At 33.8% G+C, this 72,089-nt stretch overlaps 3 protein-coding genes across 3 annotated transcripts in view; 2 read left to right on the forward strand and 1 right to left on the reverse strand.

Annotated features, from left to right (window-relative positions):
* The window catches only part of LOC110815541 (PHD finger family protein), a 19,682-nt gene extending 10,809 nt beyond the window's left edge, over positions 1-8,873 (forward strand). The window contains exons 3-10 of the mRNA XM_088213338.1: positions 1-510; positions 1,703-2,924; positions 3,874-4,153; positions 4,315-4,439; positions 4,545-5,011; positions 5,097-5,125; positions 6,772-7,254; positions 7,342-8,873. The exon at positions 1-510 is cut by the window's left edge and continues 192 nt beyond it. Of these exons, the coding sequence (XP_088069464.1) occupies positions 1-510; positions 1,703-2,924; positions 3,874-4,153; positions 4,315-4,439; positions 4,545-5,011; positions 5,097-5,125; positions 6,772-7,254; positions 7,342-8,291 (4,066 nt within the window). The 3' untranslated portion in view covers positions 8,292-8,873. The remainder of the gene's footprint in view (positions 511-1,702; positions 2,925-3,873; positions 4,154-4,314; positions 4,440-4,544; positions 5,012-5,096; positions 5,126-6,771; positions 7,255-7,341) is intronic.
* Positions 8,874-14,503: 5,630 nt separating this feature from the next.
* ALPHA-ADR (alpha-adaptin) lies at positions 14,504-39,006 on the reverse strand. The gene is made up of 27 exons (XM_088213339.1): positions 38,553-39,006; positions 34,072-34,203; positions 28,375-28,500; positions 28,043-28,105; positions 27,857-27,954; positions 27,562-27,769; positions 27,107-27,178; positions 26,935-27,027; positions 23,735-23,836; positions 23,460-23,557; positions 23,019-23,100; positions 22,805-22,893; positions 22,107-22,212; positions 21,956-22,021; positions 20,994-21,100; positions 20,807-20,911; positions 20,571-20,691; positions 20,255-20,437; positions 19,890-20,123; positions 19,066-19,146; positions 18,782-18,946; positions 18,568-18,654; positions 18,353-18,478; positions 15,707-15,787; positions 15,531-15,602; positions 15,201-15,280; positions 14,504-15,116 (listed from the first exon to the last, which is right to left on the reverse strand). Exons 1-27 carry the CDS (start codon positions 38,682-38,684, stop codon positions 14,969-14,971), a joined length of 3,057 nt encoding a protein of 1,018 aa, XP_088069465.1. The 5' UTR covers positions 38,685-39,006; the 3' UTR covers positions 14,504-14,968.
* A 2,156-nt stretch (positions 39,007-41,162) lies between these two features.
* LOC110815564 (histone deacetylase HDT1-like) lies at positions 41,163-45,264 on the forward strand. The gene is made up of 10 exons (XM_088213341.1): positions 41,163-41,302; positions 42,501-42,571; positions 42,708-42,919; positions 43,049-43,068; positions 43,157-43,213; positions 43,293-43,459; positions 43,983-44,048; positions 44,145-44,235; positions 44,801-44,909; positions 45,017-45,264. Exons 1-10 carry the CDS (start codon positions 41,290-41,292, stop codon positions 45,075-45,077), a joined length of 867 nt encoding a protein of 288 aa, XP_088069467.1. The 5' UTR covers positions 41,163-41,289; the 3' UTR covers positions 45,078-45,264.
* The last annotated feature ends 26,825 nt before the right edge of the window (positions 45,265-72,089 follow it).

Consider the following 72,089-nt stretch of genomic DNA (forward strand, 5'->3'; position numbering starts at 1 on the left):
CTGTGTGGAGGTAAGAACTGAAATTGATGTTCGTGAAGAATCAGAGGTCGGAATAGATCCTGATGCAGTTACTATCAATCCTTCTGAAAATGGACCTAGAAGGGTCCATCCCAGATTTTCCAAAACCTCAGCCTGCAAGGATAGAGAGGCTATGGAGATTGTTGCAGAAGGCCATGAGATGAAGTCTTACCACAAGTTAAAAATTTTGGGTCCCAGAGGTACTGAAGGTGATGCAGATGCAGTTGATCTAGATGCAAATAGTGATGAATGTCGGCTTTGTGGCATGGATGGGACGTTGCTCTGTTGTGATGGTTGCCCTTTAGCATACCATTCAAGATGCATAGGTGTGGTCAAAATGTACATACCAGAAGGGCCATGGTACTGTCCAGAATGCACTATTAATAAAATGGGACCAACTATCACGGTGGGAACATCACTTAAAGGAGCAGAAGTGTTTGGCATTGATTTGTATGAACAAATCTTCTTGGGTACTTGCAATCACTTGCTGGTGTATGTTTTCAATGCCTCTGTCTTTAAGTTCAGCTTTTTTTACATTATTTAAATATTTGTTGAATCCTATTTGTAAATTGTGGTTATTCTTCTTGCATTGCTTTATTTGTGAAGCCTTAGTCCTGCAACTTCCCAAGTTTAGATATAGTTTTTAAGAGGCAAATTATAAATTTAGTCCCAAACTACGAGCTATATTACAATTTGGCCCTATTTGTTTTCATTATAGTTCTGTCTTTGAACTTAAAAAGTTGTTTCAGAATATGTTCTTCTACTTCAACTTTTTTAAATATAATTTTTTTTAAATAAACCTTTTTTTTAATAGAAATTGCTCAAGTTTTTCCTGTCTTATTTAAGTGACACAAAAAAGATATAATGCTTCTATTTAAAGTGAACATAGAAAAATTCTAGAAAGTAAATATACTTAGATGCCTTATTTTTCCTAATTTCTATTATTATTGTTTGTATAACTTTGATAAAACAAATCAGTTAGTTTTACTTAGTTTATTAAGCTTAGTACTCAGTTATAATTTTCGAACTTTCTACAAAATAAAAAATGAGCAAAGAAACAAGCTTCATAATTTTCAATCAAGATTTTATGGTTGTATAAAGATATCTTGAATTTAATAATGTTATAAGTTTAAGGACATGAACAATAAGAAAAGAGCTTTTGTAACCTAATTATAAAATGGCCTAGTTTAAGTACTGAAATAGTAATTTCTTATTTATTTTTTTCAAATGTCTTTGCACATGATTATGACTGCTTATACTTGTACTTACTCCTTGGTCATGATTTTCTCTCCTTAGACATTAAGACTCCATTTGGTATATGAAAACATTTTCTAATTTTTATTTTCGAAGTTCGAATGTGTTTATGCGTGTTTTATAGATTATGTAAAGTTGTATATATGTGGAATTATCAAACTACAAACAAATTATTTCTAGAAAACACTAAAAGTGACATTTTTAAAAAATTTAACTTCATAATCATTTTCACCATGATTTCTTTGTTGTAATGAACTTTCGTGGTTAGTGAATGAAAATATATAAATTTAGAAAGTGTTTTCATATATCAAATAGAGCCTAAATTTTTCTCAATTCTATTTTGTGTGTTAGCGTGGTCTTGTTTGTTGTCTTTGATATGGACCTAGACTTATATAATTGCCAGTTCACGTTCTGAATTTGACAATTGCAGGCTCAAGGCTTCTCCCAGTGCGGAAAGACATGGTAGATTTTACAATCTGAACGACATTCCAAACGTCATGCATGTGCTCTTATCATCTCCAGAACATACTGCTATATATTCCAGGATATGCAACGCAATTTTATTGTATTGGGATATCCCAGAAATTATTGCATTTATCCATAAAACAACTGAAATTGTTGCCAACATGGCAGACATGCAGACAAATGAGATTACTTCTTTATTGCCTCTGTTCTCCAAGGAAAGCCTCGAAGCATCGGGCACAGTTGAGGCGGAGAATGCAATTAGTTTCACTGAATGTCACTCAGATAATGTTGCAAAGTCATGTCCTGGTACCTCCATCAACACCATGACTCAAGCCAATTATGCTAGTAATACAGCTAGATCACAGGATTACCCTCCAACAAATTCAGTGTTACCTGTCCAGAATAAAATGGAATGCACCATGACTTCTGGTTCAGTTGGACTGCAGGCTGATCCATCTGACCTCAGCTGCCAAAGTTTGGTCAACAGGCCAATTACTGATTGTACTAAAAATGCTTCAGGTGACAGCAATAACAGCTGTGGAGAAGAAAACAGTATGCTTTTCCCAGTGAGTATATCCTCTGAAATCAAGGCGGACGATTGTGCAGGTCTTGGAAGCAGTAGCAGGAAGTTAGCCAATGATTGTGCATACATGGGATTCAGCTTTAAGCCTAAGGCATACGTGAATCACTATGCAAATGGGGACTTTGCTACATCTGCCATTGTTAATCTCACTTCTCTTTTATCAGAAGAAAGTCATGTTTCTGAGTCTCAAAAGTCTGGCAATGCCAGAAAATTTGCCGCTAGTAATATTGCACTGCAGACAAAAGCATTTTCCTCGGCAGCCTCACGCTTTTTTTGGCCAGGTTTTGAAAAGAAGGACATTGTGAGGGAGAGGTGTGGTTGGTGTCATTCTTGCAAGCTTCAAGCATCGAGTAGGAGGGGATGCATGTTAAATGCAGCTGTCACAAATGCCACCAAAAGTGCTACAAAGATCTTCAATAGCCTTCTTTCTTTAAGTAATGGAGACAGCTATCTTGCTAGCATTGGTGTATATCTTTTATACTTGGAGGAAAGTTTACGTGGTCTTGTAGCCGGTCCCTTTTTGAATGGAAGTCATAGAAAGCAGTGGCGTAAACAAGTAGAGGAGGCTACAACATGCAGGGCAGTGAAAGTTCTCTTGCTTGAAGTGAGTTTACTTTTTTGGTGATTACTTGTCTAGTTCTCTCCTCCCTTTTTCTTCTCAAAACTTTACAATGTTTTGCTTATTAATTATGTTCCATTTTCCTTTTTTTAAGTACCATAAAATACATTATTTAAGTGAATGTCCTTACTTCGACTATTTAGGAAGTGTTGTTTGTATGAAGAGGATGATAGTTTTTTAAAATTGAGTGATCTAATAGTGTTTTTAATAGTCCACCTTTTTAATAAAAAAAAAATTATTATTTGGCTTATTCATGATATTGTTTGTTCCATTTCTCATGATGCATATCGCTAAAGTTTTTTTCGTTTGACTTTATTGATTAGTTCTCTGGGCCCCACCCCTTTGTTTTCTTTCTCAAAATAATTTTTAATGTTTTTGCTTATCGATTATGTTCTACTTTTCCTTTTTCCACCATAAAATACAGAATTTAAGTGAATATCCTTACTGTGAGTATTTAAGAACTTTGTTTGTTATGAAGAGGATAACATTTCTTAGTTAACTGAATGATTTGATATCTTTTCTAATTTTTCATGGAAGATATTGAGAATCTTGTTAATTTCTAAATTTGATGTCTATGGCTACAGTTTTACCCACTTGATTTTGGTTTTAATGTGGAAGTTATGGCTTTTGTTCTGAATTGAAGTGTCCTTAATTTTTCATAATTTTTAGTCTGTAGAACTTGTCTTACAAGCATAGATTTGGAATCTGTAAATCACCTATATGAACTCTTAATGTCTTTAACTGTTAGCATATACCTCGTAGATTATTGGATTGCATTTTACTCTTTGTTTGGAACAAATGAACTATGGAAAAGCTCGGCATACATGACCTTAGGGCTACTGCCCTTTCTTTTAGTTTGTATTTTGTTACCATACATATCTTTCATATGTTCACTGCATTTTATTTGACACAATCTCATTCTCTTTGTTTGCAGCTTGGTGAAAACATCTGCAGCATTGCTCTTTCTGGGGATTGGTTTAAGCAAGTGGATGATTGGCTTGTTGAATCTTCCATCATTCAAAGTGTATCATGCACTGCAGGAACAACGCAGAAACGTGGACCAGGTGGGAAACGACAAAAGAAACAATCTGAAGTAATAGTTGATGGTTGCAATCATGATAGCTTTAGCTGGTGGAGAGGAGGCAAGTTATCAAAGCATATACACCAGAAAGCAATTTTGCCACGCTCAATGGTTAGGAAAGCAGCTCACCAGGGTAACCACTAAGCCCCCAAGTCTTGTAACAATTAGTCAGCAGTGTCTCTTAGTTGTTCTTGGTGGTGGTGTTATTTCGGTTAAAGATGATGTTTGTAGAGTGCATGTTTTCATTTTATTTGATGCTTATAGGAATAAACTAATTATGTTGTGTGTCACTAGGTGGCGTTCGAAAGATATCTAGCTTTACTTATTCTGATGGTTCTGAGATTCCTAAAAGAAGCAGACAGTTAATCTGGAAAACAGCAGTTGAGAGGAGTAAGAATGTATCACAGCTTGCAATGCAGGTTTGTTCTCATATGTTATGTGTTGTCTCAACGATCTTTATTCAGTGGTTTTTTTCTTCTGTCAAAAAGACATGAAAAATTGAAGGTCATTGAAATTTGGATCAGGTTAGGTATCTAGATAATCATGTGAGATGGGGTGATCTTGTCCGTCCAGAGCAGAACCTCCAGGATGGAAAAGGTCCAGAGACGGAAGCCTCTGCTTTCAGGAATGCTAATATTTGCGGCAAGAAGATTGTTGATAGCAAGATTATATATGGAGTCTCTTTTGGGAACCAAAAGCATGTCCCAGCAAGAGTTATGAAAAATATCATTGATGTTGAGCAAAGTCAGGATGGAAAGAACACATATTGGTTTAATGAAATGCGTATTCCTTTATATCTGATCAAGGAGTACGAAGAACGGTTCCATGAAGTGCTTTTGCCATCAATTAAGAAGTTCTCAGATGGACTATCTAAGCTACAAAAAAGGCAGTTGAAGGCTTCCCGACGGAATATATTTTCCTATCTTACATGCAAGAGAGATAAGTTAGAGCAGTGTTCTTGTGCTTCATGTCAACTTGATGTCTTACTTAGGTAATGTTTAGTTTAGTCTTTCTCTCTGCAGGGATGGATATATTTTCGTACTTGTTATTAATTATGTTTATTGTGTGATCTTCAGGAATGCGGTCACGTGCAATGTATGCCGAGGTACATTACTTTAAATTGCTATTTTTAATCTTCTGAACATGTTTATCCTCTATGTGGTCTAATTAAACTTGAAAAATCTTTATTTTACTTGATATTTTAGCTATATTGAAAGAAAAAACAAACAGTATTTTAGCCAGTGTAAATCTTTACTTTATGCGCATCAATGTTTAGTTCTTGAAATGTTGTACCATGCTAATATGCATGAGAAGTCTACTATGAATAATTCATATACAGCTCATTGCCATACCAAGTGAGTGAGGAGGGATTTTCTCTTGAACTCGTTCCTTAGAGTATGTAGTAGTTGCAACCTTACTTTTGTAAGCGTTTACAAAAAGAAAGTTACTTCCTGTCCTCAATCTCATTTATGTGCTGAACTTTCAATTTGTGGATGTCCATTTTTATTTGAGCTTGATAATACATTCATACCAGGCATGAAAGGTGTGCCAACCCTTTTTACAAAATAAGATCTAAAGACAAAATATCTACCAATCCACTTAGCTGTGAAGAAGAAGAATGTCGCGAACCGGGAGGCTGCGCATGAAGGACAGCATAAACAACCGCACGTGAGCGGAGTAGGCAGTCGGGTATGGTGGAGAAAGTCACCGGAATAGGGCAGCCGGCCACCAGTGAGATCAATACTCCGTTTGGGTGGGTGTTGTGAAGATTCTAGGATTTTGGAATAAACTCTGAAATTAAAACCCTAAAATACCTTTATTTTGCTCTGATACCATATAGAAATTTGAGAAAAATATTTGCATTTTATTTTTCTCTACTTTAGGTGTTACAATTGATTCGTATATATACAAGATTTTCTAATTACAAAGAGGCAAATTTCTCTTATAATAAAGATTTTAAATAATTACATCCTTATGGAGGAAATAAATGGTAGAACTAAATAGAAAAAAATATCACCGTCATTTAGGCAACAAAATATTCATATTAACAGTATACTTGGACATGGTTTATCCCTCAGCCCATCTTTTGCGCTCAAGGACAAGGTCATTTTTGAGGGGGAGAGTGATCTTATGGGCTATAATATATTAAAATATATTTTTAGAAAAAATAGCGTCTGCAGATCAGCAGACCTGTGAGATGGAAGATTCAGTTAGGATAGAGTCTAGCAGGCATGGAGGAGTTGTTCAGATATGAGAAGTTACCTACCATAGAGGAGTTTAGCTGTCTCTCTCGTTCCTCAGATGTGGAAGTTGTTCAGTTATGAGAACTGACCTACTTGGGGGTAGTGTTTTATCTTTCTATCTTGTGGTAAAAATGTATATTCCGTTCTAGCAATAATAGATTGTGCTGAGTCCAGGATGTTTGGTCACAGACCCTTGATTTTTTTTGTTTTTAAGGGCTATCCACTCAACACGGTGGAGGATCTACATCATTGACATCTTGCCTAACTTGTAAATTCTATCTCTTCGTAAAGGGTTCTATAAATTCACCAGTTAGGCTTTTTCATGATACTTCTGAAGAGTTGATTGCTGAAATCATCAATTTTATTATGATAGGTTGCAAATTGATAAGTATATCATCATAATGTGCTCTTATGTGTCACTTGCAATACCATCTTGCATCATTTCTGTGGCAGTTTGAGATTATTCTGAATATTCTTTAATCATCTTTTCTTGTTTGTTTTTCATCAGGTTATTGTCACAAGGACTGTACTTCAAGTTCAATATGCACAAATGGCAAAGTGGAGCTCTTCATCACCTGCAAGCGTTGTTACCTTGTCAAAGCTAATTCACAAAGGGAAATAAGGAATAAGTATCCAAACACTCCGTTGCCGCTGAGCAGACAAGAGCATAGCAGTATTATTACAGGCAGCAAAGGCACACAGCTTAAAGGTTTTAATCAGCCATTAGCATCTGTAGGAGCTAAAGTGAATCATTCTGAAATTAAACAATCGACCTCTGACCCTAGCCTGGGGACAAAAAGTCGACGTAAGCTTTGTTCTTGGGGTGTCATATGGAGGAAAAAGAACAATGAAGACTCAGGCATTGCTTTCAGGCAGGCAAACATTCTTCTAAAGGGTAGTTCAGACAAGCATCTTTTGGAGCCTGTTTGTGATCTGTGCCTACAGCCATATAATTCTACCTTGACATACATTCATTGTGAAATGTGCAATAGTAAGTGTGCTCTCAACTATCTATTTTTTCTTCCTTAAAAAATTCTAAATAACTAAAATGCACTCTTGTATTTCTGGTTGTTTCTAGAGTGGTACCATGCTGAAGCAGTTGAACTTGAGGACTCCAGAATTTTGGATGTGATAGGTTTCAAGTGCTGCAAGTGTCGTAGAATAGGCCCACCAGAGTGTCCTTACATGGATGCTGAACTCAGGGAGCAAAAGCGAAGAAAGCGGTGCATGAGGGCTCAAAAACAAGGGCAAGGAAACATTAGAGTGATTTTCGATAGTAGAAACATGTCTGAACCTAAAGAGTCAAAACCCGTATCTCCAGTCTGTCCATCAGAGGATGTATTTGTTCCAGATGATGATCCACTCCTTTTCTCTCTCTCAAAAGCTGAGCAAGTTACAGAGAACAATTTGGATTCTGAGTGGAATGCTGATTCGGGTCCAGGGCTGAAGAAACTGCCAGTTAGAAGGCATGTGAAACGTGAAGGCAATGTGGATAGCCTTTCCGGGAGTAATCTTTTGCATTTTGAACGATCTAATTGTAATGAAACAGACGATCTTGTGCAATCTAAAGCGCAACCATTTTCCATTGCCGAATGGGATGTTTCTAGTACTGGCCTTGAAAGTGATATGATGTTTGACTATGAAAGTCTTAACTACGAGGACATGGAGTTTGAACCTCAGACTTACTTCTCTTTCACAGAGTTGTTGGCTCCTGATGATGGTGACCAGTGTGGTGGAGTTGATGTGTCTGGGGATGCATTGGGAAATATTGAACATCAATCTTGTTCAATTTCCCATGGGGTCATGGAACAATCTGGAACTGGTAATTGTAATCAGCAAGAGTCAACAGTGTCTGAGAAGTCCAATGCAAATCTTGTTCAGTGTCAGATATGCTTACACATGGAACCAGCTTCTGATCTCTCTTGCCAGATTTGTGGGTTTGTGATGCACAGTCACTGTTCTCCATGGGAGGAGTCAGTATCTTCCCAAGGAAGCTGGAGCTGTGGTCGTTGCCGGGAGTGGCGCTAGCCAACTTGTCATTTGTAGTATGCAATTTTTGTATGTTTTCCTGAGAGGCAGTTTCTATTGGACGAGGGTTATTCACTTAGGTAAATGTGACAAGGTTCTGACAGTATAGAAGGGATGTATGTCCATTGTTAGAACAGAGGCTAGAATTAGAAATTAGTTCTACCCTGGTTGAAGTTGGAGAACTTCGTTGAATACCCTGGCAAAGCTTCTGGAAGCAAAGCATTTTCTGCAATTTTGAGGTAATTTGCTCTTAATATTGCCTATGCGAAATGATTGCTTCCTTCAGCTACATTTTGTCCTATAATCTGCTAATGGTAGGTTTGCAAGAGCTGTCGCTTGAATGTCTGATGGTATTGTAAGTGGTTTTCCGAGTGTTGAGCAATAGCCAAAATAGATGAAGATGGTTCCCTAAAAAGAAATATTTCAGAAGCTTAAGATATCTTGGAAGGTAAGCAAGTTTTTGTTATGCTTATCCGACTGCAATTATTTGTACAGATTAGACTTGGTCATGATTCACATGACATGACCTTAACAAAGTGTTTAAGATCATCGTCAATTAATGGGAACCCATAATTCATTTCATCTTTTTGTTCTTTTGGGTGTGTTCTTTCTAAGCCTGGACTGGGTTAAAGATAGACTCCGAAGTGCCCATTTGCGCCAATCATATGTTGAAAAAGCTTAATTGTAATGCCTTAGACTTAAGCTGAGCCAGATTAAAATACCACGCATTTATGAAAACAAAAATCATAAATATTCAAGGTTTAGAACAAACCTCAAACGGATTTTGACATGTGAAATTTTCTAATTGATCATTAACCTATATTAAATACAATAATGCGGTAGAAAAAAAGATTATATGTTTGTCTGATACATATTTAGAAAAAGAAAAAAAAGCCGTAGTCCTAACATTTCTTCTGTCAATCTCCCAACACTTTTAAGAGTTGAGCAGATATCTGTATGTTTCAAAAGGATGTAACAAGAGATTGCAGAGCCATCTTATTGCAAGAACTAAATTTGTCGAGCACACAATGTTATTACGTAGCTGACTAGGAGCAGTGCCAAAAGCATGATATGCAGAGCTTTCTCAAACACATGGAATGCACTTTCATTTCTTGTGGAAGATGAAAGACAACCAATGGTTGAAGAAACAGAGTTCGAGGAAGCCTTATCAAAGCAAGTCAACTGAATACTCCCGTTTGACGAAGCGGATGCAGTAACAGTTTGAGTGATTTTGGTTCCATCGTTGGAAACAAGAGATCAAATGCTCAGTCTCATAGTTGATCAGCGACGTTGACGCAAATAGAGAGAAAAATAGCAGAGCTCATTCTTCGCAACATTTTCTTTAACTCCTCGAGTTTGCATTCCAGCCTACATCAGCTCTCTTGTACAGCAGCTTCATGCTGTAATTGAAACTCAATCATTTTGGGAGTTCGATTTTGTGGTCTTGACGACACTTTTTTGTGTTTTTCTTTCTAAAAAAGAACCAGTAGAGCAGGAAAAAAATGGAGGAAGGAGAAAGCAGTAGAAAAATGTTTAATATGAGAAATTATGTTTACGTTTATTAATATAAATTTCAGAATAAAGTTTGGACTTTTTTTTTTCTATATCAGTATAAATTTGAGTTACGTTTTTGTGATTTACTTATTGTGAATTAAACACCAAGGATTGCGACGCACCATTTACAACTATCAACTACATCACTGTAAAATTATAGGTTTGTTTTTTTTTATTTCTATTTTTATAAATTAATAATTTTCAACATTAACTACAAAGGACAATTAACATAAAAAAAAAACATATATTTAACAATTTATATTAATGTTAACTTGGTATATTTTGAGATATTGGTACCCACTAGATATGACTATATATCATTACCATTTCGCAACATGTAACTATATTTTGTTACAATCTTTAGCTATCACTTCATTTTATCCTCTTTTACTAACAATTTTTTACTGTTCATGACTGTTGATCATCATTGCCAAACCTCAATTGTCGTTTGAGAATGTTGATAAATAATAGCTTAAAAAATGACAATTGATAAGCAAAAATGGTAAGAAATAAAAAATTGGACTTACCCTAAAAGAACAAAGAAAGCTTTACATTTATATTAGTGTATTAAATATTACAAATTAAGGTTATATAAATATATGATAATTGGGTAGGATGCAATAAATTTTTTTTAAAAATAAAAAATATATATATAATTAATTATTACGAAGAGTGTCAACTCGTATACATCATATTTAAATACCTACAAAATTAATAATAAGATCTTTTAAAACCTTTGTTGAATCAATAGATTGACCCAAAAATAAAAAAGTCAGTGTCTAGAGCCATTTACTCCTCATTGTTAGTGGCATAAGGTTTGCTCGTTTCCTACTCATGCTGATACCTCTCCAAACTCACAACTCGTCTTTAACCAAAGCCGCCATAATCCAGTTAATACCTAGAAATCTATACGGTATACTCCAAAGCTTATACACCATCGAGCACAAAAGAAACATATGATCACAAGACTCATCGGTTCTTTTACACAAATAACAAGCATTCAATATAACCTGGCTCCGTCTCATTAATTTATCCATAGTTAAGATATACTCTTTATTAGCATCCCATGCAAAAAAAGATATATGAGGCAAGACCTTGACCTTTCAAATATGTCTATATGGGAATTTGGTGTCTGTATCTTCTATCTTGACAAATGTTTGAAAGTAAAATTTGACTTAAAAATACCTCTAGAATTGAAACACCACTCAGATTTGTCATTGCTACCATCCATTGTCACAAGATATAATATAACATCGCAAGTACCTAATGGTAGGAGGGAGTCGAATAGTAGAAATGTATAAGAGTGCTAATGACTAAAATTAACATTGAAGCGGAAGAATAGAAATCCCTTACACAAAATCATTGTTCACATTACACCTGAGGCCAATGGTTGGCTATCAAAATGTGAATATACAAAACAAAGTCATTAAAATATTTACAAAAGAGTCATCAGAGCATAAGTTTTACAAAATACTCATATCTATCCTAAGGTTCCGAGAAGGGATTCAAACAAGCTTCTAGGGGCAACACATCAAGCACGTTATCGCTTTCATCATCTGGGGGCCAACGAATTGGGGGTGAGTTGCATGTAAACTAAGTAAGAAAAACAATATTGAAACTATCTTACTAAGATTTGAAAAGTGATTATGATTTTGTAAAAAATCATGAGCTTCACAATAACGTTAGACTTACCTTACAAGCTTTCCTGGATGATCATAATTTAGGTACTTAAAGAAAATTGTCTTTTTAACTTGAAAGAAACAGGTGACCAAAACATCATTGCAAAGACAACAAAAACATAGAACATATTATCAGCAGAGAAATTACATCATCTACATAATTCAAGACTAACGTAAAAATATCCTCATTACTTAACATTAATTATATCTGTCTATTCATTAAGTCTTTTACTGACTTTCGCGTGTAACCGTTGCGACACATAACTACTGAGGGAAAAAAGATTTCCAACTACCGTTATGAATGATCAGCACATTTTATTACTCCCCATTGGGGTCAGTTTATTTCCCCATTTAGGGACAATTCCATAACTTTCTGAGGTATAAATTGTGACCACAGCTTTACTTCCCCAATGTAGTCTTACATGTCATTTCGCGAGTCCACTCTCATCAAAGAAAAACTTTGATCATTCACAGAGGACGATTCATCAAAATTTATTCAGATGAGGAAGAAACATAAACCTCTCAGAGATAACGGCTTAACAGATTTTCATTCATTCTCTTTTACAAGTTCACTTTTATGACTGTCACATTTCAAATCCATCACACATTCATAGTTATTTCACATTCTGAGTCTAATGTGACTCGTCAACATTTTCGACCAAAGACCCATTATTTCCGAATTTGACCATCAGGGTGTCCTTAAAAATCAGAGTTTCTTATAACAACCTTCTTTGTCATTACCAGAGGTAGGACAAATGGTCAATCCCAGAGTTCATCATTATTTTATCATAAAGATAAATCAAGTATTTCACTAAATTACCAAGTAAGTACATATCGAAATAAATCACAAAACAAGCAGGAAGTCCTTTCTAACGATTTTAATTTACTAGAAATGTACTAAGAAATGTAAATAAAAATATTAAGAATTTCTTATTGAAATCAAGGTGATTTAGCCTTTCGGAAGAGCAGAAAAACTTCTAGAAATTCCTAAAACAAGCTTGTAAGGCTCCTACTTTTCTATTCCTTTCTCTCTTTAAAATCCCTTCACTTTCTCTCTCTAGTTTTAGTGAAGTTGGAAGAGAATGAAAATGGTGAAGAGTGGGAGAGGGAGGGGCCCTTTTAAAGAAAATTCGAGGGTTGGATTTGCGCCAGTGACAGCAATCCAAGCAGCCAAGAGATGGTCATCTAATGTAACGGACAGTCATGTTGGCTAGTAGCAAATTTGTTGCCAGCTGTCGAATAGTACACGCCTCATCGCATGCACAGTGTACAACATGGCCGTACATGGCTTGCGTGCAGGCACCCTACCACGTGCAGGTGCCTAAGCTGTGCACTTTATGCGTGGACTGCAGTTTCGCGAGTGCGGGCTACGGGAATTTTTTTCGCCTCTCGTTTCACTATCTTCAGTTTCTTTTTGAATTTCGTATTTCAAATTAAATTCTCGAAAAAATATAAAGAGAAACAAAATCATTAACAAATCTTGACATATCGAAAATTTTAAATACTAATGTGACTCAAATCACAAAACATTTATTATTTCATTTATCTCAAAAGTTTGGAGTGTTACAGATAAAGTAGTAAACAATTTTTCATATTCAAGAATCTCTCAGTCGTTAAGGTGTCTTTATATTATAACTTGCCAAACATTTTTCTCTCTCCTAACTTTTCTAAATGAATCGCTAGTTAGAATATCTTATTATTAAGTAGTGACAAAAATTTAAGGATATTGATCTCTAAGTTGTCCATCAACCAACCACGAATCCAACCATAATTTGACTTTATCACCTTTGGCAACATTCCACTTAATGTAAGCTTAGAATTTAGCTCGGTCTGTGCCAATTTTCTTCCATAAACCTTTCCTATGTGTTCTTGACATAGCTCTTCTAAACCATCTTCTCTCATCAAGACCAAATTTCGCGATAATTACCCTTCTCCATAATATGTCTTCGTTTCTCGTAAATCTCTACAACCATTTACAATGTAAAATTACATTCATCTCCTCCAAAGATTGTAACCCCAATCCATCAAGGGTATCCTCATATGCTACTAAATGGTATTTTCTCATAGTAGCCAATAAAAATACACATTAAATACCTTCTAATTTCTTGATCACACTCGCCGGAATAGTAACATATAGTAAATGTTACTCATTGTGTTTCTTATAAGTGTAAATCTCTCTCTTTTAAAAAGTAGTGCTCACTTTCATAACCATTAGGTCTTATATCCTTATATCTTTGAAGTTAGCCCCCAAAAGAACTCCCAAATACTTCATTGGCATATTAACAACCTTACCACCCATGATCCTCAACAAACTATTTGAGTCACTATCATCACCTAATCTAACCAGTTCAAATTTAGTAAGATTAATATTAGGTCCCAAAACCGTATGGAAGACCTATAATACACACTTTACTTGAGCATAACTAACTTATCCGGGTTCGCAAAAAATAAATGAACTACCTCCTTAGTGTTATCTCCTGCACTGACTTTGATGCCTCTAAATAATTCTAATTCTTTATCTCCTATCAATATGTGATTCAAAACTTCCTTTACCATATTAAAAGATAGGAGAAAGGGTCACTCCATCTAAACTCTCTGGATGCTAGTAGGAAAGATGAATCCCATTAACCATAACTGCAAAAGACATTGAGGTGATATAAAACATTATCCAAGAATAAATTACTTATAGGTATGACTTTTATCAAAGCATGTATTAAGCATTAAGTAAAGAGATGAGTATGATATTATAAAAAAAAAAATCATTTTATTATTTTTAAATTTATAGTAACCGAGGGGTACTATACTGAGGATGGTAATAATATTGATGGCAAGTATAATACCATAAAAAAATCATTATGCTTCTGTCAAGGGTCTTTTCGGGATATGTATTTGCTCCGAAGACAATACCACGATCTCTTGTTGATTACAGTAACAGGAAGGCAGAATTATATCTGACAATAAAACAAGAACAGAATCAAATAACATAAGTGTTCTATCTCTCCTATAATTGATGTTTACTAAAGGGGACTGGCCAATCAAATACACGCTGTTACAAACTGATTCTAACTTCATGCAATATCATAATACAAATCCAGTGAAATGGGGAACATATTTATGGGTAAAAGAAAAAGGAAAAAATATATGGAGAAAACCTGTAACCCCAAGAATGGATAAAAGAGTAAACACGAAAGGGAAAGAAAAAAAAAAAAAAAAAAAACCCTCACCAAAGCACAATACAATTGTGCAGAAAGAATCTCAAAATTCCGACCAACCCTGGAAACCCACTCAGATACTGCTGATCATAATTTTCTTCTCTATTGCTCCCGCCAGCCCTTGCATCTTTAATTCCTATACCTCTTAGCCTGACGTACTAATGGGTGGGCCGGCTGTAAAAATCAGGTCTACAAGTGTACAATGAACCTTCACATCTCTCACTTCCATTTGTCATAGCAAACCTGCCAGCATTGCCCCAGGATCATTCGCTGCTGCTGGGCTAGGCGGTTGGACTACTGGAGGTCCTGCTGGTGCAGGTGCTGGGACACGGGTAGCCATTGGGATTGTAATCAATTGCTCCTTAATGAAGTCCTTCAACCTGTGGAGTAAATGTCAGAAATATGCGCTAAATTTTGAAACTGAAAGCTACTTGAATGACAAATCTGTTAATTGAGGTACATACTCAAATGTCAGTGTAGGATCCCCTGAGGCAATAGTCATTCGCAGCTGGGTTCTGTCTGCAGGATCAGTCTCAATTCTAATCTGAATGTCACAGAAAAAAGTGTCAAAGTTGTAATTTCCCTCATCTTTAATTGCAATACTACATCTTAGACAACTTCAAATATTCGCACGATCAGTATATCGGCCTACCTATTTTAATGAATAAGATAGGGATAAGACTTGAGTCATGCGTTGTATATTCTAACATAATCAAACATCAAAATGATGTACGATGGGAATTAAATCGATTGCAATAACTCAATAAATGAGTTTAAACAGATTTACTTCTTACCAAACACAGCATGGCCCGTGTGCTCTCAGAATAAAAGGTTGTGCTTGCAACTAGATTATTAGGGTTTGGGTCCTAAATAGAAAAGAAGAAATAAGTACATTGATAAGCAGCATGAATTTACTAAATTAATTATAAAAAAAAAAAACAGAAAGGTGCAAGGAATAAAAATCACTTACAAGCCCGGGACAAACCATCACGCGAAGACTGTTAAACAGATTTGCCATTTCTTGAAGAGGAAGTGGTCTTACACCTCTAACCTGCATGAATCAGCAAAAAATACTATGTTAATCAGATCCAAGTCGCCCTCACATAGAGAAGAAGCAAGAAATCCTATTCACGAAAAGAAAACAACTGTTAACTTGTTAAAGATTTTTCTGTTCATTGGCTATGTGCTTGGAAATTTTTTTCTGTTCAATCCAGCACAAGGGTATGCTTGGAACTTAAAGTGGATGAGAAAAATAACTAAATGAGAAGGAGAAAAACTGATGAGAAAGGATACAATTTCCCTTTTTTCTTTTTTCTTTTTCTTTTGTTTCAATGCTAAAAAAAAAGAAAAGAAATAGGACGAAAATTATTTACCGATGTTTGTTATTCAATGAAAAATGACGGAGAATACCTAATTTTATCATTTTTTTATCTTTTTTTTGCTTTTATAGATACTGAATATTGCCAAGAAAAACCGTCTTAGTACCTCAGAATCCAGATATGTACTTGAATATTCAAAATTCCCAAAACCACACCAGAACATCCTAAAATGGTCAGCAACATACTTAGATACCAGGGATGCCCAGAACTGTGCTTGTTACATAGAACATCCAGAAAATGTGCCTAAGTTCCTGGAATTCCTAGACACAACCTGTGGTCACCAAGAATATCCCTAGAGATGCACCCAGGTGGGTGGAATGGCTAGAAAAGCATCTGGATTCTCAAAAAGCCCTAGAACCCCCTGGATACTTGAAATGGTGAGAAGCATCCCCACATACCAGAAAGCCTACCTCAACTATTCAGAATGAAGATGCTATAACCATTTTTTTTTTTTTGCGAGAATCCAGCTTAAAACTAGTTCTGAGTAAAGGCTGGATTTTGGGTAACCACTGAATAACTTAAATCACTTAAACCATACAGCCCCAAGTTAAGAAAGCTTGTAAGACCAGCTTTATTTGGCTTTTGGCGTGCTTTGAGTTGTGTTGGTCATTTCTTCAACAAGAACATCCTAACATGTTTCAAACAGTTTCTTTTTAACTTGAATTTTATTTTTGTTATTTTACTAACTTTTCAGATTTGACCACTACTTTTACCTAACCTTTTAACAACTTTGAAAATTGAAGTAATTAAAATGTTAAATTTACCAAGCACTAACTGAGCTTAAAACTGCATGATATTAAAGCTCTTAAAACTCCTTAACCTTAAAATTCGTTTGGAAAAAAGAAAAAGCAATCCAAACAGGCCCTACATCAAGGACATATAAGCAAAAGATCTAACCAATCCCATTGAACTTGGATAAGTAACACAACCCAAGTCTATAGAAAGAAACATTGATTCTCGTTTTTCTTTTTCCTTTTTTTTTCTTTCTACTGAAAATACTTCTGGAATACAATCTATGTTGCTTGGACTAAGGTAGAAGTTGCAAATATGGGTATAGATCTAACTGTCTTACTCAATAACATTTTAGACAAAGATACCAGACCTTGATTAATAGGAGTCCACATATTGGAGATAGGTACTTGGATTAGCTTGATATGAAATCAAATAAAACTAACATACAACTTTAGGAAACTATGATGGTTTTATGTACATAACAAAACACATTCTTCAACACAAAAAGATAGCACTCACATTTGTAGTAAATGAAAAAAAAATAATGATAATAATTAGTAATACATAACTAATTAATTATTCATTATACAAAAATTTATAAGTCAGACATTCAAGAATATGTATTCTCTTTCAAACTTCAACCATAAGAGCTTTCATCATCAACTTCATACTATCATATATAATAACTTCTAGTTCAAATCTTCAAGTGTTTGACGTGCACATTGTTGGACAAAATCCCATGCCCCACCAATATTGTTTCATGTCGAAGACAGGCATGGTACTAAAATTAAAGAGTCCAAGCAACATGGAATACGAGCAACTCAGATAACGTATTCTCTCAGTTGAACAGTGATTGCCTCAATGAAATTTAAACTAGAAACTGATGACAAAGCCATATTACAATGACAAGAGATGAGTATGCAAAAGATAACCAATTTCTCTTTTCACGATAAATTTGGTATTCCTGCTGAAAAAATTTAAACTAGAAGTTATTGATGATGATGAAGCCACATCAAAAGGAAAAGTCACTAGAAGGGAAAGAAAGTGATTTGCCCTAGTCAGAATACAATGCTATAATTGGGTAATCTCCAATCAACTAAGTTTTGATATAATTAGTCACTCAATCAAAATCAATCATCTATCAAAGAATCCAAATAGAGAAACTTTAACCCCTCGTTATTTAGCCATTTCCATTTGGCTTGTCCTTATATGCCAAGCTTGTTAGACCCCTCATGTGTGACAGGGCATATTAGCACATAAACGATAAAATTAATCTATCTTAACAGTTTAAACTTTTAAAATAATTTCTCACTCAACTAATTATTAACTCCACCTTCATTCCTTTTGTTCTTTCAGTGTGTGCATAAGTTCATAAAATAAGTTGTCACTCAACTAATTATTTGACTCTTGCCTTCATTTTTTTGGTTCTTTCACGGTGTGCATGTTTGCAGACGCACTGGGCAAAACAACTGATTTTTATGCAAACAGAGGCAAAAGAAACATACCACTTCTTGAAGCTTCAAAGGCGGTCCTGAAAGTGATCTCCACTGAGGAAAAAACTCCTCAGCAGAAACTGATATTGGCTGAAGAAACTTATTCAAAACAGCTGGAAGGCGAAGCTTAACATTAACCTAGCAAAAAATAATGATTACAGCAGTTAGAAATACTAGACCCTCATAGATTGCTAGTGGATAAAAAATCGGATTTTAACTATAAGTACCATATTGGTACCAAACTTGTAGGAGAAGTCTAGAACCGCTACATCCCTGCTAGGGCGGAGATTCACAACTTCAAGCGGGCATTGCACCTACAAAAGCATGGATATTAATAAAAGGAACCAATAAACAATGTGCATGTAAGTGTGTGCATGCATCGATGGATGGGTGGGTGCCTGGGTGGATAAGGAACAGGGAGTCCTAAAAGAATGTTCTAACCTGTGCCCGAGGGGGAATTGTTTCAGGTACCAAAGAGAGCTCCATCTTTAAATGGGCAGGAGGCAATATTAGAGCCTGTACTGACACTAGAGGAGAGGTATTCTTGTTTCCCAAGAAAAGAACAAGCCGACCATGGTGGCCTCGCCATTCCGCTTTTATGCCAACCTGAGATACAATGAACAAGGTAATCACAAAAGGGACTCATATGGAAGCTTCCTTCAAAAGCTGCAATTCTAACTAGAGAAGGCAAAGACGGGGTAAATAATGAGAGAAGAAGAGATTACCTGAATGTATGGATCTTCATACATAACACCGCTATCCTTCAAGCATAAAGCATGAAACCTCTCAGCAATATTTCCTATTGGCTGTACATGTAAATAGTGAAAGCCATGTTAAAGGTGAGTCAATAATACATTCCACAATCAGTAACAAGTGATGACTTTAGATGTTTGATGAAGGGGATAAGCCATCTTTTACATTACACTTTCAGTGCATACTAATGTGAGGAAGAAATTGATAAATTTTATGAAAGAATCATAAACCACAGAAACTCATTTTTCTGAACCCCCCACATAGATGTGATGTGAAATTGAGTGGAAAAGACCATGTCTAAAACAATAAAAATAACAAAATCATAGAAAAGACAACAAGAATTCCTTTATTTTATTCACAAGCCCGCCCCCCCACAACCCCCCACCCCCAAAAAAAAAAACACAGTGAACGTACATTTCAATATTTCGTAGAAAATAATTATTTTGAACTTTGGAAACATAAGCAAACTTACAAGAAACCTCTTTGTGAAAATAAGACGACAGAGAAAAGGATAGAAAAGGCCCCATCTTAAATAATAACCAATAACCCTATGTCTAATACAAAAGCCCTCACTGCTACCCAGCTGCACTTCGCAGTGAAAAATAGTCAAGAGCTACGCAATCATGGGCAGCCTCCATCTAACAAGGTAGGTTCGGTTTGTCTCATTATCTTTTCCACGATGATAACGGCCAAAAGCATGCACAAGTTTAGATAAAGTTGAAGGAAAACCGTCTCGAGACCTACTGACAACTTCAAAAGATGACATGCAGTAGAGAGAGATATCAGAAAATAATACCTGTACACTGCTAGTTTGCTCTCCAACAGGTACAATGGCTGTCCCATCCACAACAACGGGAGAACCTTCCAAGCCAGATATCACATTTTGCTCGGATTTGGGGGCAGCTTCAGGGGGGCCTTCAATAGCCAAGGGGCCCAACAGATCACCAAGGAGATCTGCTGGTGGTTGAGGATCTACTTTGGTCAAGGTTCCATTGGGCTGTAAATGAGCTTGGTCAGCAGAACTATTATCCTGTCAAGAATGCAAAATTGCACATGATTTTCCAATTATAAATAAAAATGCAGAACATTTATACCAAAAGGGAAACACAGGAGGAAAATTGGAGAACCACAAATTCTAGGTTCCACAGAATAAGAACTTACCGTGCCACTGTTCATGCTGGGCACTTTTACGATACTAAGCTGGTTAACTGGTAGCGCTCCATTTGCAGGGCGTTGGTCAGTTACAACCAAAGCATTTGAACTTTGCTGTTGGGCCCTCAACCTGATAGCACTCTGGTCTGCAGTATCAACTTCAGTATCTTCTGCCTTTTTAATCAATGCAGACTGTAAATTAAGAAAGATGTATATTATTACTTCCAACATACTTTTAAGCAAGCCATCAAAATCATAGTTGATGAACAGATTGGTGCCACTATATGGCTGCTCTTAAAAAAAGTTGTGAAACAGATAGACATGCCTGACGCTCAGGGAATTTGGGCATTTCAGCCAATATATCCATTAGAGCAGCACCTTTTCTACTCAATGCAAAATATTCAACAGCTCTTTGCTGAATCTCTGCATCAATGCAACTCTCATATCTGAAAGAAAGAATAACAAGCACTTAACAAAATCAGATGATTCAGCAGTAAATGAATCTATAAAGACCACGATGATGTAAACAATGGATAGGTTTTAAATTAGGGGGGATCTCACTTGTTAAATATTGCCCAGATCAGATTCTGTAGTTCTGGATCTGGGGGTTGAGAGTGCATTAAGATCTTAGCATAAGTTGAAAGAAGAATAGGAATGGTTGATGTCCTGCAAATGAATTCTGGATAAGATACACCAAAATCAATGCTGGGAATATTTTAAGAACGGGCGCAATGGTAAGTTATCTTACGATACAGTAGGAAGTTTTTCATGTATGATGTTAAAGATTTCCTTAGGACTACAGCCAGGCCGTCTTGCTAGAAGGTGGCTATACTCTCCAAGGATGTAAGCACTGACCTGTTACCATATATCATAACTATATTAGAGTTATAATTCTTATGCAAATACTATATTAAGTAACAAATTATTATGAATTAAGTAAATAATTAGACATCATCAACACAATTGGCACAAGAAAAACAGATAAAAAGGCATTTGATAACATCTTTGGTACTTTCTTATCACAAAGCAGAGTCAATAATATGCCAAATCTCCACTAATATGAGAAATGCAAGTGTTTTATTTCAAAAAAAAAGAGAGAAATGCAAGTGTACAATGTCCCTAATATAAAACCATAAAGTTCATGTCTGGAAGACAATCAAGTACAGTAAGTATCAGAACAAACTCTCCACAGTTTGGCTGCAAAATTAAATGTTAAATCTAACAGTCACCCTATGAAAGGTTGCAACCTTGATGCAAATTTACATGTGTTCTTCACCACACTGTTGCGTTGATGTCAAAGTAGAAAAAGATATGTTTTCTGATTGTTGCATTAAGTTGCTCATATTTTTAATTCAATCAATTTAGTCAACAGTTTTACAAGACAAATAAAATAATACCGTAAGATGACAAAATTAATTAACGACATTGCCTTTGCTCAGAAGTACTTCGTAAATTTTTAACCGTTATTGCTTCTAAATGCACAATAAAGTCACTGATTTTTCTCTTGTAGCCCTTATGAAGCCATTAGACACATCCTATAATTGATGGGGTGAATTCATGTAATGAAAAATACAATGAACAACTTGATACAATGATAAAGAAATAAGGAGTTTTTATGATACTATCTGAAAAAGTTTTCCACATCCAGATACACAATAGCTTTTCAAATGCAGCTAGATCTTGCATGGTGAGAAAATTGCATATGCGCACCTTGACCATTGTCTCATGTATGGCAGGCTTGTCCATATATTCTCTTGCTTTTGCTGCTGCATAAGGCTGATCAACAACATAAAGTTTCAGAAAGAAGAATAAAGTACATTAGTAACAAGGTGTAAAAAGGCTCTAACGAGCATTTGATCACCTGTAGGTCATCATTGTTCATGACAAACTGTACTACTCGAAACCATATGTCATCACTAACAAAATCTCCTGCCTTGTCAATCAACTGAAGGATAACATCTACATACCTGAAAAATATTGAAAAGGTTCCAACATTAAAATGCAAAGGACGACATATGGTTGACATTTCGATGCCCAACAAAATACAAAACATTTAAAAATGTTATATGCATAGGATTAGTAACCTACAACATTTAACATGATTTTGACAATATAGAGGCAAGTACTTAAAAAGGAAGGAAAATTAAACCCCATAAAGGCTTTTCTCTTCCTGAATCTCAATAAATAACATGAGTGCATAAGGGCCCTCTATCGAATTACTGGCTCATCCAATCCATCCATGCAAGATAATTAAGTAGTGACATTGTAAGAAGAGAAAAGCCCATCTCATTGTAACTGCAACAAACAGCTAAATAATCAAAACTGACACATCAATCTTCTCTCAACCTCCCATAAATATGACTCAAACAATGGAAGCTATGTTTTCATATTTTTCTTATTAGAAAAGAACAACGAAAGCTTCAAGAAATCGGTTAAAAATAAATATATATTTGAAAAAAATTCGATTGCTACTTCTGATTTTCTTTTAGCTTATGCATGAATCATTTTGCTGAATTGTCCCTGAATTCTCCAATTCTTGCATTCGGAAATTGTTCTTACCATGAAAGATCAGGAGCAAACTTCTCTGCAAGAATTGCAGCTTTTAGTGAGAGTTCCTCCCGCATTGCAAAGTCGGCAGTACTAAGATACTGAAACATATGAAATTTAGTGGCATGCTACTTATCTTCAAACCTTTCAGTGTACTAATACAGAACTAAAATAAAATTTGATCACTAAGCAAAGATTGGTAACGGGTATTCACGACATTTTATACCTGCAATATTTCTTCAACTATGTCCTTAGCGTTTGAAACATCACACATACCATAAAGCAAGTCAAGGGCACGCCTTCTAATGCTGTGGGGAACACATTGATGTTAGAAAAAGAGACTCAACCTTAAGAAAATGTTACTTGAGCGACAAAACTGCAAAAATCAAATCCTTAAAAAGCACTAAACAATATCAAGTGAAAGTTAGGAGAATAGGTTTTGTATCATTTGATTACATGTCCCAGAAAAATAACCATTATAATCACTGAGATTACTTAGATCATCGGCCATTTCCAAGAGAGAAGCATGTCAACATAATCTCATTTGAGAAAGAAGAAAAGAGGTATTCACGTATGCACAATTTAAGAGCATCAAGACATCTAACATTTTCCGCAAGAAACTAGAAACTAGAAAAGTAGGATGGAGATTTTGATGCCAAAATGTAACCTGATATCAGGATCCTTCAGTGACGTGATGATCTGAGCCTGATGTCTTTTAATAATATCTTGAACATCTGTTACCATCAACATTCGAGTCATATTCTCCTGCACCCATGCATTAGCTATATAACATCAAAATTGCTGAAATGGAAAGCAACCAGATATGCACTGTTTAAGTTCAAGAAAAAAGAAGCCCAAGTTTGAACTTCTTTGGCCAAAGGTTCCTCAAGAAGATCAAGTAGAAAATTCAAAAAGATAAAATGTTCTGTTTCAAAAACTTACCAAGCCAAGATATCTAATATTTGGTTCCCTCACTGCAATAAACTTTCCTAGAAGGGCAACACACTGAGACATCATCTCCTTTTCAGCATCAAGATGCATGACCTAAAAAGGATAATCAATGACAAATAAGGTTATAACAAAGCACGTAGAAGCTCAGCCATATCTAAGCTTAATATGCCAACATAGATTATAGCAACAGCCAACTGACTTTCCAGAGGCATCCACAATGAAGAGATTTTTTTTTTTGTCCAAGCATGATGTGTCATAGTCCACATGCACGTGAAACTAGAATGAAGCATCATCATTCACAAAAACTCCTGCTTACAACAGATACTGCCTTTTATCTTTTTGATATTTTTGAGAAGCATAATGCTCACATGAATATGATCATTACCGTTGCCCATTTTACATAAGTATTCTAACATTTATTTCTGAAACATAATGCTTAATTGTTTCCCCCATGCATTTCATGTAACTCTTGAGTAAATAGTATTACTTTGAAAAATTGGATGATATTGAGGGAAGAAAAAGATTCATGTTTACAAGAAACATGTTTGAGATCTAGAATTGATTCAGTTCTACATCTGCGTAAGACAATAAATGGACACAAGTAACCCTAGATATATTTAGAGATTTAGCCTTGTCTTAGATTATTCTTTTGTCAGAACCAAGTCAAGTGTTACCAGGGGAGTTGGATTGATTTGCTTACCCTAACTGATCTGAGATTAACACAGTGGTTTATCTGTCCCGTCTCGAAAGATTTAAAACCTATTTGGCTAACAGATTCAAAATGGGGATGCAATGTAATGTTATCTATTAGACACTCTTATTGCCATGTTTGGTTCCCTGAATTGCAATTCCAATAGAATTGTGATTACAGCAACTGTTGTAATTGTTATTCAAGCATAGGGGTCATAAATAATGACTACAGCCACCTCAAAATTATCACTTTCTTATTTTGAGTCAATTATACCTTCAATTTACACTATTCTATATCTAATATACCCTAACTTCAACAAATAAATTAAAATTAAAATCTTATTAAAGATACACTTCTCCTCTTCTCTTTTATGTCTCTGGCTTTTATTTTCTTCCATAAAAACTCTCTTCCACAATTTCCAGTTCTACACCTCAAATAACTCTGCTTAGAGAGAAGATGCAAGGTTCTTGTTTGGAATTGACAAATTCTTATGTATTTAAACTATTTCTTAAGTTATGTGGGGAACAAATTCATATTACCTAGATTGTTTCAAAATTTATACAAAGTTAATTAACTTTTATCTGGTATTAGAGAAATATTTGATAATTAGTTTTTATGCAATCTCAATCAATAATCTAATTGTGAAAGTGTAACAAAATCTATTTTTATCCGAAAAACAATAAAAGGGTATTCTAGTCATTTAAAACTAATTAAGATTTATTCCATCCACATTTACAACCAAATCAAATATAGCAAATAAGGTTGTAATAAGTTATTCCCAGTTGCAAACTAAACAATATAATATAATCGCAATGTCATTACAACCTTATTCATTATCATGAAATAACTATTATATTACAATATTGTTCAATCTAACAGCCCAAACAAACTGTTAATCGCATGACCCACATGAACAGACACATTCAAACAAGCATATGCATGCACATAGAATACAACTTTACAACTTTTTTTTTTTAGTAAAATAATTGAATTGGATAATGACTATCCTAAAAGACTAACCAGTAGCAAATGCTCCAACTTTATTATTTACAAACTCTATCCTCACATACAGGCAGGATACCAAGATCAGCACAAAAATGCAAATCAACCCAGGTCCAAAACATACAGAGTAAAGGACTTTGCAAAAAGACCCAGTGTCAGCAAAAAACCGGTGAATAATAATAAGCATAATTCTCAAAGTTTGACCTCAAAGCCTCTCCTCTAACAATATGAAATAATTGAGTTGAATTAGTCAACCTAAAAGCGTAACTTTAAAAAAAAAAGTTCACTCTATTATTTTATATATTATTAACGCTTCAACTAAAATTTTAATATAATTATAAGGTAAAAACTTATTTAGGAATATTTTTTTAAAAATAAAAGTAAGAATTATATTAACAGACACCAAAGGGGAGTCAACCTGTATACAAATTATTTACAAACCTAGGAATATATAGTTTTTTCAATGGAATGCACCTGGAATAGAATAACTATTTAAAAGAAATAAAATGTTACAATCGAATTGCATTAATATTAAGATGCCTGGTTCGTAATTACTAATGCTTCATTATAATGTCATTACTATATTTAGTTCGATAGAACTAAAAGTTACAATAAAACTATAACAAACTGAAAATGACTATTATGCCTCTCATTATTATATTTGTTTAAACATATAACTAATAAATTTATATAATTTATTAGTACATAAACTTCAATTTTATATAATTGTTTTAATTATTAAAATTATAAAGTATCATATAAAACAAACTGATATTTATGAATTGTAATGTTGATGAGGTATCATTGTCCTAAAGCCTGCAGGTAAAATGACCGGATCAGATCCTAAATTGGCCATCTTCTGATTCATGATCCCAACTTATGAATCAAGACTAGAGCTTCTTCTGAAATTGCAATTCTAAGTACTCCTAACTCAACCTACCAAACGATATAATAAGATCTTTTCCTATAATCATTATATTCTCAGGATAATCATACCCTTTTACAGGAAACTTAAGATGCTGTTAACAGATGACAGTTTAATCATATCATGTTACATAATTCTTTTAGTTAACATTGTATTAAATTTTCTTTTCAAATAACCATTGTATCAAATTATTTATTTGTATAAAACTAGTTATTTCAATCCAACATAATCCATTTCTTTTTTTTTTTTGAAAGACCAACATGATCCACTTCACTCATCTAAAAGTTGAGGGACACAGGTCATTTCATATTAACTCTTGTGTTTTAGTATCATCTTTTGGTTCTGGGTTTTGACTTCTGACATGATTAACAAAATGGGCTGTGCTTTATTTCATTTATTCTTGTTGTTTTTGGATGAAAAATCACAAAATACCCATCACTTGACTCAACTTACCTATACGCACAAATTGACACCATTTGTCTGTACATGCATCTCTGCATGAGAGAGAGAGAGGGGGGAGGGGAGAGTAGAGACTTTCACATAGTTAAAAGCTTATATGGGCAGCAGACTTACAAGAGCAAGAGCTTCAAAGAGAACAGCATGTGATGCATTGTTCTTATTTACATTTTTCACAACATCAGTTCCCATTAATATTCGCTGCAATACCTGAAGTCACCAATTCAATATATCATTAAAAACAGATATCTATAAAGTTTATAGGCAAGTCTTTCAGAAAGAGAGGAACCTCAAACAACGATCTTCTGGTGTTTGGATCTTCAATTGTTGGGAAATACTGAAGCGCCCTCATTGTTTTAACCTGTGATTACGAAATAATTATCAGCATCAAAAGGAATTAAAATGCATATTAATTGCTTAAAGAAAAAATTAATTCTTTCCAAGAGATCTTTTGAAAAAACATTTCTTTCCAAAAAGGATCAAAACCTAATATTAAACATAAACTAAACCTCAATCTGTAGGTATTAATCCCTACGGCTATGCTTGGGAAAGTGAATCCTACAAAATTTATGCATTCGCTATCACATTCTAAAAATAAAAATGTGGATCTGCAGATGCAATTACACTTCCCTGTGGAACACCACCATAGTAATTATACAAGGAAAAAGAAGAAAGAAGGAATCCTAAAACATAAAGACTACAGAGGACGTTTCAAAAAGAGAACCAAGGTACGGGTACACAGACCTGAAGCCACGGAGATGGAATACCATAGTAAGTATATTCTTGTGGAACATCTTGGTTTCTAGCAAGGCGTTCCAATATTTTGACACATTTTGGAAGACAGCTCCAATATGCCTCGTGGTTATTTGATACCAAAGCAACAAGAAGGCTCATAGAAGATGTCAAAACACCAAGATCACGCTCATCCAAAAGCTGAGCCATTCGGTCCGCCCTAAGATACATGATAACAATTTTAAAATCAGAGATGTGTCACTGTTACAAATTGCTAGGTGTTTCGAGAATATTTGTAAACCCATACCAGCCATCTACATTGACAACATCAGGATTTTTCCTATACAGTCGCAGCAGACATAGTGCAGCCTTTTTTCGGACAAGTGGTCTGCAACTACTTGATATCTAAAACAAAAGGACAGGTTAGTATTAGTTTTACCAATCTTTTCCTACTAATGCACATTAAACATTACAACTATCTAGTGTTCCTCACAAGTAGTTTTTGAACATCAGGCGCCAGAGATTCGGCAAATTCTCTCCCACCAATATTCCCAACCTATGAGAGAACACATGAAATTTTGTAGCTCAGAACCCAAGCATAAGGAAAGGAACCGAAGCAGGAAATATTAATTCACTACGGAATGATATTGCAGGGCAAAAAAATCATCAGCACAGCATGAGCTTCAAAAGAAAATTTTTAATAGAACCAAACAGAGTTTAAAAAGAGCATTTTGCAAAAATCCACAACAAGGAAAACACAAACATGGTTTTCGGACGCAGAAAAAGAATTATTTTTCATCTACCACAATTACATATATAACATACCATAGTCAATGCCAGGCACTGGAAAGTTTCATTTCGACCAATGATGTCATTGCGGACTGTGTTTATTGCTAGTCTTAGAAAATCATGGTTTTCATTGAGCAAACAAGCTGTGACAATGTAGCCAACCTGCAGACAGTGGTGCAAAATAGAAAAATATTAAGCAATATTAATTTAGGAAATAGAGAACTTTAACACAATAGTCAAAGAACAATTAACAAAGAACCAAATAAAGATCTCAGATCCCAATAGTAACTGAATATCTTAATAGCATTCATATAAAATTGTATAAAATTGTAAAAGCCTGAATAACAACTAAGTTAGTGTATCCTATTTATGGACCCCAAGCATATATGTCTAAATAACAGCTAAGCTAGGTACCTTCTTTATAGATACTGAACATAACTAAAGATATGTCTACCAAAGAAATGAGCTAATTAATTGAATAACCTCTAATAGAATGTAACTAAATAAGAAAGAATAAACTCACACCGATCTTAAGCCTATATTTAACAATTCCTAAATAAGCTAAAATAGCTTTAACAATACTTAGAAGTTATAATTACATAGATATCTCTTAATATAAATCTCTCAATATTAGAATTTGTCCAATTTAAGATTCTCTTATTCTGCATCATTCACTCCAGTTACTGAAAACTTGACATCAAATTCTGAAATGTCAAAGCAGAAAAAATGTGAAAACTTCAACATGTTTTCCAAAGAATTGAAGCCTGAGAAACATGAGATCCGTTTGATGAAACAAGAATATCATTAGCAGCCAAAAAAATTTGGTGTCGTCTCTTTGACTAGGGCCTCTTTCGCCTTCATGAAACTCAAATTACAATTGGAGGAGAACTCTTGGAGACAAAAATCGAGACCCATATAGATTAATGAGGGAGATAGAAACACGAAATTCTTCCACTGCATGGCAAATCCCAAGAAGAGGATCAATTATGTGGAGGAGATCGAGATAAATAGCTGGATAGCGAAGGGTAATGAGCAGCTGAAGCAAGGAGCCGTGGATTTCTTTTGCAAGTTATATTATGAGGAGCTCAGTCGGGGTCAAAGTCAAATGGTTTGACCTTCACATCCTCAGATGACAAAGCCAAGAATCACTTGAAAGAGAGTCCACTAAGGAGGAGATTCTTAAGGCACTCATGCAGCATAGAAGGATAAAACCCCTGGTCCCGATAGGTTTAACACGGGTTTCATATAACAATTTTGGTATGTAATGAAGGAAGACATTATTGGGCTTTTTAAGAAATTTCATGAATCGGAGTCCTTTGTTAAATCTTAAGCTCCTCTTTCTTGGTTCTCATTACAAAAATGGAGAGAGCAACTAACATTAAGGATTTCAAACTTATCAGTTTACTTGGGAGTGTTTATAAGCTCGTAGCAAAAGTGCTACCTAGAAGGATGGCTAAGGTAATGGATAGGGTAGCAGGCAAGTGTCAACATGCTTTTGTGGAATGAAAACAGATAATAGATGCGGCTCTTGTAACTAATAAGGTTGGATGATCTTTTATACAGGAATAGGAACGGTGTCTTACACAATTGGATATAGAGAAAATCTATGATTATGTAAATAGGAGCTTTCTTGATTACATACTAAGGAGATTAGGTTTTGGAGACAAATGATGCAAGTGAATCAACTATGTATTTCTACTACTTTTGCGATTATGGTGAATGAGAGTCCATCTTCATTTTTCAAAACTTCTAGAGGCCTAAGACAAGGTGATCCCTTGTCTCTTCTTTTATTGATAGCTGTCATAGAAGGCCTTAACAAAATGTTGCTAAGAGTGAGAGAGTTGGAACTGTTTACAGGTTCAAATGTGAGTAAGGGAGAGCATATGGAGGAATAAAAGAGGTTGTTGAGGAATAGAAACAAACCATTTCTTGAGTAGCTTGGAATGAGAGGAATAAAAGATATCTTGAGGAGTCAGATGATGACGATGATTTTAATAGGATTAGAAATAAATGGTTTCATACTCCTTTTTTTTTTTGGGTTATCCTCTATTCAATTGGGGATTTAGGGGATCTTGTTGACTGGCAGATATTTAAACACTTTGTACATGGATTGACACCATCTTGGTGCTTGTTAATTAATGATACAAATTATACTTTTTATTAAAACAAAAAAGCATATAGAGGAGGTAATTTACCTATTTTTTGTTAATGATATTTTTTTTTAAATATAAAGTGCAAGGAATATATTGATATTGGCACCCAAAGAGTGCCAACCCATTAACAAAATTTTACAAATCAATGAAAGTGTCAATAAGATTTCTTAAATCCTTCATTGAATAAAGATGATAACTCAGTAACAAAAAACTAAGGATCTGAACCCATTTATTTTTAAGTAAATCAAAATCATCCACATTGTCAACCCCACTAAAAGCCCTTTTACTCCTCTCATTCCACACAACCCAAAAGATGGTAAGCAATATTAGATCCACTTGTTTCCTCTGTCCTCTCATGTCATTCTACCCATAAATTTCATCTTTCACTGATCCTGCCATCACCTAGTTCATGTATATAAGCCTATAAACCATAGTCTAGAGCTTGTATACCACAAGACATCAAAGTAGAACACAGTTACAAGTCTTGTCTGCCCTCTTACATAGATACTACATGACACTTTGGTATTTCACGAACCGGATGAGAGAGACATGCTTAATCTCATATGCATTTTGTTGAATTTCAAAGCGGTTTATGGAATCAATATTAATTTAGCCAAGTCCAAGTTGGTGAAACTGAATGATGAGAGGAATGCTTCCTATTTGGCGAGAGTCATGGGTTTAAAAGTGTAGAGTTGTTGATAAAATACTCGGGGTTACTGTCGGGTGCGAAATATAAAGACCAAATGACTTGGGATCCTGTGATGGTGAGGTTTGAGAGAAGATTGATAGAATGGAAGAGAAACCTCCTATGTAAAGAGATGAGACTTGAGCTTATAAAAAGTACAATGACCAATATTCACGCTTATAAAAAGTACAATGACCAATATTCCCATCTATACATGGCCCTTCAAGAGAAGTCAAGAGACCAAAATCAATTCAATGTAGATTCCTATAATGCAACTCGGTGGATAAAAAAAAGTATCATCTAGGCATGAGAAGATGTTAAAAATTCTATGTATCTCGAGGTTTGGGCTTGAGATCTTTAGTGGAGGTAAATTTGGCCTCACAAGGGAAGTGGCTCTGGAGATTCATGAATTAAAATGGTAGCCTTTGATGGAGGGTGATTGAGGCAAAGTTTGTGACTACTAATTAGAGGGTGGTACACCAGATTATGTTAGACCGCAAAGGAAAAAATGTTAAAAAAAATATGCACGGGCAAGAACAAATTCTAGGATTGTATCAAGTAGAGGGTTAGCATGGGGGACAAAGTTAGTTTCTAGTATGGTTCTTGGTTAAGAGGAGGATCACCCAAAGAACTGTTTTTCCATATCTACAATATCGCACGACACAAGACTATCTCAGTATACGAGTCACATAAAGACAATGGGGAAAAAAAAGAGTGGCAAGTGGAAGTTATGGAAAACCTCAACTACTGAGAAGTTAATGATTATGAAACTCTCCTCCATACACTTTATCGCTACAATCAACGACCGACCTATTCGGAGACATAATGTTAGATGGTCTTCTTGGTCAAGTCCTATAATTATTTGAGTAAAATGAGGCCACAAACACTAGTTTTCCTTATTGACAAATATGGAAGGTTAATACTCCATCCTGAGTTGCTTTCTTTATGTTAAAAGTAAGTCATGGGTGTATCCTTTTTCTTTTTCGAAATAAAGTTATGGTGTATCCTTATTATTGTCAAACTGATTAGGAGAGGGAAAATATTGGGAATAGATGTTTCTTATGGAAGAGAAAGGCAGAGGCCTATAATTATATTCTCCTTTGGTGCCCGTTTGTGTATAAATTGTGAATCTTGGTTTACGGGTTACTGAATATTAGTTTGGTGATGGCTAGTTCAGTGAAGGAAAAGGTTTGACCTAGGAAAATTATTAGTAGAGTGAAGAAACATGTGAGTCACATTCCCCTTACTATCTTTTGGGTAGTGTGAAAGAGAGGAATATGAGAGCTTTTGAGGGGGTTGGAAGACGACTTTGATAGGGTTAGAAATAAATCATTCTAAACCTGGGTTTTTTTTATTATGGGTCACCCTCGTACACAATGAAAGATTTTGAGAACCTTATTGATGTTTTTGTTGACATGTAAATATCTTTTGTAAATGAGTTGACAACTCCTTGGTGCTTGTGAATGAATGAATCACACTATATTTTTAATCTCATAAGTTTGTAATAACTTGGTTTGTGTGCTTCCTTCATGCAATATAATCTTGGTTGTATAGAGTTCAAGTGGCTACTAGGTTCTGGCAATGGGCATATGAGGTTTGAGTGAGAAAACTAATGGTGCCATGATAAATCAAAGTTAAGCCATGATACCAACTAATATAGGCCAAAAAGACTTGGAACAGAATACTTTAGAAAAAACTTACCAACCAACCAAGTCAGTGTCTCAAATTTCAATAATCAATAAAAATCTAAATAATGGATGTATAACACTCATAAGAGTCTAAATGAGAACTAAGCTATGGTGCCCTAATTATAAACACCAAGCATAATCAAAATTAAGAAACTTTTAAATACATAAGAAATAAGTTGGAGAAAAAAATAAATTGACTAATTGAAGAACCTACAATATAGAATAGCTAAATAAAATCCCAGCTAAACAGGAAACAATAAACTCATAACAACAATAGGCTTATATATATTAGTTCCTAAATAAGCTAAATACCCTTAAGAATACATAAATGTTATAATTACATAAATATCTCTTAATTCAAAACATGTCCAATTTAGAATCTTCTTGTTCTGCATCAGATATAGTTAGTTACTTCTGAAAATAAAAACAAGAGAATTATAAACATGTTTGAGCATAAATGATAGCAGTACAAATGTCTTTCAAGTACATCACACAGTCAAATTACATCTTTGTTGCAGAAAAACCTTATCTATAAAACTTATGAGCCTTCATTACATCCTACATCACATTTTAGTCTGTATCCAGAACATATTCTTTAACTATTTAAGTATTATCATGAATTCAAATATTAAACACTAATCATAGGATTCTTGGCTTCATCAAACTCATTATATCTAAGGCAGCCATATTTTCACATGATAACTAATCAAACATGAAAAGAGTTGAAACAAGAATAAATAACAAGTTCTTCAAGAAGCAAAAGGAAATGGTAAGTTATTTCAAAAAAAAAAGGAAAGGATAAGTTCATCTAAAGCCAAAATATTCAAATTCTGAACGATCATAAAGTTTTCTTAGACTTCTTGGCCCATGTAAATATGGGTTTCTGTGTGAATTTTTCTTCAGAGCTTTCCTCAAATTCTTAATATTATCAAAAGGGTTCTATGAAATACATTTGCAGTCCATGTCCATTAGTGCCCCTGTACTTCTCCTTTAATATAAAGGTAGGATAAACATACCAATGAGTACCAACTGTCCACAAAAATATCATACAAAAATATAACTCTGCTACATCTATGAAAGTATGACCATGTAGCTGAAGAACAAAATATCTCTTCCACATCTATGAGTGTGTGAACGTTTAGCCAGAGTCAAATGGCCACCCTACTAGATACATCATTTCAAATGTTAGGAAAATAGAAAACATCACCTGCTTTTCTGGATACTTTGGTGCAGATATCAGAGAAACAGCTTCCATGTGACCAAAATCTACATCATAACCTAGCATATAAATGTACAGCATTTTCCAAACATATTTCTTCTTTTCATATGGTGTTAATCCCTGTTGAGGAAAAAAAAAGATCAACACCTAACTGTATATTCATTGCAGAAAAAATCTAAGAAACGGATTGACAACCAAATTATTGTCTTCCTCAACTAGGGACAATACCAGCCAATCAGTTCAACTAAAAATCATAAAGAAAAGTACAAGGTAATAAAACGCAAAAAACTGATCAAACTATAAGCTACAGAAGGTAGTCATAATGGAAGCCAAGCAAATGCATATGTGAAATATACTTTATTCTGGTGTAAAAACCAAGCAATTTGTGTGAACTTGCAATACCTAATGATTGTTTTCCTCAAGTAGGGATAATATCACCCAATAAGTTCAACTAAAAATCATAACAAAGGAAAGTACAAAGTAATAAAAGGCAAAATTGGATCAAACTATAAGCTACAGAAGGTAGTCAGAATGGAACCCAAACAGATGCATATGTGAAATGTACTTTATTTTGGTGTAAAACCAAGCAATTTGCATGAACTTGCAATGCCTTAAAAAGCACTAAAAGTTGGGCAGGAAGGGTCATTCAGAAAAGAAAATTAGGGATTTTTTGGAGCAAAAAAAATATACTTAAAATAATAACGCGCTAAAGGAGGTGCCACCAAGTTCAAAAGCTTTACAATTGTGCTAATACAACTATTAGGCCACCAAATCCTCGTTAATGAAAGAGGATGGTCCTTAAACAAAAGATTCAAAAACTGGAACTATAAATCACTAACGTTGTTTAAGTGGAAGAAAACCCTCAAGAGCTCCTCTATTTCTCTCCTTCAAATGACCTACATGATAACCAAGGGGATAAGAGAGGTGAGTTTCCCCCTGCACTTATCACCATGGACGCCCTTCCATCCCTAGATCTCTTTAGCCACAGAGCCTGCCATCATTCACCCAAACCAAGAGCTTCCATCCTGCACACAAAAGAAGGAAGGAGAAAGGACACCTTAAAAGAAGATTATCTGGTGTCTCAACAACCTCATTCACAAGAAGCACTGATTAGCTAAAATTTTCTCCATCTTTTGAAAATTGTTAATAGTAAGAATTCCTCCTTTCACTGCCTCCCAAGCTAAGACAACCGTTCTAGGAGATGCATTAGGCTTACAAAGAGGCTTCTTCCAAGGGAAATCATTGTGAGATGAGCAAAAATGAGTAATGTGGGTGAGCGAAAATGAGTAAGGCGAATGTAGAGGGATTTCACTCTGAACGAACTGCTAGTGTCCAACTTCAAAATTGGTTAACCATTCCATCTAGATGGACACTGACGAGGTTAAGTTGACCAAGGAAAGTAACATATCTCTCAACATCCTAGCTATTTAAATTTCTTTCAATTCCAACTCCAAAATTGGTTTACCATTTCATCTCGATGGACATTGACGAGGTTAAGTTGCAGAAGGAGAGTGACATATCTATCAACATTCTATTTATGTAAATTTCTCCCAGTGGCCCAACCCTAATAGAAGAGAGAATTTCTGACTCATAGTTGCATCTTTTCTTCTAGCTAGAGAGAAATATCATGACCTGTGTCTAAGCTTTGGTCATAGGTTTGATTGAAAGCCAGTCTTGCAATAGGCACGTAGCCTGCTTGTTTAGATTATCAACCTTGACGACCATAAATCACTAACTCTGTTAAAATGGAAAAAAAACCCTTAAGAGCCCCTCCATTTCTCTCCTTTAAATGACCTACATGATAACCAAGGGGATAAGAGAGATGAGCTTTCTCCTGCACTTATCACCTTGGATGCCCTTCCATCCCTAGATCTCTTTAGCCACAGAGCCTGCCATCATTCACCCAAACCATGAGCTCACAGCCTGCACACCAAAGAAGGAAGGAGAAAGGACACCTTAAAAGAAGATTATCTGGTGTCTCAACAACCTCATTCACAGGAAGCATCATTTGGCTAAAATTTTCTCTATCTTTTGAAAATTGTTGATACTAAGAATTCCTCATTCACTACCTCCCAAGCTAAGACAACCATTCTAGGAGATGCATTAAGCTTACAAATAGGCTTCCAAGAGAAATCATTCTGAGACGAGCAAAAATGAGTAATGTGGGTGAGCGAAAATGAGTAAGGCAAATGTAGAGGGATTTCACTCTGAACGAACTGCTAGTGTCCAACTTCAAAATTGGTTAACCATTCCATCTAGATGGACATTGACGATGGTAAGTTGCAGAAGGAGCATGACATATCTATCAACATTCTAGCTATGTAAATTTCTCCCAATGGCCCAAACCCTAATAGAAGAGAGATGATCTGACTCATAGTTGCATCTTTTCTTCTAGCTAGAGAGAAATATCATGGTCCTAAGTCTAAGCTCTGGTCACAGGTTTGATTAAAAGCCAGTCTTGCAATAGGCACATAGTATGCTTGTTAGATTATCAACTTTGACAGCCTATGGCAATACTAGTTAGAAAGAATCCACTATCTCTAGAAAATAATCTAATTTTTGGAGTTAACTGTTGAATGATTTTATTCAAGAATAATATGGGTTTCATAAGGAGCGATAATAACTAACCTCGTGCATAAATGAAATACTGGGCTAAAAAGAATCCTATAAAAAATTTCACTGTACATCAATCAAGCCTATAGTCCGAATGTTACCAATCAACAGTTGAAGCTCATGTCTTTGTTGTGGAGATGATATACTAGACTTGCAATTTGATCCTCTTTCACAACCATAACAAGCACATATTGGGGAACCATTGATGTCAACCATCATCATACCATAATCATACCCTAATACCAAGGTTGACTCCCATCCTAGTCCAATCATAAAATTCATCCCACCCGGAATTATGTTTTTCCAAAGATTCAAACTATGAAAAAATCTAGACTACCTAGCTCTCCAACCCCCTTTTACTGTCTTGAACTTGGCGTTAACCATCTTCTACCAAAGGCCACCCTCAACATTCATGCATCTCCAAAGCCACTTCTTAAGCAAAGATTTGTTAAAGCAGAGTTCCAATTCCAAGTTGTACCTTAAGGTACCAATTTTAGATTGTAAAACCCTAAGACGAAGAGAAATAAAAGCTTACAAGTTCAACCTACTTACTGACTGAGATAACATATCAAGAATACTAATTTGAGTTTTGGCAGAGCTAATAATGATTATTAGAGAAACAATCCCAAAATAAATATTTCGATAATCCCCATACAAAGTGCACATCAAAATTGTCTAGTTTAGGGTCAACTCTAAAGAAAAAAAGGTTCTGCTATAACCTTGGGCATGCTAAAAAAAGCTGCCCTAGGACTGTAAATCACCCAATTAACAGAGGATGAACCATTAAGTAATCCAGCTACCGTCAACAAAAGTGCATGATGCAAGGCTAATACATATTACAATAAAGGAAAAGAAAATGGCATTTTGATATCATTTGCAAAAAATAAAATAAAATAAAACACACATGACACAGTATTTTAACTGTCACTATGACTTTTTATCAACATTCTTTATGAATTATTTGGCAGCACGATTATCAAATGTATTTTGTATTCCTTTATCAAATGTATTAGTGATGTTTGTTAGTTCAATAGGATTAAAAGTCGTGGTGTCTAACATAAAAGAAATCCATGTTGGCTCTAGAATGTCAATCTTCATGTTTCCACTACTATATGGACATGTAAAAAATAATCCAACCGTGTACCTTTTCCTTATTCTAATTTCCTTGGATATGCTTCCTACAGGAGAATAAGACTTTCTTCAACATACTCACTATTGAATAAACTGATGTAGAAAAAATAACTGTCAATCTAGCCATGCCATCAAACCAGGGATTGCCAGAAATAAATCAGTTCTAGTGAGACATTAGTACTAATTACCAAGCCATAATTTAACTCCAAATTCAAGTGCTTCTTTCCAGCTGCAGGTTCAAAAAGTTACGGAAAATATAAGCTCACTAAGAAACCAGGCATTAAAGCCTAGCAACCTAAGCTGAGAAGTGGCAAAGGAACTATTAACAATAACTTCATCATGACTTCCCAAAAATTAAAGACAATGAAGAAAAGGGACTTAGAATTAGCTAGATGCTGCGGAAATGCAAAAGCAGGAAGCAGAATTTCGTAACACTAAATGGAAAGAAGAAAAAGACATCAGTCAACTCCACGAAACCAAGTAGCCACAGAAGCTCAGCTAAGTCAACATATTAAGTATAGCCCTAATTTTATTTTATTTTCGCTTACAATTTCTTGGGACAGCCACAAATAGAAACAATTCAAGACCATTCTCATCAATTTCCTGAGTCGTTAAACCTTCAGCATTCACCAAGCACAATCACATTTGGAAGAACTAAGCCAAATTCAAGCGATGCAGATGAATAGACATTTCAAAGAAAATGGAGAGAAAAGAAAAACCCTAACCTTCTCGTTTTTGAAGCGGGTACGAACATTTCCAAGCTCCTTATCGACGCGGAGTCGCTCCTGCTCTTTGTTCTGGCAATTGCGGATGTCGCTGATGAAAACGGAGAGTCCCCTCATGCCCGTCATGGCCATTCACCTCCGTAGATCCACTTTTCCCCAATTCTCTTCACAGATCCACCTCTAGCTTTCCCTTCTTCTCCTTCTCTTTGCTTTGAAGGACCAAAAAAAGGGATCTATTGCTGACGACGAGTATCAACAGGCAACCGAATTCAAGAGACAGATCTCTCTTTCGGCCAATCCAACAAGAAAGAGAGAGAGAGAGAGAGAGAGAGAGAGGGATCAACTGTAATTTCGAACAAGAAAAGGTCCTGTAAATATTGAACGGAATTATAACTGTGATCTAGAGATAGAGAATTTATTTCCTTCTAGACAGAGACGGTGTAGACTGAAACAAAATTTTGTAATAGCCGTCGAGGACAGAGGAAGACGACTTTGATATTTACCAATTTGCCATTTTGATTTTGATTTTGATTTAATTTAATTTTTCCTTCTCGACTGTTTAATGAATTAGCTGGAATTTTCAACATATTTTCTGATTTCAATCTATCCAATACTTAAATTTTGTGTTTATTATATTAAATGCTTATAATTTTTTGAATAAATTAAATGTTTAACATTTTTGCATTGCTAGAAAATTGGAGTTGAAAATTTTTGTTGTTAAGTTAAGAATGTTTGAAAAGAAAAAATAATAAAATAAAATTTTAATATCAATATCTTCTATAACTTTAACTTTTGAAACTACTATTTATAAGAAGATACATATAATTTAGTTGTCCATAAGAGTCCAAATATGAAACTTTGTTATTTAATTAAACAAATTCCAATTAAACTAATGAATTGTCGATAAATAATCTTTAATAGCATAGCTTTTTCACTCTTATGGACTTGTGTTAATTTTCTGAATGTTCTCCATTTACTTGAATAGTTGCACTACTAAGAGTTTACGATAATATATTGTTGACAAAACTTGCCAAAATTATAATCACCTATTTTTTTTTTGTATCAAAGCCTATAAATTGATCAATAATAGGTAATATAAATCACATATTTTTTCATCCTATCTATCTTATACATAAAGCTAATAAATGACCTATCATATTTTTTTATTCAGTCAGTTTGATTTGCTGGTCCAACGAACTACAATTAAATTAAATTTTTATTAAATTGAACCGGTATAACCACAGTAAACTAAATTAATTAACTAAACCTCATTTAACGAGTTTAATTTGAACTAATTAAATTAGTTTGGTTGGTTCTTGAATATATTCAATTGTAAAGTTCAATTACTAGTAGCTCATTTTTCTTTTTATTGGAAGTGGCATATTTAGAATAAGTAACTCAACACTTTTTTTTTATTTTCTCGTTTTAATTTTTTTTCTTCTTACACGCATTATAAAATAAGTTCGTTAAGAGACCATTTTTGTCTTTGAATATTATATTTATTTTAAAAGACTTGAACTGTGCAACAAGATAAAACAAGACTAAGTGCATAAGGTACTCAACAAAATCTAATTGGAAAGTTCTTACCCTTATAGTAAGATTAGTTTATTTATATAATGTACTCTCTTATGTTCTTTTACCTTTATACAGTATCAAAATGAGCTCGCTAAAATTTGTTTGCTTTCTACCTCTTCTCTAGTTGCAAATTAACCTATATCTAAATTATGAAACTCTCAACATCTAATCTTTTATTTAGTTTATTTTTTTGTGGTATTCAAAATATAATATATCATGATAATTATACTCATATAGTTATAACACTTTCACTAATCATAAAGTGTTATCTTCTCCGGTATTTTCAACCGTGGGGGTAGGAGATTCTTCTATCTAAATCGCATGATCTACATAAGTATGCCAAATATAATAGTAATATACTCATTCATTATTCCATAGTTAATGACTTTAAGCATTAGAATGATATATGAATTAAGAGATCTTAACATTGCATTAGTTGAAATGAAAATAAAAATATCAAACTCACAATTAATAAATATTGTATACGACTATATAAGGTTAAAAAAAATATATATAGTAGGTAACATACTAAAGTGAACCACCGTAATATACGGAGTACAATATTGACATTTAATTTTTGGACACGTAATAATTTACAAATTATACTCCATATTTTTTTAATAAAAAATTTGATTTATCCAAATGAAAAACAATAAAATAATTATTAAACATTGATAATTAGTTCAACTAACAATGTCTTATTTTAGATCGATTTATTGCATGCATGAATAACATAAATTTATCACATATTTTATTATTAAATATATCTAAAAATATGAAAAAACTAATATTTCTTTAGACCGATTACTTTATGTGTAAATATAAACATAGCTATTTGTATATTTCAAAATAAACAAATCTACATAAAAGAGGTCATTCTTGATGATACTTATATTTCAATTTATTTTATTTCGAAATAATAAATACTAACTTCTAAGTTCTGAGGCGTCGTCTCAAGGCCCATTTGATTGGCCCAAAGTGATCCAGCAGCCTCAAAACCCTAGCATGAAGAAGGGACGCTCCTATATCTAACACCCTGGCGGCAACTCTCTTATAAATTCCCTTCAAAACCCACTCATTTCCGCCTCTTTCGTTGCGCTCTGACTTCTAAACCCTAGCTCTCCAAAACCCTTACTCTTACACCTACACCTTCTCCGTATCGATGGAGTTTTGGGGTAAGTGTTACTCTTCCCTTGTTCAACTCTATGATGAGGTTAAGTGTGTATCTCTTCTGCTTCTCATGTTATCACTGATATTTCTGATTAACTTGCTCCTTGTTACTTTCCTTATGTTTCCGTTCGTTGTTATCTCAAATGGTATTTTCATTTTATGTTTCTGCGTCACGTATCTTTGTTTCCGACCTTAAATGTATTTTTTACTCGATAACTGTGCCATGTTTTCACATCATAGACTCCGGAAATATGTTTTCACGATGAACAGAACGTATAACTTGTGCCCTCGTGTGTCGTAAGAGTAATATTTTTGAAGCCTTTTATTGTTTCCAAGGGTCATCGATTTTATATTTTTCTTGTATTGGTTTATGTGCTTTTCGAGATTAGTATTTGTCTATATTCTTGATCATTTAAGGAGATAAATATTAATCCCTCAAGTATCTCTGCTGGACTGGAAATGGAAATTTGTTTTGTTCATAATCTTACTTGAAGTATGAATGATGTGTTATTTTTGTTTGCCTCACTGTAATGATTACTTAACTAGACAAAAGCCTGAGGGAAAAATCATGAGTTTAAACTTTAATGCGTTTCTATTGTGTTGACGTTAGGGGGCTCCTATTTTTTTAAGACTTTTCCCAAAATGTCCTTAAAATCAGGCTGTGAGGAAACATGGAAAGCCTTTCCTTCGTTTCTGCAAGCATGCTTGTGCTTGCGTGTTTTGCCTTTATACTATTTGTTTCATCTTTTTATCTATTTCCAACACGAATCTATAAATTGATAGATGGAACTCCTATCTCTAGTGGGGACATGGAAATTGGAAGTATTTTGTTTTCAGCTTAAAATAGCCACCAGACTCCTGTTCAAATATTTCTATTCCAATATTGAGTTTTTGGTTCAATGTTAAGAATTTTTTGTTTCTATAAATGCTGAATAAGTTTGGTTTCTTAGTTTATTATTGTCGTGAAACAGAACTGACGAACCTACCGACAACTAACATCTGTCATTTAGTGTTCAAGTTAGTTTAGCTCAGTTTGTGAAATTTCTAGAACAAAAATTTGAGGTCATTGAAATAGCTTGTTACTGATGTTGTCAGCTTGCTAAGTAATTTTCAACAGAGTTGATTAGTCTGCTATTTTCCATGTTATTTTCTTTCTATGAGTTCTTATACTAATATTGAAATTCTCCTCAACCTAATAATCAGGAGTTGAAGTTAAACCAGGCAAGCCTCTTAAAGTGCAGCCTGATGAATTTTATCTTATCCATCTTTCGCAGGTAATCTATTCATTATCTGTTATTATTGGTAATTTGGTTCTTTGAACAGATTACTTGTAAGATTCATTCCAATATACTTCTATTGCTAGTGTTTTTGCCGTACATTTTAAATGCCTGAGATGCTCCTTTAATATAGGCATCGCTTGGGGAGTCAAAATCAAGTGAGACTGTACCCATCTTTGTTAAGGTTGGTGACCAGAAGCTTGTTCTGGGAACTCTGTCCCATGAACATAGCCCTCAGATACCTTTTGATTTAGTATTTGACAAAGAGTTTGAGCTTTCTCACAACTGGAAGAGTGGGAGTGTTTACTTCTTGGGCTATAAAACTCCTTTCCCGGATGATGAAGGATATCCTTGACTACAGATATTTTGATAATGCCGTATCTATGAAATGTTTGATTTGTCTCTTGCTCTCTTTCTCTCACTTTTTTTTTTATATTTTAAATTTCCTTGACCCATCATGTTTTCTAATGCCACAAATGAGGAACTTTTTGGTGGTAAGTTATGGAATAGTTCTGCATAATGATTTCTTATTTCTCGACTTCACTTTTGAGCTTTTATCTAAAAATTCTATCTGTTATACAGGTTCCGAAGATTCTGAATCAGAAGATGAGGAACTTCCAACAGCCATTGAAGAGAATGGTACAATTTACTCCTTTCCCATGTGCATTACAGTTGTCAAAATGTAATTCATGGATTTCTTACGGAACACTCTTCTTAGGAAAAGTTGAGAATGCAAAGGCTCCAAAAGCAGTTTCTGCCAAAGCTGAAGCATCTGTAAAACCAAAGGGAAAGGTTGTCGAACCAAGCAAGGATGTGAAATCTGAGGAAGATGATGAATCTGATGAGGATGAAGAATCTGATACTGATTCTGAGGATGTTGATGAGGTATTTTTCTTTGTTGGTGTGGGCATATTGGTTTAAGATGTCATTGGTAATTTAGAAATAGAAATGAACATCTGTGGGATGCTATGTAAATACAATCTGGAGGATTGAAGTTAGCTGGTTCTAGGTTGAGCGAAGTGGCTGAGCAAACATCCTAGTGTTTCTAAAATTTAGTGATTGGATAGCATCTGAGATGAACATGTGATATCCTCCATGCAACATGTTAGACAATTTACAGGTTCAGGGAAAGGTAGCTGAGCAAACATCCTAGTGTTTCTAAAATTCTAGTGACTGGAAAGACATTAACTGAGGTGAAACCATGTGCTTTCCACCATGCAACCTTTAGACAATTACAGCTTAAGAACTGATTAATCCTTGGAAGAATGGAATTGAATTACTTGTCAATTTGTAATTGACAAGTGAAGTTTCAAAATTTTTTGGTTTATTGTTGGTTTTGTTTATGACATTTCTCCAATTTCTGAAGATTGTATCTATTAAATATTTTGTAATGAATTTGGTGATTTAGATGTCTGAGGATGAGGATGATGAGAGTGATGATTCAGATGATGAAGATGAAGAGACGCCCAAGAAGGTATCTGCCAAACTTTTCGGAAATCTTAATGTTCTTTCAGTTTACAATTTCTGAGGTTTTCGAGCCATGGTCTTATTTGTTAATTTGTCTTTAAAGGTTGAAGTGAGCAAGAAGAGGGCCAATGAGTCTGCAACAAAAACTCCTATCCCTGCAAAGAAGGCAAAAGCAGCTACTCCTCAAAAGACAGGTATGGAATTTCATCTGTTTTTTAAAATTATGTGATGGAAATTAAGTCTGACTGGGTATGTGATTTGTGTTTAATTTTTATTGACAAGGTTTGTTGGTTCTGGATATTGTGACACAGTGAAATGCCATTATTGAAACCTCAGTTATAGTCTGTACATCATGGTTTCCAAATTATGGAGATGGATATAATTATTACTTGGTTATGTCTGATGATATTGTTCATTCTGATTTAAGTTCTGTTCTTTTATTGGCAAGGTCTGTGGGTTCTGGACATTGTTGTCACAGTACCAAATGCTATTAAAACTGTACTTGAAATTTTTGAGTTGTTTTGTGTATCAAGGTTTCTGAATTATCAAGATGGGTATTGATATTACTTGGTTATATCTTCATTCTCACGGTCAGACAACTTTTTAAATTATAGAATTATCCAAATCTTGATGTATCAGTTCTATGTACTCTGATGCTATTGGGAAATTGTTTATGTTCTTTGCATTTCTCCATTTTATGGACTATGGATGCCCCATGGACAATTTTGTTAGTATGATGATACTTGTATTACCATGCAGATGGCAAGAAAGGTGGTCATACTGCGACTCCTCACCCAGCAAAGCAGGCTAAGAACAATTCTCAGAGTCCTAAATCAGGCGGTCAATTCTCTTGCAGTAGCTGCAGCAAGTATGTAGACCCTAGAAGTTAATAGTTTAGATGATAACTTTGATTTTATGTTCTCAGAGGGGTTATTAATAACTTTGATTTTGGTTCTATGTTATTATACATAACAGGAAATTTACGTCTGAGGTTGGTCTACAGTCGCACACAAAGGCTAAACATAGTGGAAAGTGAAGTAGTATGCTGGTGTAAGCATGATAGGATGTGTTTATCACAAGGTTTTGGTAGATGAGAAGTAAACCGGAGGGAGGCGCTAATAGGTAGTATTGTTGAGTATTTTTGTATTTGCCTTTACATTTTTTTCTTGGGATTCGATGTTGCATTTTATATTTTTATAATACAAACTTTGTTCACTTGCTTATTTCCTAACAAGTCCTATGAAATACTATACAATTACCTGGTGAATGAGGATCCAAATCTGTGCGAGACATAAGTTGAAGATTTCGGACCTCAATAATTAAATTAATAATTTTATTTACACAATAATTAAGGACTCAATTTTTATTAAGCTTCAACGGTAATGAGAAGAAAGAATTTGTAAATTTGTTCAAAAATTTTAAAAATACTAAAGTAAGTTAATTGGAATAATTTCTATTTCTCAAGTAAGATGTTGGTTAAACAAGAAGTACAAATTTCGTAGAATGAGAAAAAAAAATTATAACTTGGAACTAGTATGCTATGGTTAGATTTTATTATCTCAAATCTGATAATTGATTAAATATTTGGAACGTGAGTAAATTATGACAATAGAAAGGGTTTAAATATGTTTTTTTGCTCTCGAATTGTTTGCCATTTTATTATTGCTTCCACAATTGAAAAATATTTAAATTAATTTTTTAATATTAATTATCGTATTACATGCTTATTATACATAATATTATTTTCTTAATTAACTTTTTATGTTAAATGTTACGTGTAGTTTTATTATAATAAAAATTAGTTATAGTGAAAATTTCAATTATTTTAGAAAATAAAAAAACAATCATTTTGTCTCTCTGTTTCCAATATTTCATCTAATTTTTTCTTGCTTTCCTCTTCTCCGAGCATAAATTAAAAAATGCCAAACATTGTATAACAAATAGAAGCTAAATAATTTATTAATATTAAATTAATACATAAAATAAAATTAACATGTTGTTAATGAAATGCCTCAAAAAGTTTCTATCCTTTATGCAAGTAATTTCTGAGCTTATATACTGTTGTTCGCTGTGCGCCAAGTCTCCTGGTAGGTGTGGGGAAGAAGAGCTGCGACATTAGGCTAAAGCCAACATTAGTGATAATTTTTGGTTGTGAATTTCATCCTTTAACATTAATTTCCCAAATTACAGGAGTTTGATACAAAACAATTGAGTTTTAATTTGACAATGTTTACATCAAAGAATGCTTATCATTTATTTACAGGATATGGGTAAAATATATATGTTGATCCTTCTATTGATCCTTACCCTTAATACTTCCCTCAAGTTAGAGCATGAGAGTTTCGAATACCCAACTTGCCCAATAATGTATGAGATTGCTAGCGTTCAAGGGCCTTAGATGAAGAGGTCTGTAAGTTGTTGGGAGGAGCGGATAAAATAAGTTGTGATGTTGCCTGTTAAAAGTTGTTCCCGCATATAATGACAATCAACTTCGATGTTTTTTGTACGTTCATGGAAGACAAGATTAGACGCAATGTGAAGTGCAGCTTGGTTGTCACAAAAAAATCTCATGGGCTGCTTTTGAAAGACACTTGGTGAAGCCATAAATGATTTAAACCAAGTAAGCTTGTAGGCAGTGACAACCATGGCACAATACTCTTGTCTCTACAGAGGAGCGAGCTAAGGTAGGTCACTTTTTGGTCTTCGAAGAGATAGCAGAGTCACCGAGATGTACAAAGTAAGTAGTCAAGGAACTAGTTAATAGACAAGCTGCCCAATCAGAATTACAGTATGCGAACAATTGTAAAGAGTTATTGGCGCTAAAAAATATTCTTTACCTAGGGAAGCCTTTGAGATAACGCAACACCCGGAAAGCTGCTTCTAAATATGCTTGATATGGTTCATGAAGGAATTGTGATAGAATGTGCACTGGGTAATAAAGGCCAGACGTGTGATTGTCAGATACACCAAGCGAACACGGCGGCGATATTTCTCAGGATCAACTAAAAAAGGACCAGGGGCATGGGCTAGTGTATGATTTTGCTCCATTAGTCTCGGTGCTGGTTTGACAGCAAATAAACCTATTTCTGTTAAGATATCTAGAGTGTATTTGTGTTGACATAGAAAAGGCCAGCAGAGTTACGGGCCACTTCAATACCGATGAAATATTTAAGAATACCCAGATCTTTAATTTGAAAGCACTTGTTAAGATATTGTTTAAATGATGCGTATGCCTGTGAGTTATTTCCTGCTAAAATAAGATCGTCCATATATACGAGGACAGTTAAGAAAACATCACCATTGTGATAAGTGAATAACATGTGATCTGCATGAGACTGAGAGAAACCGTAACAATGGAGAGAGGAAACGAGCTTAGCAAACCAGTTGTAGGGAGATTGGCGAACTCCATAAAGAGACTTTGGCAACTAGCAAACCTTATTTAGGTGAGGAGCAGATAATCCTAGAAGAAACTGCATGTAAACCTCCTCATAAAGATCTTCATGCAAGAATGCATTATTAACGTCCATTTGATAGAGTTCCCATCCTTTTATAATGGCAACAACCAAGAATACACGAACACTTAACCAACTTTTTGATAGAAGCAAAAGTCTTAGTGAAATCCAAGCCTTCCACTTAATTGTCACCATGAACAATCAAATAGGCTTTGTGGCGTTCAATGAAGCCATCAGAGTGGAATTTCAATTTATAAACCCATTTGCAACCAATTGATTTCTTACATGGAGGAAGATCCTTGATTGCTCATGTACCTATTTTTTCAAGAGCATCGATCTCGTTACACCTGGTCGCTCGCCATTTAGGATCCTACATGAGTTTAGAGAAACTTCAGGGTTCAACCCTAGTTGTTACAACTGTTAAAAATATAGTATGATTAGTAGAGAATTGGTGGCATGAAACATAATTAATTAGAGAATATCACGTACCTGAGGAACGACTGTGGAAAGGGGTGAGGTAGGAGGGGTCAATAACTGTTGAAACGTGTTTTTGAACTGCACGTGATTTTTTTCTGTTGAAATCAGTCAATAAAGCAGACCTAGTCTTTAGGATGTTGATAATATGGTTCCTGGTTTGTAGCTTTATAATAGGATCACGTTTTTATCCTCTATTTTTGCTATTTAAATGTACTACTGCTGATCAAATAAATAGTTTTTTATCAACATAAAGTTTAAGCTCTGCATCTTCTTCTTCCTCTGTTTCTGTCAACTTCAAATAAAACAACAAATTGGTATCAGAGCTTTCTTCTTAAGGGATCTGTGATTACGATGGAGAGTGAAACCAGCTATTCCAACATTGCTCCTCCAGTGTTTGATGGTGAGAATTATCAACTATGGGCCATGAGAATGATGCTTACCTTAAGGCTTAGGATCTTTGGGAGGCCATGGAAGAAGATTACGAAGTCGCTCCGCTGCCAAACAATCCTACTGTGGCCCAAATGAAAAATCACAAGGAAAAAAAACCAGGAAATTCAAGGCAAAGACAACTTTCTTTGCGGCTGTTTCAGCAAATATCTTCACAAGGATCATGTCTCTTAAATCTGCAAAAGAGATTTGGGATTATCTCAAAGAAGAATACGAAGGAGATGAAAGGATTCAAGGCATGCAGGTACTGAATTTATTGAGGGGATTTGAACTGCAGAGGATGAAAGATTCTGAGTCAATCAAAGAATACTCAGACAGATTATTGGGCATTGTAAACAAGGTAAGGTTGCTTGGAACTCAATTTCTAGATTCAAGAATTGTTCAAAAAATTCTTGTAACTGTGCTTGAAAGTTATGAAGCTACTATTACCACCTTGGAAAATACAAAGGAATTGTCCAAGATCACTTTGGCAGAGCTGCTAAATGCCTTGCAAGCTCAAGATTAGAGGAGGCTAATGAGGCAAGAAAGTGTTGTCGAAGGAGCTCTACCAGCTAAGCACCTGGTGGCTGAAAAAACCAAGAAGAATACTGACAAAAAAACACAAGCGACATCTTTTGAAGGTTCTGCAAACAACCAGAATCGCAGCAATGGTAGAAATTCGAAAAAGAACTACCCACCTTGTCAGCATTGCAGTAAAATAGGCCATCCGCCTTTCAAATATTGGAGAAAGCCAGATGCCAAATGTAGCAAATGTGGTCAGGATGGACATGAAGCTGTGATTTGCAATAATAAATTTCAGATCCAAGATGAAGCTGCTCAAGTTGGTGATGAAGAAGAAGATAGGATGTTTGTGGCGACATGTTTTTCAGCCAAAAGTTCTTCAGAAGTTGGCTGATTGATAGTGGTTGTACAAACCACATGACTTTTGATAACAATCTCTTCAACGATTTAAGGCCCTCAAAAATCAAGAAGATCAGAATATGCAACAGAGGCTATCTATATGTAAAAGGGATTGGAACTGTTGCAATTACAACCAGCTCAGGTACAAAAATAATTTCTGATGTCCTTTATGTACCTGAAATTGATCAAAATCTATTGAGTGTTGGTCAGTTGTTAGAGAAAGGATTTAAGGTATCATTTGAAGATTGCCATTGCCTTGTTTTTGATGCATCTGGGAAAAAAATTTTAAGGGTTAAAATGAGAGGTAAAAGCTTCTCATATGAACCTACGGAGGTGCAGATAGCTTATTTCACCAAAGCCAGCAGCACAGAAATTTGGCATAAGAGGCTTGGCCATTGTCATCTTCAAAGGATGTTAAGATTGCAGAAAAGTGACTTGACAAGGGGACTACCGGAGCTTGAAAATTATTTACCAGATTGTATTGCCTGCCAATTTGGTAAACAGAACAGGTTGTCATTTTCAAAATCAACTTGGAGAGCTTCCAAAAAATTACATCTTATTCATACGGATGTTGCTGGACCTCAAAAAACACCATCGTTGCAAGGTAGTCTTTACTACATTCTTTTCATTGATGATTTCACAAGAATGTGCTAGATTTTTTTCTTGAAATTCAAATCAAAAGTTGCCAATGTATTTTTGAAGTTCAAGAAAATGGTAGAAAATCAAAGTGGCTGTAAGATTCAAGCGTTGAGCTCAGATAATAGAAAGGAAAATACTTCAGCAGAGTTTAATTTATTTTGCGAAGAAGTTGGCATTGAACATCAGCTTACTGTCCCATGCACTCCAGAATAGAATGGAGTTAGCGAAAGAAGGAATAGATCGGTAATGGAGATGGCTAGATGTATGTTACATGAGAAAGAGTTACCAAAAAAGTTTTAGGCAGAGGTAGCCAATACAACAGTATTTTTTGCAAAATCGACTTCCAACCAAAGCTTTGGAAGATAAAACTCCATTTGAAGCTTGGTATGGGAATAAGCCTTCACTAAATTTTCTTAAAGTATTTGGTTGCGTATGTTTTGTTCACGTGCCACAGGTAAAACATGACAAGCTTGACCAAAAAGCAATTCCAGGCATCTTTGTGGGTTATAGTTCAGTTTCTAAAGCTTACAAGGTGTATCATCCTCAAACAGAAAAAATGACAATCAGTAGGGATGCACACTTTAATGAGGATGAACAATGGGATTGAAAAAATTTGCAGAAGAAAGATAGATATTCAAAAAGACCAGGAAGTGTTGTTGCTAAAGAGAACCTAGTAGATTCATAGTAAGAAGAGCTGGAAAATGATCTTCCAGTTAGAGATACAAGGTCAATTTCAGACATCTATGCAAGATGTAATGTGGCAATTTGTGAAGCTGATGAACCTGAAGAAGTATTATAGGATTCAAAGTGGAAGAAAGCAATGGAGGAGGAGTTGTTTAAGATTACAAAAAATAAAACTTGGGAGTTGGTTAAGAGACTTGAAGGAAGAAAGGTCATTGACATCAAATGGGTGTTCAGAACAAAGCTGAATGCAGATAGCTCTGTCAACAAAGATAAGGCTAGACTCGTCGTTAAAGGGTATGCTCAAATATACGGTGTTAATTATTCTAACACCTTTGCTCCTGTGGCAAGGTTAGATACAATCAGGTTGCTGTTTGCATTATCAGCACAAATGGGATGGAAAATATTTCAGCTGGATGTCAAATAAGCCTTTTTAAATGGCTTCTTGCAGGAGGAGATATATGTAGAGCAGCCTGAAGGATTTGTGAAGCAAGGTGAAGAAGACAAGGTCTACTTGCTCAAAAAGGCTCTTTATGGTTTGAAACAAGCACCAAGAGCTTGATATAGGAGGATAAATGCGCACTTGATAAGTCTTGGTTTTGTTAAAAGCTTATATGAGGCCACTCTTTATGTGAAACATAAAGATAATGACACACTCATTGTGTTCCTATATGTTGATGATCTTCTGATGACAGGAAATAATACAAAGCTGGTTGAAGAGTTCAAAAAGGAAATGATGCAGGCTTTTGAAATGATAGATCTTGGTCTCATGATCTATTTTTTTGGAATGGAGATCAGACAAGGAGAAAATGAAGTGTTCATTGGTAAAAAAAAATATGCAAAAGAAATCTTAAAGAAGTTTAAGATGGAAGATTGCAAGGCAGTAAGCACACCAATGAATCAAAAGGAGAAACTAAGTAAGGAAGATGGAGCTGATAAATTTGAGAAAGGTTATTACAAGAGTTTGATTGGATGTCTGATGTATTTTTACTGCAACAAGGCCTGACATTCTATTTGCTGTAAGTATCTTATCCCGATTTATGCATTGTCTTAGTGAAATGCATTTAATTGCAGCAAAAAGAATATTAAGGTATGTCAAAGGTACTGTTGATTATGGAGTTAAGTTTAAAAGATGTAAAAATTTCAAGCTGTGTGGTTTTTCGGACAGTGATTGAGCTGGATCAATTGATGATATAAAAAGTACTTCAGGGTTTTGTTTCAATATAGGCTCAGTTGTTTTCTCATGGTGTTCCAAAAAGTAGGAGATTATAGCATAATCTATTGCAGAAGCTGAATTTATAGCCGCAACAACTGCTGCAAATCAAGTTTTATGACTAAAAAAAATCTTGTGTGATTTAAACATAGAGCAGAAAGAAAGCACAAAAATTTAACCATTACAATATCAAACAATCCAGTGTTTCATGGAAAAACCAAACATTTCAATATCAAACTCTATTTTTTTGAGGGAGGTACAGAAAAATGGAGAAGTGACACTAATTTACTACAAGCCTGAAGATCAGCTAGCAGACTTGTTCACAAAGCCTCTTCCCATCAGCAAGTTCGAGCTTCTAAGGCAAAGAATTGTTGTTTGCAGTTCTAAAAGCAAGGAGGAGTGTTAAAACGTGTTTTTGAACTGCACGTGATTTTTTTCTTTGTTGGACTCAGTCAATAAAGCAGACCTAGTCTTTAGGATGTTGATTTGTTGAACTGGGTTGTAAATCATGAGATAAAAATGAGGTAAGAAAAGGCTAGCCTCACTTTTATCATGCATTAAATAGACTCAAACAACATGATTGTAATAATCAATAATGGTTAAAAAATAAAGAGCATTAAAAGGAGTAGAAATACAATATGGACTCAAATATCACAATGAATTAACTCAAACATACTTGTAGCACAACTAATTCTTATATGAAAGTTTGTTTTGCTTGACAACAAATATCACAAATCTTATTAGGTGCAAACAAAGTCAATTTAAAACAAGAAACAAACAAAGTAGATAATGGTTTAAAAGATAGATGTCCTATACAATGATGCCATAACTCATAAGAGTCTTGGTGATAATGTATAAAAACAACATCCTTATTGCCCACTTTTAAGCTATTAAACTTGATAGAATACTATTTAGTTCAAACTATTTTTTATATTTTGTTGCAGTGTAGGAGATAAAGATGAGATGAAAAAAATATTATGAAAAGAAGAAGAATTCGTGAAACAAACCATCTGCCTAGAAATAAGCCTCGAGCAAGGCTTTGATCCAGCAAGCAACAACAGGTTCTGTTCCCAGACGCATAAGTCTTGGGCAAGGTTAAACATCGCGCATAGTAGCCAACTGAAAGAAAAAGGCGAGCTTTTTGAATATGAAAAAGATATCCTCCCAGTTGAGATCTGAGGGTCAAAAATCATGGGAAAATTATTTTAGAAAGCTAACCTAGCCCTTTTTTGCTATATAAATCGCGGCTGCCAAACAGAATCATCATCTTTTTTCTTTCTGACGTCCCTGACGGTATCTTATGCAGATTCCACATCTTTCCTTCATCTTTCTCCTTCCTCTCTAACCATGCAAGAAACTATTTTGTATTAAAGTCTACCATGAGTGGCTAATTTGTCTTTTTTTCCTAGTTGACGGATTTAGTAAACTCCATTGATGTATTTATGAGATCCATTTACTTTAATCTATGTTTTATTTAAATATTGGTATTTATTTACTTCCTAAGCCTACATATATTGGATCCTCCAAAAACCTTCATTGTTACTTTTCAGTCGTTGGTTTAGGAAAAAAAAATCAATTTTCAATTCTTTGTAGATTCGATTCTTCTTACTACTACTACGATTCATTTTTATTGGTTAATTAAGATTTTATTTTTGGTGAATTTGACACCCATCACCTAGTCACAAACTGTAGATGCCACTGCATTAAAGACGATTTTATAGAGTTAGACCCTATTCCATAGCTTACCCAATCCAATCTAGTTCCTCTTGGTGCAACCATAAATATATAGAAACGATGAGTGAATTTCACAATGCCGTCTAACTTAGATTAATTTTCTCACAAAAACCAGATTGACAGTTAAGTTAGGGACATAGAGAACATGATGTAATATAAATCCAGGGTATAAAACAACTGATTCTTCTTTGATTACTGATGTTTGATCCCCATCAGGCAAACCAACTAAAAATGGAGAGATATTGCAAACATAAAGATATGTTACCCGTTATATGATGAGAAGCCTCACTATCAATTATCCATTGCTTACTTTGTGTATACTTAGCAGAGATATGGTTGGATGATTAGGAGGTCTCAATCAAGGCAAGCAGTCAATTGATTTACTCAAAAGTGAAGTTAGGAATAGACGGAGCAGACTGAGTTGAAGCGGTCTGGTCGGATTGTGTTACTTGGACTGCAGCAATGGAGGAAGTGGGCAGCTTGGAAGATTGTGATGTCCCATAATCATGATCACGTCCTATTCCTTTACTCTGTAGAGGAATAATGCCAAGCCTTGTCCAACACCTATCATAAGTGTAGATTTTAAATCAAACCGATCACAATTTTTGCCGTAATTTTAAAGAGAGAATTTAGAGAAAGAAAAGGCAAGAAAACAGAGTATGTTTATGCATGCTCTTCTATTTTCTAGCTTCTCTTAAACTTAGAGAATTTTGAGAAAAAAAAATTTAGCTTTTATTGATTGATTTGAAGTGGTATTTATACACAAAATTAAATTAGAGTCCAACTCAAAAACATAATTCGAATTCTAACCAAAAATAAACTTTAAGCACAAAATTTAACGTAATCCTAAACCGCATGCATGTCGGTGTTCTTTATGCATTTTGCCAACTCTCTATATTTAGAGCTTTATTTCGAGTAGATTTTTATTTTAACTGAAATCCTTATGTCGAACACTTCTCCTTAAGGATTTTAGTCATCCCCAACATTTTCCTTACTTCTTCAAATTTACCTTTTGGCAAGGACTTGGTAAAGATTTCTGCTACTTGATCTTCTGTTGCATAGTGTACTAGGCTTACTTCTTTCTCCTTTTCTACTTCCCTTATAGTGTGGAACTTAACCTTTATATGCTTAGTCTTTTCATGCAACACCGGATTCTTAGTAGTGACGATTGCTGATTTATTGTTGATGTAGAGGACCGTAGGTTCAGTGGAAAACATCTGTAAATCATCTAGTATTTTCCTTAACCATTGAGCTTGATTTACAACTTCTGCTGTTGCTATGTATTCAGCTTCGACGGATGACTGTGTAAAAATTTCTTGCTTCTTTGACGATCATGAAAATGCACCAGAACTAAGTGAAAAAACATACCCTGATGTACTTTTAGCATTCTCCACACTTCCTGCTCAGTCACTGTCCGTGTATCCTAGAAGCTCTCCTTCTGTGTGAGCTTGAAAATGGATTCCAAGATTAGTGGTTCCTCTTACATATCTTAGGATATGTTTAACTGCTGCCATGTGTGATTATCTTGGTGAATTCATAAACCGAGATAACAGGCTGGTAGCATAAATTAGATATGGTCGAGTGGCAATTAGGTAGAGTAAGCTGCCAATTATACTCCTGAACTCTTTCTCATTCACCTTTTCTTTTTCTTTAGCTTTTAACAGTTTAATATGTGGTATGAGAGGGGTAGATACGACTTTGCAATTTTTAAGCTTGAATTTTTTGAGCAATTCACTCGCACACTTCTTTTATGATATAAAGATCCCTTTCTCAGATTGCGCGATCTCCATTCCCAGAAAATAGGTTGCTCTCCTAAGGTTTGACATCTCAAATTCCTACTCCAGTTGTGTTCTGAGTTCCTCCATTTTTTGTTCATCATTTCCAGTGATGAGAATATCATCAACATACAATGAGATGATGACCATTTTTCCATCCTTTCGGTATTTGACATATAGGGCTGCTTCGTTTTTGCTTCTTTTAAACCCACAGTGAAGTAGATATGCATCAATTCTGTCATACCATGCTCTGGGAGCTTGCTTCAAGCCATACAGTGCTTTATGTAATTTATACACATGATCAACCTTCTCTTTTACTTCAAATCCCATCGGTTGCTTGACAAATATATCATCTTCTAATTCACCATTTAAAAAAGCAGATTTTACATCAAGGTGCAAGACATGCTAACATCTTTGTGCTGGCACTGCAAACAGAAACCTTATCATTTCATGTCTTGCTACTGGGGCAAATGTCTCCCCAAAATCCACCCCCGACAATTGAGCATAACCTTTCAGTACAAGGCGTGTTTTGTACTTATTGATTGGGCCATCTGGGTTCATTTTGAGCCGGAAGACCTATTTAACTTCGATTGCATTTTTACCTTTTGGTTTGGGAACCATGAACTAAGTGGCATTTTTCTCGATCATGTTTAATTCTTCTTCCATTGCTTTTCTCCAAACCTCATGTTGAGCAGCTTCTTCAAAAGTTTTTGGCTCTGCAACAGCAATGTTGCATTGAGCATATCTGTCATATAAGCTTCTTGTCCTTTTATTTGATGATTTTTGTGACTCTTGATTATTTATTTCTTCATTTTCTTCTTGAGCTTGTTTTGAAGTAGAACTTATATCATCAGAGATTATCTTTTCATCCTTCCAATCCCAGTGAGATGCTTCATCAATTACCATATCCCTTCTGATCATAACTTTTTTGGTCTTAGGATTGAAGACCCTGCATCCTTTTGTTTATGTACTATAACCCAGAAAGATACAAATTTCTACTATGTCATCCAGCTTCTTCCTTTTCTCTTCTGCTACATAATAGTAGCAGATGGAACTAAACATCCGTGGATGCCTTGTAGCAGGCTTCCTTCTACTCCACCATTCATATGAGGTCTTTCCCTCAACAACCCGAGAGGGAAGTCAGTTCAATAGGTATACAGAGGTGTTCATGGCTTCACACTAAAATTGTAGAGGCAGTTGTTTATCCTTGAGTAAGCTTCTTGCCATCTCAACCACATTTCTGTTCTTTCTTTATGATACTCCATTTTGTTGTGGAGAGTAGGGGTTTGTTAGCTGTCGTTTTATGCCTTCTTTAATACAGAAATCTTTGAACTCTGTTGAAGTGAACTCCATACCATTATTTGACCTCAAACACTTCAGCTTTATTCCACTTTTTACTTATGTTTCAGCTTTGAACTCCTTGAACTTTTGCAGAGCTTCAATTCTTTGTTTTTAGGAAATAGATTCATGTCATTCTGGAGTGATCATCAATAAACAGGATGAAATAACTATTGTTGCTTAGTGACTCTGTGCTCATAGGACCACAAATGTCTGTGTGGATCAATTCATGCTTGGTACTTGCTCTCTAGGAAGACTTTGAATGGAAGGGTTATCTATGCATCTTCCCAAATTGGCAGATTTGGCAAATCCAGTTTTCTCTTATGATTTCAGGGAGACATGGACTCAATTTTAATGAGTTCATCTTCTTGAGGGCTTCAAGATGCACATATCTAAATCTTCAATGCCATAGAGTGGTATCGTTTTAAACAGTGCACCTTAGTTTTTCTTCAGCTCTTGCAGCTTCAAGGTGAAGCTTCTGTTGATCATTGGAATGTTTGCAATTTCATACCCACTTGAGTATTTTATAGAGATTGAATTTTTCTTGAAGACCACAGTGTATCCCCCTTCTGATTATTTGGCTCACACTTAACAGATTTTGTCTCAGGCCAGGCACATACAGGACGTTAGGTATGACATTTTTTCCTTGTTTCGTGGTTACTGGGATGCTTCTTTTTTCCTTTTGTTCTTAATGCCTTTCCATCACCTAGAGTTATGTTGAGTTTTGTATCCTTGTTAAGATCAGAAAATATTCTTTCGTTTTTGCACATGTGGCTTGTACAGTGACTGTCAATTATCCAGTGAGTGTCAGCTTCTTCTGGTTGCTCACTGAGTGCCATAAACTTATGCTCTTCTCCTTCAGTTTCTTCGGTATAATTTACTTCTTGTTGAGACTGATTTTGAGTAGAAGAAGCAACTGTGTTCCCTTCATTTTTTTCCATTGGCACACATTTTCGACGTGTCCTCCCTTCTTGCAGTAATTACACTTGATCGGGTTCTTCCCTTTATACCAGTAGTCTTGTTCTAGGTGTTATTACGAGCACATATTCTGCAGTTTGGTAATCCCTTTTGCTGCTTATTGTTGTGCTTGTTTGAATTTTGTGTTGATCCTGTGACTTGATCATCTTGATTTCTTCTTCCTCCTCTTCTTTTACCTTGATTTTTACTTCTGTTTTGTGTAGCTATTAGTGCTCCTTTGATGGAGTTTGTTTCTCTCAAGGTTGTCCTGTGCTCCAATGTTTGCAGCTTGCCTAATAGTTCTGCAACCGAGAGAGTTCTAAGATTGCATGTTTCTTCTATCGCTGAGATTTTGGCCTCGAATCTGGCAGGGAGACTCACCAACATTTTTTTAACTACTCTTTTGTCTTCGAAGTTTTTTCCGAGCAATCTGATCTTGTTTACAGTATTAAGAAGTTTTGAGGCATACTCCTTTACGGTTTCTGCCTCTACCATCTTTAGTGTTTCAAATTGCTTTCTTAGGTTCAGAATCTTCACCATCTTGATTCTTTCATCACCTTCAAACTCCTCTTTCAACTTGTCCCATACTTGCTTTGGGTTTCTCAAGTTTATTATTCTGGAGAAGACCGAATTTGATATTGCCGCATGGAAACAAGACAGAGCCTAAGGTTTCTTAGAGAAATCTTCTTCATACCTCTTTAGTTGGTTTACTGTTGCATCATCTTTCAATGATGCTGGTTCTGCATCGTCTTCCACGACCTTCCATAGGCTGTGGGCTTGCAGGTACGTCTCCATTTTTATCGCCCATACGTGATAATTTTCTCCCGTAAATAGAGGAGGATTTAGTGTGCCAGTCGGGTTTATTTCTTCTCACAGATCCCTTAAGATCATATAGCTCTGATACCACTTGTAGATTTTAAATCAAACCAATCATAATTTTTGCTGTAATTTTAAAGAGAGAATTTAGAGAAAGAGAGAGAGGGCAAGAAAACAGAGTATGCTTATGCATGCTCCTATGTTTTCTAGCTTCTTTTAAACTTAGAGAATTTTGAGAAGAAAAAACTTAGTTTTTTATTGATTGATTTGAAGTGATATTTATACACAAAATTAAATTAGAGTCCTACTTAAAAATATAATTCGAATTCTAACCAAAAACAAACTTTAAACACAAAATTTAACGTAATCTTAAACCGTATGCATGTTGGTGTTCTTTATGCATTCTACCACCTCTCTGTATTTAGAGTTTTATTTCGAGTAGATTTCTATTTTAACTGAAATTCTTACGTCGAACACTAAGTATGTCCTTGGCATTGATGGTAAGTACAAAAAGGGCGACTGGAGAAGCTTGATGACGAAGTAGAAGGCTGGATCATGCTGGGGCTCACGTCACATGACTGCGCGGCAAACCCAAGTGGAGTCCAATTTTTCTGGGTCTGCACAACAAGCCTATGGCCTTCTTTTGAGTCATTATAACATATACCTATTCCATATCAGGTATAGGCTCCATATTTATAATCTGAGTGCGAAGAGTGCCATATGATTCATTTAGCCCCATTAGGAATTGATAAGTTATGAGATTATCAAATCATGCTGTCGAAATTCTGTCACAATTACATGACTTCAAAGGAGAGATCCTCCCACATGCCTAGGAACTTAGTATAATAAGATATGACAGACACACCTGCCTATTTAATGACATTAAGATCAAACAACTAATTTGGGTCCATTTTTGACAGAATAACGAGTTTTGAGGCAATTCGACATTGTCTTAACATTGGTAAGACGAGAGATAATGGTAGGATATGGTCATCTAGAGAATTAGCTAACCAAGTGCAAAATATAGAATTAACAACATCCCAAATGACAAACTGAGGATCAACTTTTATGGCTTAGGTATAGTTACATCGATGAATCCTATTTTCATCTTGCAATTTTATTTGAGTCAAAACCATACTTGGGTTAGAGGAGGAGGGGTGCATGAAGTATGATGAGGTGGGATCTTTAAACATGGTTTTGTGATGTAGATGGTAGTCGTAAAGAAGATGCGGTGCGGGAATAGCAGTGGCTCTGGGCTATACGTTTGGATAAATGAGAGAATTTTTGAGCATCCAGACATCTAGGATGCGGTGCGGGAGTTTTTGGTTTGCAGAAGAGACATATACAATGTGAAGAGAGTGAGAGAATTTTGAAAAAGACATTGATTTCGTTTGAGCTGCAAAGTGGCTCTGATACCATGATAAATGTTGGCTGTGAATTTCATTCTTAACATTAGTTTTTGAAAGACTATATATAGCCAAATTACAGGAGTTTGAGTTTTACATTGATACAAGAAGTTGAGTTTTAACAAATAATGCTTATCATTTACAAGATATGAGCAATATATATATATATATATATATGCCAATCCTTATATTGATCCTTATACTTAATAATTAACATTATACATAGAGAAAATCAAGCAGATGTAAGGAAATGAGCCCAAGATTTTGAGAGAGGAAGACTGAGAATAGTACATAGAAAAAGAGGAATCATTGTTGAAGGTGAAACATTTACTTAGGAAATTCAATAAGGACAAGAGATTTGCCCATAGGGACAATGTGGGGATTTACAGCTGCTGATTCAGTGACGGCTAATCGGATAATAGAAACAGTGTCGATTTCAATTTCTGGTAGGATCCTGATGCGCGCCATGATCTAAGACATGGTTAAGGTTAAGTTAATTTTATTTTATTTATTAATTTAAATTTTTAGTTAATTATAATAAAAATATAATATCATATTAGCTTACATTTGTTATACAAATATGTATATATATATATATATTTACAATTTATGAGATTTATATTAATATTTTTTGTGTTTGAGGAGAAAGAAAATAAAAAAAAGTGAGAAGATGTTGAAAAAAAGAAACAAAATGATTTTATTATTTTTTTATTTCTTAAAATGAATCTATTATTTAAAAACTTTTGTTACTTAGATCTCATATCAAAAGATACATGATATCTGACGTAGAAAATTAATTAATTAAATAACGTTACATGTTTAAATTGGTGATATATGTTATTATTATTAACGATATTAATAATTATTGACCATGAGAGATTGATTCAAAAATTTTTTAAAAGTACAAAACTAATTTAATATAAAATCAAAGCATGAATTAAGTAGACAAAAAAACACAATGACAAAAAATTTATTTAGGTACCTTCAAAAAAAAAAAAAATCGAACTATACATGTAATATTACTGACCTTAAAGTATTATTAGAACATTTTATTTAAAAAAATAAAAAATATATTTTCTTTTCAATATTTTAAATTATTTATCTTAGTCATAAATTTGCTTCATGAATAACAAATATTATTCATTATTCATTACTATACACGAGATCTAATTCTATGTGAATATCATGCACATGCACATGCACAACTAAAATTGTTGGTTTGATCCATGTTTATTGTTCTTCAAATATATATGAATACATCTTTAACTTTTTTCTAATATTTTTTTTAAGAGAAGAAATATATTTTATTAATGAGTCTATAATATGAAACCAAATAAGAGTGGCAAGATAAATTAATAAACTTATCACACTAAAATACAATACTTCAGGAGTAAATAATTACATATTATCATCACAAATTAAAAAATATTTAATATGATTTATTCATATAAATTATCAAAATATACAATAATTACAATAAATTCATGTTTAAGTTAAAAACACATGGGCATATTTAGTCATTCTAATATCATTTATGTAATATTTTAAAAAAACATTCATTCAGCAAATATTTATTAAGATAAATATGTTAGATTTTTTCTAACATGTGGGCTTAATGTGGGTTTAAGTATGAGTTTGTAATGTACAAATAACATTTTTATAATATTCTCATTTTATGATGGGCGAAATAGGAATTGTAAAAGTTTGTCGATATAAAATGTAGTTATGGTTTCCGAATCACAAGATCACCATTTTATTTTTCTGAAATTCTGTTAGCAGAAAAAATTAGCTTTTGAGGCATCATGTTGTTTTGGAAGATTATATCACCGGAGATAAATATTTCTTCTGCGATAGATCTATGTATACTTCCGTTTATCTTTTTTCATTGATTTAGTACGACATTATATGTTTAGCACATATAAGCAGCCGTTAAAAGCTTGAGGAAGAAGGAGAGAAAAAAAAAAGATTTAGGTTTATTGGATTTTCTTTTTAAGTTTTTTTTTTAAATTAAGTTATGTGGGCTTGGTCCACAAGAATGAAAGAAAAGGAAGAAAAGAAGGAAAGAGAAAAAAGGGAAAGGCCCAGACCAACTGGTCCAGGACCCAATCGAGTGTTGACCCGATCCAGTCAATAATTGACCCGACCCAGTCAACGAGCAACCGATCAACAGTCAACGTTGACTTTGATCGGTCAACGTTAAACCTTTTAACAAAAAATAAAAGAATTTTTTAAATTTATTTTTAGTTATTTTGTGGTTGATTTTCTTCCTAATTCAGTTTAAATTTGATCTTAATTTTGAATTTTAATATTAGTATGTACATATACATATTGAAATAAATTAATTTACAGAATATGTCACCAAAGTGACATTTCTTGTAGACAATTTATTTATTTTATAATATAAACAGTTGTATGAGTGTATTTATGTGAATGTTAATTAATCCAAATAAAGGTTAATAGTTAACATTATTACATTTTATTTTTTGTGGTAATGAATATGTGACAGTTATTCAGTATAATATGTGAACTTTAAATTGGCTCAAAGAAAAGTTAATTGTTTGATGTGTTTCTATTGTCTATATTTAATTACTGTTATAGAGTACCACTTATAAGTTAATATTCTATTCAAATATGTTAATAGAGTGTTGGGTATCTTGAGATGAGAATATACCTTTATTTAAAATTCATTATTAAATTTTTAATTTACAATTTTATGTGAGTATTAATTAATTTATTTTCTGTATTTTCTCTATTAAGCTTCCTTTTCTACTAGAAGTATCACCGCGAATATTGATTACGTCCCAATATTGAAAGACACAGACCTTTGTATACTTTTGTCGACTCTTGTTTTTATGAAATATAATGGAGAAAGAAATATAAAAGAGTACATAAAAGAGATGTCTGATATTCAAGCTAAGTTTGGAGAACTTAGTCTAGATATATAAGAAGAAATGTTGGTGTATATTGTTTTGATCTATTTTCCTCCACAATTTAATAATTTTAAGGAGACATACTACGGCCAGCAAGAATCATGAACTCTCAATGAGTTAATTTCATGTTGTGTTGAGGAAGAGGAAAAGCTAAAGTCTGATCACACAAAAAGTGCTTAGTTAGCTGTGGTATCAAAGACTAAGAAGAATAAGAAAAAGAAAACAGCAAAAGATGTTACAGTTCCAATGAAATAGAAAAAACAACAAAAGGTTAAGAAAGAAAGTGTATGTTTCTTCTGTAGAGCTCTGAGGCACCAGAAGAAGCAATGCACTAATTATTATGCGTGACACGCAAAGAAAAGTTTGCTTCTTAACTTTGTTTATTTTGAGGTTAATTTAATTTTTGTATCTACACACACCTAGTGGATAGATTCTAGTGCCACATCTCACATAAGTGTGTTTATATAGGTTTGCCTCCATTGCCGCAAGCCAAGTGATGATGCCAAATTCATTTATGTGGGCGATGGCAAACTAGTCGAGGTGGAAGCAATTAGCAAGTTTAGATTTTTATCAAGGACTAAATTTTATTTGGATTTAGAAGAGACTTATATTATACCATCATTTAGACGAAATATGATTTCTATTTCTGTATTGGACAAATTTGGTTATTCATGTTCATTTGGAAATGAAAAATTTAGTTTTTTTCTTAAAAATCTGGTTGGTTCTGGTTCTTTATCAGTGCATGATAATATTTATTTGCTTGATATAATTGATTCTTATAATGAATTATTACATGTTGTTGCAAGAGGTGTAAAGAGAAAATTAACCAAGGAGAATTCTGTTTCATTTTGGCACAAGAGATTAGGTCATATCTCTCAAAGGAGAATTAAAAAAGTTGTATCAGATGAAATTCTAGATCCTCTTAATTTTATAGATTTTGACATTTGTTTATTGTATCAAGGAAAAACAAATAAATATTAAGAGATTAGGTACCAACAGAGCTATGAACGTATTAGAACTAATTCATATAGATATTTGTGGATCGTTCCCTATGACTTCTTGGAGTAGTCCAATATTTCATAACGTTCATAGATGATTATTTTAGATATGGTTACCTATATCTCATTCATGATAAATCCCAGTTCTTGGATATGTTTAAGAGTTTTAAAGTAGAAGTTGAGAACCAACTCAATAAAAGGATTAAGACTACTAGATCTGGTCATAATGGTGAATACTATGGTAGATTTAACGAATTAAGTGAATAGCACCCATGGCTGTTTGCTCGATTCCCAAAGGAATGAGGTATTATCCCATAGTACACTATGTCAAGTTCTCCTAGCATGAATGATATTGCTGAAAGATGAAACATAACACTTAAGAATATGGTGAAGAGTATGATTAATCATTTTACCTTACTTGAATCACTTTAGGGAGAAACACTAAAGACAGTAACATAGTTACTCAATAAAATTTCAACTAAAGAAAATACAAAGACCCTTTATAAGAGTTGAATGAGCAAAAAGACTAGTTTGAGACATTTGCACATTTAGAGATGCTCAACTGAGGCTAGGCCTTATATGCCATAAGAAAAGAAACTGTACTCCAGAACTGTTAGTTACTATTTTGTTAGTTATTCTGAGCGATCCAGGGGCTACAAGTTTTGTGATCCCACTGCTAAGATAATTTTTGTGACCGAAAATGCTCAGTTCTTTGAGGATTCTTAGTTTGCGTGGGGAGAAAGAGTTTGAGACCTTGTCTTTGAAAATGAATCCTATTCCCTCAGTTGCTCTTGACAATGATCAGGGTCAGATTTTTATACCTAACATTATTAAAGAAATAACTCCATATCAAGACTCCCATTTTTGTTCAGAAAATTATTTTTGAAACACAAACTGCACACCCTCAAGAACTTATACCATTAAGGAGTCCATTAGAGAGAGGAACAGTGCAATTTTAGATGATTATATTGTATATTTTTAAGAATATAAGTTTGAGATTGGTATAATGGAAGATGATCCTATCAGTTTTCATTAAGTTATGAAAAGTTCTAACTTTCAAAAGTAGATTGATACTATGAATGAAGAGATAAAGTCCATTAAGGATAATGACATTTGGGATCTTGTCCCATTGCTTGAGGATGCGAAATCCATTGGTTGCAAATAGATATTTAAGACCAAGAGAGATTCGAAAGGTAATATGAAGAGGTACAAAACCAGTCTTATTGCTAAAGACTTTACACAAAAAAATGCATCGATTATAAAGAGACTTTCTCTCTGATTTCGTCGAAAGACTCTTTCAGGATTATAATGGCTTTAGTGATACATTTTGATCTTAAGTTACATTAGATGGATGTTAAGACAACGTTTCTCAATGGTGATATTGATGAAACGATTTATATGGTGCAACAAGAAAACTTTGTATACGGAGATGCACAACAAATGATTTGCAAACTAAAGAAATCCATCTATGGACTTAAATAGGCTTTCCGTCAAAGGGTATTACAAATTTTATTAGGTCGTTATCTCATTTAGTTTTGAGATGAATTTAGTAAAAGATTGTGTATATCACAAATTTAGTGGGAGTAAGTATATTTTTTTGGTTTTATATGTTGATGACATACTGTTTGCCGGTAGCAATATAAGCTTATTGCACGAAATCAAGAGATTTTTGATAAAAAAATTTGATGTAAAAGATCTTGAGAATGCTTCTTTTGTATTAGGAATCCAAATATATCGGGATCACTCTCGGGGTATTTTTCGATTATCACAAAAAAATTATATCGAAAAAGTTCTTAAAAGGTTTGACATGCAGATTCGTAAATAAGGTGACTTCCATGTATATAAAGGAGACAAGTTTACTCTAAGTCAATATCCCAATAATGATCTAGAGACTACGGAGATGCAAAATATTTTTTTATGCTTCAACTGTTGGGAGTCTTATGTATGCACAAATTTGTACACATCTGAATATTGCGTACATTATTGGAATGTTAGGTAGATATTTAAGCAATTCAGGTGTGGATCATTAGAAAGCAGCTAAACGTGTCATATGGTATCTACAGAGAACAAAAGGTTATATGCTCACACACAAGAGATTAGATTAGTTAGAGATCATTGATTATTTTGATTTTGATTTCGTCGGATGTCAAGACAGCAGAAAATATACATCAGACTATATCTACTTGCTTGTTGGGGGAGCTATTTCCTAGAAGAGTGCTAAGTAAATACTTGTAGCGTATTCTATTATGGGAACAAAGTTTGTAGCTTGTTATGAGACATCCAATAATGGAATATGACTGCAAAATTTTATCATTGGGCTGCATATTATTGATGACATAGAAAGACCATTAAAGTTATTTTGTGGCAATAAGTCAGCAGTTATATATTTCAGTTAAGAGCTCGACAAAGTTAAAACATATAGATAACATGTTTTTCGTTGTTAAAAAAAGCGTTCAGAGTAAATAAATATCGATAAAGTACATTAGAACAAACTCCATGTAATGAAGACTGCTTTGATCCTATGCCATTATGATCGATGAACTGGATTATTTGGTGATACATTCAGGTATTGATATCACAGTTCTGAGTACTCCTATGGTTATTTAACGCATAGTTAAGGTGTCACATAAAGCCCAAGTAGGAGATTATTGAATTTTTTCTGACATGTGGGTTTAATGTGGGTCTTGTTATGCGTATCAAGCTATCAATTTAATGGACTCGTTTAAAAGTGATAAAAAACGGTTAAACAGTATTGAGTTTTAATGCATCAGATTTACGTATGAGCTTGTAATGTACAGATACTATTTTTATAATATCTTATTTTATGATGGGTAAAATAGAAATTGAAAAAGTTTGTTGGTATAAGAAGCGGTTATGGTCCCCTAATTACAAAATTGTCATTTTATTTTTCTGAAATTCTGTCACCAGAAAAAATTAGATTTTGAGGCATCGTGTTGATTTTACCGACAGACGCAAATAATTCTTCTGCGATGCATTTAGGTACGCTTTCGTTTATTTTTTCTCATTGATTCAGTACGGGATTGTGTATTTAAATTTACAACTCTATTGATTTGAAAAATATTTTTATTCCAACAAAATATGTTACATATTTTTAGATATTTTAATAAATATAAAAATATCTTTTATTTGATAAGTTTATCGAAAAATTTAAATGACATTCGTCAGTCATTTAGAATCTTTCACGGATATATATATATATATATCGTTCAATTGATCTATATAACACGTAGTAACTAAATCCATTAAATATATTCCAATATTTTCTTATACTAATAAATGTATAATATTTATCATTGAGAATATGTTTTTTTCATAATTAATGCTAAATCTGTGTAGAAGTTCTTAAGCTACGAATAATATTTTATGTCGATCAATTTTGTTTTCTCATTTGCTTTGGTACAATACTTGTATAGAAATATTCGATCCCTGATTTGCAGACTCTCATTGCACTAATTAGGTCACTAGTTTATTATGGAATAGAGAGATTTGGGGATCAATCCAAGTATCTCCATTAATTTGTCACCTTATCGGCTACTTTCATGATTTGTTGTAATTTATATAACGATTGGTCCATTACTCCTCTTATTATAAATAGAGCTGTATATATATATATATATGTTTGCAGAAAAGGCAAAGGCCACTAGAGTAGCAACTTCACCAAAGAAGAGGACTCGAAGCACCGAACTTGAAAGTCTGAAAATAACATGGGCGTGTCTTGACTCATCAACTCCATAACTAACGAGATTGGAGAAAACTTCTTCTTATACAGACTGCTAAAGAATTTTGGGATGCCACCAAAGAAATATATTCCAGTTTCTAAGTATTTGAACCGTTTGTTGCGGAAAGTATTCTCCATGATCTTCATCAAGGAGATCTCTTGGTAACATGATATTTCAACACCCTAGCACGGAATTGGTAGTAGTTAGACATGTTTAAAGAACAAAACTTGAACTGTCTTGAAGATGGGAATAGTTACAAGAAAATCATTGAGAAGAAAGGACTATAAATTTAAGAAAGGACTACAAATTTTTATCGGGAATCAACAAAGAACTTAATGAAGCTCGATGAAGAATCGTGGAACCGAAACCAAAACCCAACATTTAAGAAACATTTTTAGAAGTTCACTTGGAAGGAAGCCATTAGTCAGCTAACCCCATATATATATATATATTAAGTACCTGTGAAGTCTATTTGTTTAAATTAACATTTGAAAATCCATGTATAATTTAATACATTTGTTCATATTGCCAGACATTGTTTTTGCTATCACAATGCAATTCTTGAGTATTTGATTTTAAGACAAAAAGAGTTAAATCTCAAGGTTGTATTTAACAAAGTGTGAAGATGTTTTACATGTCATCCAGTTTATTGCTAGCTGTAGTAATGCTAAACTATATATTTAGACATATTATTCTATAATTATAGTGTATTTTTTTTATCTAATAGACGATTAAAATCACAATTAGTCCAATAATTGCACTAGTTTAGATGTTTGATATTTGTTTTACTGTTTCCATTTTTGAAGATGGTCTATTCATGAATCACTCTACCTTGCTCCTTATTGAAAATGGATAAATGTTAGCTGAATCAAGCTTCGGTTTCTTACCCAAAGTTTATTAAAAGAATCAATTGTCTTTCAACTTTTATTTTTATTTTTTTATTAATATTATGTTTTTTTTTAATTTTAATAAAAAGTTCTAGATTTAACAAGATTAATATACAATATGAAAATTATCTAAATAAATGTGTGTAACGAGAAAATCCTAAATAGATAATAAATTTTAATTTTTTTTTTATTTTTATTCAATTGATATATCATTTTAATCGTTTTAAAAGAAATAATTAAACAAGACATATAATGAAATAATATTCGAAGCAAGATGTAATTTTTAGAGCTCAAGCACCATTTTGCCCAATAAATTTTTTGGACCTCAATAATTAATCATCAAAAATTTAAGTTCAAATTATTAATAACATATGACTTAAGACTTGATATGTACTCGGAGAATCGCGTACATTTTTAATATGAGATTAAAATTTAATAATTTCTATTATTTAAATATTTAATATTTTTATCAAAATCACACAATTTAGAGGCTCGTATGGTTTAAAATCGCATCAGCTCGATATCACTTAATTAGCACATATTTTAATATAAATTATAACGTTTTGAACCTAAGAAGTCCTAACATAATAAATTTTTAAACCCAAAATACTAGTTTGCATAAATTTAAACTTAAATCAGAAATATATAATATAACTCTTAGACGTAGCAGAATAATATATATAGTTTCGATATAAAATTAGAATATTGGGTAAATAATATTACCAGATTTATTAAGTCTTATTTTCCCATATTATATTATAACAGATGGCAAATTGAAATATATTTTTTTCAACTCAAGCAATAATGAGAGCATCGGATAAGCATTTGCCATTAACATAGATCTTTGAAAAGCAGGACAGAGCTAGTTGCAGTTTGTGTTACCATTGCAACCTGAAGCAAGAACGGGACCAGTACCAGGGCATCGACATTGATGGTTACGACAGGAGGCAATCATTTTCCACTGGCAAGGAAAAGTTTTACAATCAGCATCTGTCTCACATGTGAATGGTATTTGACCCTCCACTTTAAAAACCAACATATCTGCATGCAGAAAATTTTATTATAAAGATATTGACTTACGTATATATATATATATATATATATATAGAGAGAGAGAGAGAGAGAGAGAGAGAGAGAGAGAGATAGAGAGAGAGAGCTAACTTGACGCTGTACAGAAAAGAAACAGTAGAGATATTGACTTAAGAAGAGCCCCTTTCATTTTCATTGGGTTTATTTCCTGCTAAATGCTTGCAATGAGAGAATTGGTATACTTTATATGTAAATTTTGAGGCTCTTGTGATTTACCCATTACTTATTTATAGCACAAGATGATATTGAATTACCCATAACAGAAGATTTTAAGTGGAATAAATCTTGGCCATGAAAACCAAAAGAACTATATATGGAGAAAAGTTTATAAGGATTATCTTAATGACTCATAATAGAATATAATTAAATGGAAATAAATCTTCCACCCATGAAATTAAATGCACTAAATTTGGATGAAAACTTGGGAAGATATCTTCATGACTTACACAGAAGAAATAAATAGAAATAAATCTTGAACCTTTGAAATTAAATGACTTTATACATGGAACATGATATCTTAATGACTCACAGCAGAAGAAATAAATGGAAATAAATCTTGTATCATGAATTAAAATCACTATATACGGAAGAAAACTGTTTAGAATGATATCTTGATTACTCATAATAGAATATAATTAAATGGAAATAAATCTTGCACCATTAAAATAAAAAAAAAATAGTTAGAAAGATGACTCATAAATAAAAGAATTAAATAGAAATAAAACAAATATGAAATTAAATGCATTGGATATGGGGGGATTCATCGGTCAGATAGGATTGAAATTGAGTTTTGTGAGGTAACAATGGATGGAAGATCAAATCATTTATAATTAGGCTCATATTGAACACGACCAGTTTTTACCGGATTAATTTGGCCCGAATTGAAATGCAAAGAGAAAAGTTTAGTAAAAGTTAATACAAAAATTATAATTTATTTTATTTATTAATTTAAAATCAAATAAAATTTATTTTTTTAATTAAAATTGATATATATTTATTTTTTAAATATCATGTACTTAATGAGAACTTATATTTTAGGAGACTTGCTTCATATTTATTTTTATAAATATCATACAATTAGTGATAGTTTATTTTTAGGAGATTAGTTTACATGTAAATTTATTTAAAAACACATTAAGTTGTTAATTATTGAGTTAATGAAAATTTAGATTTTCTTCGCTTAAAAAAAAAAAAAAAACTTCAACAAGTAGTATCTGAACCTTTTTTAATAATTAATTTACGAGAAAAAAAATATATAGAGAAAAACAAGTGAGATCCTTACACTAAATATAACTTTAAATAATTTTTCTTTACCTTCACCTCCCATTTTGACTTGTGAGATATGGTTGAAAATGATGGTGAACTCCCACTATTGACACCTAATCCAACTTTGACTTAATTAAAGAATTATAATAAAGAAAAATTCAAGAGAATTAATAATAAATTTTAGTGAGAAGTACATCAATGATTAGATATTGACTGAGAAGCGCATAAAAAATTAGAAATTAGTAGAAAGTGTATCAACAATTGAAAAAAAGTGGTTCTAAATATGAAAATTAAATAAAACATATTAGATAGAGATACTCTAATAAGACAAATTTAATACTTATAATTTCTACAGTAAGAAATAATGTTAAAGATTAATATAAAAATTATAATTTATTTTATTTATTAATTTAAAATCAAATAGATTTTATATTTTAATTAGACTTAGTTCATATTTATTTTTTAAATATCACGTACTTAGTTGGAGCTTATTTTTTTTTTAAGAGAATTGATTCGTATTTATTTTTTTATATATTATGTATTTAGTGGTAGGTTACTAAGCTAAACTAATTTGACAACCTTCACCTTATAAAAATTTACATAAGACTCTCTCTAAGTCATTATTGAATCAGTTAATAAAAACTCAATTTTCTCCATCTGCAGCAATAAGGTATTCCACTGTGAGGTAAGGAAAGAGAGAAGTATGTTGTTTGTTTTTAATGTTTATATATGTATATATTTTAGGTTTTAATGTGTGCACGTGTGTGTGTGTGTGTGTGTGTGTGTTTGTGTATGTATATGTATATATATATATATATATAAGAAGAAGATTGTCTTTCTGTCCGTAAAGGTGTATATATACGTGCATATAGGTAGAAGATAACCAAAAGTTGTGCCCAGGAAAACCAAAAAAAAAAAAAAAAAAAAAAGGAAAACTGAAAAGTTGTGAAGACGAGATTTGAAAACCCTAATACATAACAGTCTTACAAAAAGTGGAATTCTAATACGACTACATGTAAGTTGAGCCTACAGATATGTCTAAGTTAAAAATACCTGTTGAAGTTTATTTATTTGTATTAGTATTTGAAGATTTAAAATTTAGTTTTTTGTTCAAAATTGCTTAATGTTTTTTCTTCAAGCACGATACAAAATATTTGTCTTTGATTTTAAGATAAAAGAGTTGAATCTTGGCATTATATACATTTTCATACGCAACGATTATTTTTGACTTAATTGCACATGGGACAAACATAGATCCTAAAACATCTTTTTTAAAAGTTAATCATTAGAGAGTAGATGTCTA

The sequence above is a fragment of the Carica papaya genome, chromosome 2 (assembly GCF_054855325.1).
Source record: "Carica papaya isolate Zhongbai chromosome 2, ASM5485532v1, whole genome shotgun sequence".
NCBI classification, from domain to species: domain Eukaryota; kingdom Viridiplantae; phylum Streptophyta; class Magnoliopsida; order Brassicales; family Caricaceae; genus Carica; species Carica papaya.

Bases quoted from the DNA above. Each gene is read 5' to 3' on its own strand.
- ALPHA-ADR (XM_088213339.1), bottom strand. From the start codon at position 38,684: ATGGCCATGACGGGCATGAGGGGACTCTCCGTTTTCATCAGCGACATC. The intron at 34,204-38,552 runs GTTAGGGTTTTT...TTTCCTCAACAG, and splicing joins CCCGCTTCAAAAACGAGAAG to GGATTAACACCATATGAAAA. The intron at 22,022-22,106 runs GTGATCAAATGC...GTTGTTGATCAG, and splicing joins TGAACAATGATGACCTACAG to CCTTATGCAGCAGCAAAAGC.
- LOC110815564 (XM_088213341.1), top strand. The intron at 42,920-43,048 runs ATATCCTTGACT...TTCTAATGCCAC, and splicing joins CCTTTCCCGGATGATGAAGG to AAATGAGGAACTTTTTGGTG. The intron at 44,236-44,800 runs GTATGGAATTTC...ATTACCATGCAG, and splicing joins AGCTACTCCTCAAAAGACAG to ATGGCAAGAAAGGTGGTCAT.